Source organism: Lissotriton helveticus, chromosome 7, assembly GCF_964261635.1.
Source record: "Lissotriton helveticus chromosome 7, aLisHel1.1, whole genome shotgun sequence".
NCBI classification, from domain to species: Eukaryota; Metazoa; Chordata; class Amphibia; order Caudata; family Salamandridae; genus Lissotriton; species Lissotriton helveticus.
Window position 1 is genome coordinate 1790457263 of NC_136068.1, and position 72089 is coordinate 1790529351.

Genomic DNA, 72089 nt, shown 5'->3' on the forward strand with positions numbered 1-72089 from the left:
TACACTATCCATCACTTTCCCTACTGCTGCACCTTCCTGGAGTTAGAATAGTAAATTGAACCCCTACACTATCCATCACTTTCCTTATTGCTGTACATTCCTGGAGTTAGAATAGTAAATCAAACCCGTACACTATCCATCACTTTCCCTACTGGTGCACCTTCCTGGAGTTAGAATAGTAAATCGAACCCCTACACTATCCATCACTTTCCCTACTGCTGCACCTTCCTGGAGTTAGAATAGTAAATTATACTCCTACACTATCCAACACTTACCCTACTGCAAAACCTTCCTGGAGTTAGAATAGTAAATTATACCCCTACAGTATCCATCCCTTTCCTTATTGCTGTACCTTCTTGGAGTTAGAATAGTAAATCAAACCCATACACTATCCATCACTTTCCCTACTGCTGCACCTTCCTGGAGTTAGAATAGTAAATCGAACCCCTACACTAACCATCACTTTCCTTATTGCTGTACCTTCCTGGAGTTAGAATAGTAAATCAAACCCCTACACTATCCATCACTTTCCCTACTACTGCACCTTCTTGGAGTTAGAATAGTAAATCGTACCCCTACACTATCCATCACTTACCCTTATGCAACACCTTCCTGGAGTTAGAATAGTAAATTATACCCCTACACTATCCATCACTTTCCTTACTGCTGCACCTTCCTGGAGTTAGAATAGTAAATTATACCCCTACACTATCCTACACTTTCCTTTGTGCTGCACCTTCCTGGACTTAGAATAGTAAATAGAACCCCTACACTATCCATCACTTTCCCTACTGTTGCATCTTCCTGGAGTTAGAATAGTAAATTATACTCCTACACTATCCATCACTTACCCTACTGCAAAACCTTCCTGGAGTTAGAATAGTAAATTATACCCCTGCACTATCCATCACTTTCCTTATTGCTGTACCTACCTGGAGTTAGAATAGTAAATCAAACCCTTACACTATCCATCACTTTCCCTACTGGTGCACCTTCTTGGAGTTAGAATAGTAAATCGTACCCCTACACTATCCATCACTTACCCTTATGCAACACCTTCCTGGAGTTAGAATAGTAAATTATACCCCTACACTATCCATCACTTTCCTTACTGCTGCACCTTCCTGGAGTTAGAATAGTAAATTATACCTCTACACTATCCTACACTTTCCTTTGTGCTGCACCTTCCTGGACTTAGAATAGTAAATAGAACCCCTACACTATCCATCACTTTCCCTACTGCTGCATCTTCCTGGAGTTAGAATAGTAAATTATACTCCTACACTATCCATCACTTACCCTACTGCAAAACCTTCCTGGAGTTAGAATAGTAAATTATACCCCTACACTATCCATCACTTTCCCTACTGCTGCACCTTCCTGGACTTAGAATATAAAATTATATCTCTACACTATCCTACACTTTCCCTACTGCTGCACCTTCCTGGAGTTAGAATAGTAAATTATATCTCTACACTATCCATCACTTTCCCTACTGCTGCACCTTCCTGGAGTTAGAGTAGTAAATTGAACCCCTACACTATCCATCACTTTCCCTACTGCTGCACCTTCCTGGAGTAAGAATAGTAAATTGAACCCCTACACTATATATCACTTTCCCTACTGCTGCACCTTCCTGGAGTTAGAATAGTATATTATACCCCTACACTATCCTACACTTTCCTTTGTGCTGCACCTTCCTGGACTTAGAATAGTAAATAGAACCCCTACACTATCCATCACTTTCCTTTGTGCTGCACCTTCCTAGACTTAGAATAGTAAATAGAACCCCTACACTATCCATCACTTTCCCTACTGCTGCACCTTCCTGGAGTTAGAGTAGTAAATTGAACCCCTACACTATACATCACTTTCCCTACTGCTGCAACTACCTTGAGTTAGAATAGTAAATTATACCCCTACACTATCCATCACTTTCCCTATTGCTGCACCTTCCTGGAGTTAGAATAGTACATTTAACCCCTACACTATCCATCATTTTCCCTACTGCTGCACCTTCCTGGAGTTAGACTAGTAAATTGAAAACCTACACTATCCATCACTTTCCTTATTGCTGTACCTTCCTGGAGTTAGAATAGTAAATCAAACCCCTACACTATCTATCACTTTCCCTACTGCTGCACCTTCCTGGAGTTAGAATAGTATATTATACCCCTACACTATCCTACACTTTCCTTTGTGCTGCACCTTCCCGGACTTAGAATAGTAAATAGAACCCCTACACTATCCATCACTTTCCCTACTGCTGCACCTTCCTGGATTTAGAATAGTAAATTATATCCCTACACTATCCATCACTTTCCCTACTGCTGCACCTTCCTGGAGTCAGAGTAGTAAATTGAACCACTACACTATCCATTACTTTCCTTATTGCTGCACCTTCCTGGAGTTAGAATAGTAAATTAAACCCTTACACTATCCATCACTTTCCCTACTGCTGCACCTTCCTGGAATTAGAATAGTAAATTGAACCCCTACACTATCCATCACTTTCCTTATTGCTGTACATTCCTGGAGTTAGAATAGTAACTCAAACCCGTACACTATCCATCACTTTCCCTACTGGTGCACCTTCCTGGAGTTAGAATAGTAAATCAAACCCCTACACTATCCATCACTTTCCCTACTGCTGCACCTTCCTGGAGTTAGAATAGTAAATTATACTCCTACACTATCCAACACTTACCCTACTGCAAAACCTTCCTGGAGTTAGAATAGTAAATTATACCCCTACAGTATCCATCCCTTTCCTTATTGCTGTACCTTCTTGGAGTTAGAATAGTAAATCAAACCCATACACTATCCATCACTTTCCCTACTGCTGCACCTTCCTGGAGTTAGAATAGTAAATCGAACCCCTACACTATCCATCACTTTCCCTACTGCTGCTCCTTCCTGGAGTTAGAATAGTAAATTAAACCCCTACACTATCCATCACTTTCCCTACTGCTGCACCTTCCTGGAGTTAGAATAGTAAATTATACTCCTACACTATCCATCACTTACCCTACTGCAACACCTTCCTGGAGTTAGAATAGTAAATTATACCCCTACACTATCCATCACTTTCCTTATTGCTGTACCTTCCTGGAGTTAGAATAGTAAATCAAACCCCTAAACTATCCATCACTTTCCCTACTGCTGCACCTTCTTGGAGTTAGAATAGTAAATTGTATCCCTACACTATCCATCACTTACCCTTATGCAACACCTTCCTGGAGTTAGAATAGTAAATTATACCCCTACACTATCCATCACTTTCCTTACTGCTGCACCTTCCTTGAGTTAGAATTGTAAATTATACCCCTACACTATCCTACACTTTCCTTTGTGCTGCACCTTCCTGGACTTAGAATAGTAAATAGAACCCCTACACTATCCATCACTTTCCCTACTGTTGCATCTTCCTGGAGTTAGAATAGTAAATTATACTCCTACACTATCCATCACTTACCCTACTGCAAAACCTTCCTGGAGTTAGAATAGTAAATTATACCCCTGCACTATCCATCACTTTCCGTATTGCTGTACCTTCCTGGAGTTAGAATAGTAAATCAAACCCGTACACTATCCATCACTTTCCCTACTTCTGCATCTTCCTGGAGTTAGAATAGTAAATTATACTCCTACACTATCCATCACTTACCCTACTGCAAAACCTTCCTGGAGTTAGAATAGTAAATTATACCCCTACACTATCCATCACTTTCCCTACTGCTGCACCTTCCTGGACTTAGAATATAAAATTATATCTCTACACTATCCTACACTTTCCCTACTGCTGCACCTTCTTGGAGTTAGAATAGTAAATTATATCTCTACACTATCCATCACTTTCCCTACTGCTCCACCTTCCTGGAGTTAGAATAGTAAATTGAACCCCTATACTATCCATCACTTTCCCTACTGCTGCATCTTCCTTGAGTTAGAATAGTAAAGTATACCCCTACACTATCCATCACTTTCCCTATTGCTGCACCTTCCTGGAGTTAGAATTGTAAATTAAACCCTTACACTATTCATCACGTTCCCTACTGCTGCACCTTCCTGGAGTTAGAATAGTAAATTATACTCCTACACTATTCATTACTTACCCTACTGCAACACCTTCCTGGAGTTAGAATAGTAAATTATATCTCTACACTATCCTTCACTTTCCCTACTGCTCCACCTTCCTTTAGTTAGAGTAGTAAATTGAACCCCTATACTATCCATCACTTTCCCTACTGCTGCACCTTCCTTGAGTTAGAATAGTAAAGTATACCCCTACACTATCCATCACTTTCCCTATTGCTGCACCTTCCTGGAGTTCGAATAGTAAATTAAACCCTTACACTATCCATTACTTTCCCTACTGCTGCAACCTCCTGGAGTTAGAATTGTATATTATACACCTACACTATCGTACACTTTCCTTTGTGCTGCACCTTCCTGGACTTAGAATAGTAAATAGAACCCCTACACTATCCGTCACTTTCCCTACTGCTGCACCTTCCTGGCGTTAGAATAGTAAATTATAGCCCTACACTATCCATCACGTTCCTTATTGCTGCACATTCCTTGAGTTAGAATAGTAAATTAAACCCTTACACTATCCATCACTTTCCCTACTGCTGCACCTTCCTGGAGTTAGAATAGTAAATTGAACCCCTACACTATCCATCACTTTCCCTACTGCTGCACCTTCCTGGAGTTAGAATAGTATATTATACCCCTACACTATCCTACACTTTCCTTTGTGCTGCCCCTTCCTGGACTTAGAATAGTAAATAGAACCCCTAAACTATCCATCACTTTCCCTACTGGTGCACCTTCCTGGAGTTATAATAGTAATTTATACCCCTACACTATCCCTCACTTACCTTTCTGCAACACCTTCCTGGAGTTAGAGTAGTAAATTGAACCACTACACTATCCATCACTTTCCCTATTGCTGCACCTTCCTGGAGTTAGAATAGTAAATTGAACCCCTACACTATCCATCATTTTCCCTACTGCTGCACCTTCCTGGAGTTAGACTAGTAAATTGAAACCCTACACTATCCATCACTTTCCTTATTGCTGTACCTTCCTGGAGTTAGAATAGTAAATCAAACCCCTACACTATCCATCACTTTCCCTACTGCTGCACCTTCCTGGAGTTAGAATAGCATATTATACCCCTACACTATCCTACACTTTCCTTTGTGCTGCACCTTCCCGGACTTAGAATAGTAAATAGAACCCCTACACTATCCATCACTTTCCCTACTGCTGCGCCTTCCTGGAGTTAGAATAGTAAATTATATCCCTACACTATCCATCACTTTCCCTACTGCTGCACCTTCCTGGAGTTAGAGTAGTAAATTGAACCACTACACTATCCATCACTTTCCTTATTGCTGCACCTTCCTGGAGTTAGAATAGTAAATTAAACCCTTACACTATCCATCACTTTCCCTACTGCTGCACCTTCCTGGAGTTAGAATAGTAAATTGAACCCCTACACTATCCATCACTTTCCTTATTGCTGTACATTCCTGGAGTTAGAATAGTAAATCAAACCCGTACACTATCCATCACTTTCCCTACTGGTGCACCTTCCTGGAGTTAGAATAGTAAATTATACTCCTACACTATCCAACACTTACCCTACTGCAAAACCTTCCTGGAGTTAGAATAGTAAATTATACCCCTACAGTATCAATCCCTTTCCTTATTGCTGTACCTTCTTGGAGTTAGAATAGTAAATCAAACCCATACACTATCCATCACTTTCCCTACTGCTGCACCTTCCTGGAGTTAGAATAGTAAATCGAACCCCTACACTATCCATCACTTTCCCTACTGCTGCACCTTCCTGCAGTTAGAATAGTATATTATACCCCTACACTATCCTACAATTTCCTTTGTGCTGCCCCTTCCTGGACTTAGAATAGTAAATAGAACCCCTAAACTATCCATCACTTTCCCTACTGGTGCACCTTCCTGGAGTTATAATAGTAATTTATACCCCTACACTATCCCTCACTTACCTTTCTGCAACACCTTCCTGGAGTTAGAGTAGTAAATTGAACCACTACACTATCCATCACTTTCCCTATTGCTGCACCTTCCTGGAGTTAGAATAGTAAATTGAACCCCTACACTATCCATCATTTTCCCTACTGCTGCACCTTCCTGGAGTTAGACTAGTAAATTCAAACCCTACACTATCCATCACTTTCCTTATTGCTGTACCTTCCTGGAGTTAGAATAGTAAATCAAACCCCTACACTATCCATCACTTTCCCTACTGCTGCACCTTCCTGGAGTTAGAATAGTATATTATACCCCTAAATTATCCTACACTTTCCTTTGTGCTGCACCTTCCCGGACTTAGAATAGTAAATAGAACCCCTACACTATCCATCACTTTCCCTACTGCTGCGCCTTCCTGGAGTTAGAATAGTAAATTATATCCCTACACTATCCATCACTTTCCCTACTGCTGCACCTTCCTGGAGTTAGAGTAGTAAATTGAACCACTACACTATCCATCACTTTCCTTATTGCTGCACCTTCCTGGAGTTAGAATAGTAAATTAAACCCTTACACTATCCATCACTTTCCCTACTGCTGCACGTTCCTGGAGTTAGAATAGTAAATTGAACCCCTACACTATCCATCACTTTCCTTATTGCTGTACATTCCTGGAGTTAGAATAGTAAATCAAACCCGTACACTATCCATCACTTTCCCTACTGGTGCACCTTCCTGGAGTTAGAATAGTAAATCGAACCCCTACACTATCCATCACTTTCCCTACTGCTGCACCTTCCTGGAGTTAGAATAGTAAATTATACTCCTACACTATCCAACACTTACCCTACTGCAAAACCTTCCTGGAGTTAGAATAGTAAATTATACCCCTACAGTATCCATCCCTTTCCTTATTGCTGTACCTTCTTGGAGTTAGAATAGTAAATCAAACCCATACACTATCTATCACTTTCCCTACTGCTGCACCTTCCTGGAGTTAGAATAGTAAATCGAACCCCTACACTATCCATCACTTTCCCTACTGCTGCACCTTCCTGGAGTTAGAATAGTAAATTAAACCCCTACACTATCCATCACTTTCCCTACTGCTGCACCTTCCTGGAGTTAGAATAGTAATTTATACTCCTACACTATCCATCACTTACCCTACTGCTGCACCTTCCTGGAGTTAGAATAGTAAATCGAACCCCTACACTATCCATCACTTACCCTACTGCAACACCTTCCTGGAGTTAGAATAGTAAATTATACCTCTACACTAACCATCACTTTCCTTATTGCTGTACCTTCCTGGAGTTAGAATAGTAAATCAAACCCCTACACTATCCATCACTTTCCCTACTGCTGCACCTTCTTGGAGTTAGAATAGTAAATCATACCCCTACACTATCCATCACTTACCCTTATGCAACACCTTCCTGGAGTTAGAATAGTAAATTATACCCCTACACTATCCATCACTTTCCTAACTGCTGCACCTTCCTGGAGTTAGAATAGTAAATTATACCCCTACACTGTCCTACACTTTCCTTTGTGCTGCACCTTCCTGGACTTAGAATAGTAAATAGAACCCCTACACTATCCATCACTTTCCCTACTGTTGCATCTTCCTGGAGTTAGAATAGTAAATTATACTCCTACACTATCCATCACTTACCCTACTGCAAAACCTTCCTGGAGTTAGAATAGTAAATTATACCCCTGCACTATCCATCACGTTCCTTATTGCTGTACCTTCCTGGAGTTAGAATAGTAAATCAAACCCGTACACTATCCATCACTCTCCCTACTGCTGCATCTTCCTGGAGTTAGAATAGTAAATCATACTCCTACACTATCCATCACTTACCCTACTGCAAAACCTTCCTGGAGTTAGAATAGTAAATTATACCCCTACACTATCCATCACTTTCCCTACTGCTGCACCTTCCTGGACTTAGAATATAAAATTATATCTCTACACCATCCTGCACTTTCCCTACTGCTGCACCTTCCTGGAGTTAGAATAGTAAATTATATCTCTACACTATCCATCACTTTCCCTACTGCTGCACCTTCCTGGAGTTAGAGTAGTAAATTGAACCCCTACACTATCCATCACTTTCCCTACTGCTGCACCTTCCTGGAGTAAGAATAGTAAATTGAACTCCTACACTATATATCACTTTCCCCACTGCTGCACCTTCCTGGAGTTAGAATAGTATATTATACCCCTACACTATCCTACACTTTCCTTTGTGCTGCACCTTCCTGGACTTAGAATAGTAAATAGAACCCCTACACTATCCATCACTTTCCTCTGTGCTGCACCTTCCTGGACTTAGAATAGTAAATAGAACCCCTACACTGTCCATCACTTTCCCTACTGCTGCATCTTCCTGGAGTTAGAATAGTAAATTAAACCCCTACACTATCCATCACTTTCCCTACTGCTGCACCTTCCTGGAGTTAGAATAGTAATTTATACTCCTACACTATCCATCACTTACCCTACTGCTGCACCTTCCTGGAGTTAGAATAGTAAATCGAACCCCTACACTATCCATCACTTACCCTACTGCAACACCTTCCTGGAGTTAGAATAGTAAATTATACCTCTACACTAACCATCACTTTCCTTATTGCTGTACCTTCCTGGAGTTAGAATAGTAAATCAAACCCCTACACTATCCATCACTTTCCCTACTGCTGCACCTTCTTGGAGTTAGAATAGTAAATCATACCCCTACACTATCCATCACTTACCCTTATGCAACACCTTCCTGGAGTTAGAATAGTAAATTATACCCCTACACTATCCATCACTTTCCTAACTGCTGCACCTTCCTGGAGTTAGAATAGTAAATTATACCCCTACACTGTCCTACACTTTCCTTTGTGCTGCACCTTCCTGGACTTAGAATAGTAAATAGAACCCCTACACTATCCATCACTTTCCCTACTGTTGCATCTTCCTGGAGTTAGAATAGTAAATTATACTCCTACACTATCCATCACTTACCCTACTGCAAAACCTTCCTGGAGTTAGAATAGTAAATTATACCCCTGCACTATCCATCACTTTCCTTATTGCTGTACCTTCCTGGAGTTAGAATAGTAAATCAAACCCGTACACTATCCATCACTCTCCCTACTGCTGCATCTTCCTGGAGTTAGAATAGTAAATCATACTCCTACACTATCCATCACTTACCCTACTGCTAAACCTTCCTGGAGTTAGAATAGTAAATTATACCCCTACACTATCCATCACTTTCCCTACTGCTGCACCTTCCTGGACTTAGAATATAAAATTATATCTCTACACCATCCTGCACTTTCCCTACTGCTGCACCTTCCTGGAGTTAGAATAGTAAATTATATCTCTACACTATCCATCACTTTCCCTACTGCTGCACCTTCCTGGAGTTAGAGTAGTAAATTGAACCCCTACACTATCCATCACTTTCCCTACTGCTGCACCTTCCTGGAGTAAGAATAGTAAATTGAACTCCTACACTATATATCACTTTCCCCACTGCTGCACCTTCCTGGAGTTAGAATAGTATATTATACCCCTACACTATCCTACACTTTCCTTTGTGCTGCACCTTCCTGGACTTAGAATAGTAAATAGAACCCCTACACTATCCATCACTTTCCTCTGTGCTGCACCTTCCTGGACTTAGAATAGTAAATAGAACCCCTACACTGTCCATCACTTTCCCTACTGCTGCATCTTCCTGGAGTTAGAATAGTAAATTATACTCCTACACTATCCATCACTTACCCTACTGCAAAACCTTCCTGGAGTTAGAATAGTAAATTATACCCCTGCACTATCCATCACTTTCCTTTTTGCTGTACCTTCCTGGAGTTAGAATAGTAAATCAAACCCGTACACTATCCATCACTTTCCCTACTGCTGCATCTTCCTGGAGTTAGAATAGTAAATTATACTCCTACACTATCCATCACTTACCCTACTGCAAAACCTTCCTGGAGTTAGAATAGTAAATTATACCCCTACACTATCCATCACTTTCCCTACTGCTGCACCTTTTTGGACTTAGAATATAAAATTATATCTCTACACTATCCTACACTTTCCCTACTGCTGCACCTTCCTGGAGTTAGAATAGTAAATTATATCTCTACACTATCCATCACTTTCCCTACTGCTCCACCTTCCTGGAGTTAGAATAATAAATTGAACCCCTATACTATCCATCACTTTCCCTACTGCTGCACCTTCCTTGAGTTAGAATAGTAAAGTATACCCCTACACTATCCATCACTTTCCCTATTGCTGCACCTTCCTGGAGTTAGAATTGTAAATTAAACCCTTACACTATCCATCACTTTCCCTACTGCTGCACCTTCCTGGAGTTAGAATAGTATATTATACCCCTACACTATCCTACACTTTCCTTTGTGCTGCACCGTCCTGGACTTAGAATAGTAAATAGAACCCCTACACTATCCGTCACTTTCCCTACTGCTGCACCTTCCTGGAGTTAGAATAGTAAATTATAGCCCTACACTATCCATCACTTACCTTATTGCTGCACCTTCCTTGAGTTAGAATAGTAAATTAAACCCTTACACTATCCATCACTTTCCCTACTGCTGCACCTTCCTGGAGTTAGAATAGTAAATTGAACCCCTACACTATCCATCACGTTCCCTACTGCTGCACCTTCCTGGAGTTAGAATAGTATATTATACCCCTACACTATCCTACACTTTCCTTTGTGCTGCACCTTCCTGGACTTAGAATAGGAAATAGAACCCCTAAACTATCCATCACTTTCCCTACTGGTGCACCTTCCTGGAGTTATAATAGTAATTTATACCCCTACACTATCCCTCACTTACCCTTCTGCAACACCTTCCTGGAGTTAGAATAGTAAATTAAACCCCTACACTATTCATCACGTTCCCTACTGCTGCACCTTCCTGGAGTTAGAATAGTAAATTATACTCCTACACTATTCATTACTTACCCTACTACAACACCTTCCTGGAGTTAGAATAGTAAATTATATCTCTACACTATCCTTCACTTTCCCTACTGCTCCACCTTCCTTTAGTTAGAGTAGTAAATTGAACCCCTATACTATCCATCACTTTCCCTACTGCTGCACCTTCCTTGAGTTAGAATAGTAAAGTATACCCCTACACTATCCATCACTTTCCCTATTGCTGCACCTTCCTGGAGTTCGAATAGTAAATTAAACCCTTACACTATCCATTACTTTCCCTACTGCTGCAACCTCCTGGAGTTAGAATTGTATATTATACACCTACACTATCCTACACTTTCCTTTGTGCTGCACCTTCCTGGACTTAGAATAGTAAATAGAACCCCTACACTATCCGTCACTTTCCCTACTGCTGCACCTTCCTGGCGTTAGAATAGTAAATTATAGCCCTACACTATCCATCACTTTCCCTACTGCTGCACCTTCCTGGAGTTAGAATAGTATATTATACCCCTACACTATCCTACACTTTCCTTTGTGCTGCCCCTTCCTGGACTTAGAATAGTAAATAGAACCCCTAAACTATCCATCACTTTCCCTACTGGTGCACCTTCCTGGAGTTATAATAGTAATTTATACCCCTACACTATCCCTCACTTACCTTTCTGCAACACCTTCCTGGAGTTAGAGTAGTAAATTGAACCACTACACTATCCATCACTTTCCCTATTGCTGCACCTTCCTTGAGTTAGAATAGTAAATTGAACCCCTACACTATCCATCATTTTCCCTACTGCTGCACCTTCCTGGAGTTAGACTAGTAAATTGAAACCCTACACTATCCATCACTTTCCTTATTGCTGTACCTTCCTGGAGTTAGAATAGTAAATCAAACCCCTACACTATCCATCACTTTCCCTACTGCTGCACCTTCCTGGAGTTAGAATAGCATATTATACCCCTACACTATCCTACACTTTCCTTTGTGCTGCACCTTCCTGGACTTAGAATAGTAAATAGAACCCCTACACTATCCATCACTTTCCCTACTGCTGCGCCTTCCTGGAGTTAGAATAGTAAATTATATCCCTACACTATCCATCACTTTCCCTACTGCTGCACCTTCCTGTAGTTAGAGTAGTAAATTGAACCACTACACTATCCATCACTTTCCTTATTGCTGCACCTTCCTGGAGTTAGAATAGTAAATTAAACCCTTACACTATCCATCACTTTCCCTACTGCTGCACCTTCCTGGAGTTAGAATAGTAAATTGAACCCCTACACTATCCATCACTTTCCTTATTGCTGTACATTCCTGGAGTTAGAATAGTAAATCAAACCCGTACACTATCCATCACTTTCCCTACTGGTGCACCTTCCTGGAGTTAGAATAGTAAATTATACTCCTACACTATCCAACACTTACCCTACTGCAAAACCTTCCTGGAGTTAGAATAGTAAATTATACCCCTACAGTATCAATCCCTTTCCTTATTGCTGTACCTTCTTGGAGTTAGAATAGTAAATCAAACCCATACACTATCCATCACTTTCCCTACTGCTGCACCTTCCTGGAGTTAGAATAGTAAATCGAACCCCTACACTATCCATCACTTTCCCTACTGCTGCACCTTCCTGCAGTTAGAATAGTATATTATACCCCTACACTATCCTACAATTTCCTTTGTGCTGCCCCTTCCTGGACTTAGAATAGTAAATAGAACCCCTAAACTATCCATCACTTTCCCTACTGGTGCACCTTCCTGGAGTTATAATAGTAATTTATACCCCTACACTATCCCTCACTTACCTTTCTGCAACACCTTCCTGGAGTTAGAGTAGTAAATTGAACCACTACACTATCCATCACTTTCCCTATTGCTGCACCTTCCTGGAGTTAGAATAGTAAATTGAACCCCTACACTATCCATCATTTTCCCTACTGCTGCACCTTCCTGGAGTTAGACTAGTAAATTCAAACCCTACACTATCCATCACTTTCCTTATTGCTGTACCTTCCTGGAGTTAGAATAGTAAATCAAACCCCTACACTATCCATCACTTTCCCTACTGCTGCACCTTCCTGGAGTTAGAATAGTATATTATACCCCTAAATTATCCTACACTTTCCTTTGTGCTGCACCTTCCCGGACTTAGAATAGTAAATAGAACCCCTACACTATCCATCACTTTCCCTACTGCTGCGCCTTCCTGGAGTTAGAATAGTAAATTATATCCCTACACTATCCATCACTTTCCCTACTGCTGCACCTTCCTGGAGTTAGAGTAGTAAATTGAACCACTACACTATCCATCACTTTCCTTATTGCTGCACCTTCCTGGAGTTAGAATAGTAAATTAAACCCTTACACTATCCATCACTTTCCCTACTGCTGCACGTTCCTGGAGTTAGAATAGTAAATTGAACCCCTACACTATCCATCACTTTCCTTATTGCTGTACATTCCTGGAGTTAGAATAGTAAATCAAACCCGTACACTATCCATCACTTTCCCTACTGGTGCACCTTCCTGGAGTTAGAATAGTAAATCGAACCCCTACACTATCCATCACTTTCCTTATGAAAATGTTGAAAGCGCAATTTCTTGGTGTATTATGACGTTAGTTGATATTGACCTATTTTTTGGGTTGATATTGCCTCCTGATATGTGGAGAGCGATTCGTAAGTTTGATGACCTCACGACTCTTGGGGCCACTTGGAAAGATCTTGTTCAGGCTGATTTAGATAGAGAACCAGCATGTAAGCCGTGTCAATTAATATTAGACCTTCCAGGGGCCATACTAACAAAACTAAAGACTCTTGCTCCCGCTAAAAAGATTGATTGGACTATATTAGCCTCTTGTAAGCAGAAAGCGGATGAATCAGTTTCCGATTTTTTCTCTCGCTTCGAGGAAGCGTTCCATGATTACAGTGGTCAATTATTGACGGAAGATACTGGCAGGCATTTATTCGTTGATAAGTATGTGGCTAATCTCCTACCGGAGATTGCGAAACGATTGAAAACGAGTGAAAGTTCATGGACCACAGCAACCCCTGCTTCTTTATTGACTATGGCTCAATATTATGAAAGACAGGAATTAGAGGCAAAAGAAAGTAGTGAAAAGAAAGCAAAGGATTTGAAGACGAAGGTAATGTTAGCCCAGGTTCAGGCTACGAGAGGAAATAACAGAGGAGGGCGAGGATCATACAGTAATGCTCCTCCCCCTCGTTCTGACATTTCTGTGAATCAATGTGCATACTGCAAACAGTTTGGGCATTGGATTGCAGACTGTCCGGTGTTTCGAGAGCAGCGTAATTTGAGGGGACGAGGAAGTGGAAGGTCTAGGAATTATTATGGAGGGTCAAGAGGAGGTTATGGCACGAATGATCGAGGAGGCTATGGTACGAATGATCGTGGAGGATATGGAGCAAGGGGTCGTGGTCAGTCTGATTATAATACGTTTGATAACCGCAATCAATATCAGATAAATGAGGGTGGTCCTGCTGAACCACGGGATGAGCATTATGCATAGGATTGCGTAGGATGGGGTGTGGAATCGGTTGAGGTACCAGTTGATCAAAGGGGTCCATACATAGAAGCACATGTTCTGGGTTCCACTGATCAATTTCTGGTCGATACAGGAGCTACTCGTAGCGCTTTGTCCAAATACTTGGTTCCAAGGGCTCCCCTGTCTGGCGAGGTAATTACAGCAATAGGGTTCGATGGAACACCTACTTCTAGCCCATTGTCTCAACCAGTTGCATTTCATGTTGATAAATTTGCTGCCCCATGTCCCTTTTTGTTGTCTCCAAATACACCAGATAATATTATTGGACTTGATATGTTAAAACACTTTCGAGCTACTATTCGCTGTGCCCCAGAAGGAGTGCGAGTTGTGTTGAATGAGAATTACCCAGACTTTGAGCGAATGTGTTTTCTCCATGAATCTGAAGTATTGGCCTCCTTACCAAACACGTTGTGGGCCACTTCTGACACGGATGTGGGGCAGATGTTAATCCCTCCAGTACGTATTACTGTAAAGGAGGGAGTATCTCTACCACGTGTCCCACAATATAAGATTTCCAGAGAAGGAGAACTTGTTTTGATGCACATTGTGAACGATTTGATTTTGGCAGGAGTAGTTGAGGAAGTCCCCTACAATGTTTGCAATAGCCCAATTTTACCGATCCTTAAAAGAGATACAGATGCTAAGGTTTACCGTTTCATTATTGATTTGAGGGAAATAAACAAGATAGTAGTGCCTCAGTACCCGGTGGTGTCTGACATCACCACGTTGCTTACGTTGGTTCCATCGACGGCAACTACTTTTACAGTCATCGATTTGAAGAATGCCTTCTTTTCGATCCCTGTACATCCTGACAGTCGATATCTATTCGGCTTTACATTAAATAATAAATCGTACAGATTCTGTCGAGTTCCTCAAGGCTATACTGAAAGTCCTTGCATTTATAGTCAGGCATTAAAAAGACAGCTTGATTCCTTTGACTTACAAGAGGGAGTGGTTCTCATTCAATATGTATACGATATCTTACTTGCTGCAGACACGCCAGAACAATGTGAGAAGAGTACCTTTTCCTTGCTTTCCTTCCTGGCCAAACATAATCATAAAGTTTCGAAGAAAAAGCTACAATATTGTAGACCAAAGGTGACCTACCTCGGTCATCTTTTGTCTAAGGAGGGCCGTGCATTGACATCAGATCGAATTCAAGCAATCCTAGATACTCCAGTCCCTCGCACTCAGAAGGATGTTCGCGCCTTTATAGGTTTGACGTCTTTTTGTAGGCAATGGATATTGGGTTTTTCACATATCGTTAAACCATTGTTAGCATTGTTGTCTAAAGATACACCGATTCCCATTGAATGGACGGATGAATGTCAGAACGCTTTTGAACAATTGAGACAAGCTCTTTGTTCTGCACCAGTGTTAGGTACACCTGATTACATGAAGATTTTTACATTATATGTACACGAGAAGGATGGGTGTGCATTGTCAGTGTTAGTGCAGACACACGGAGACAAACAGAGGCCTTGTGCATACTTCTCGGCGGTACTCGACCCTGTGGCTCGAGGATTGCCTGGATGTTTTCGAGCAGTTGCAGCAACAGCAGTTGCGATACGACAAAGTGAGGGAATAGTTTTGTCACACAAATTGTTGGTGCTAGTTCCCCATGCGGTAGATGCGTTACTGAATCAAACAAAAACGCAGCATCTAACCAGTGCCCGTTTGACAGGATATGAGCTAACGTTGTTGGCGCCGCACATCACACTAAAGCGATGTGCGACACTGAATCCTGCTACTTTATTGCCGGATCCTGTTGCTGAGACCCAGAAGGAAGAACAACATGATTGTGTTTTTCTGACTGAGGAACAGACAAAGGGTCGTATCGATTTACAGGATATACCGTTTCCAGATGTAGATGGGGAACTGTGGGTTGATGGATCGTGCGTGAGGTTACCAGATGGTACGACTTCTGCAGCTTATGCGATCACGACACTTAAGACCGTGGTAGAAGCAGCACAAATACCCCAGAAATCGGCTCAAGCAGCTGAATTGATAGCCTTAACGAAAGCATGTGAGTTAAGTGCTGGGCTATGTGTGAACATTTACACGGATAGTCGTTACGCTTTTGGAGTAGTGCATGATTTTGGCCTACTTTGGAAGGAACGAGGATTCCTGACTTCACACGGAGTACACATCATGCATGGAGAATTGGTACGCGATCTCCTGAATGCACTGTTATGCCCAAAGAAAGTTGCAATAGTCAAGTGCAGTGCACACAAAAAGGTGACGGACAAAATAGGGCAAGGCAATGCTTTCGCAGACCGCATTGCGAGAGAGACCGCTATGCTGCAAAATAATTTCCCCATGTATGTGGTGAAGTCACAAGCTGAGCGGTGGCATGATGCTAGAGAAGAAATACTAGATATACAGAAGTCAGCATCTGAGGCAGAACCTATGAAATGGGCCACTGAAGGAGTATTGGATGATGAGGGTTGCTGGCGTAGTAAAGATATGGAGAGATGGAAACTACCCATGGCCTATTTACAAACAATGGTGCAAATGACACACGGGCTGGCACACATTGGAGCTCTCGCAATTACTAAATTGCTTACACGAGTTTGGGAAAATGCTGACATTGCTAGCACGGCTAAGAGAGTAGTGCAGACCTGTCTGATATGTTTGCAGCACAATCCTGGACAAGGGACTCATACTCCTAAAGGAGGGTTTGTTCCACCTACTGCACCATTCGAAGTACTACAAATGGATTACATCCAGCTGGAACGCTGTAATAATCTCAAGTATGTCCTAGTAGTGGTGTGTGCCTTCAGCAAATGGATTGAGGCTTACCCTACGAAAGACAATACAGCATTGACAACAGCTAAGGTGTTACTCAAGGAGTACTTCCCGCGCTACGGTGTTTGTAAACTTATGTGGAGTGATAATGGCCCTCATTTCATTGGAAAAGTAGTGGAATACGTCCTGAAAGGATTGGGAATCAAGCAACGATTCCATGCTGTTTTTCATCCTCAATCAGCAGGTTTAGTAGAACGATACAATGCAACTCTGAAGCTGAAGTTAGCAAAGATAGTGGCATCTACATCTCTGAAATGGCCGGACGCTTTGCCTCTGGCATTGCTGTCCAGTCGGTCAGTGCCACATTCTCGATCTGGCCTCACACCCTACGAAGTGGTGTTTGGAAGGCCTATGAATATTTGGGGAGTTCCAAAACCTCGTTTGATACATGATATGCCTTGTATAATGATGAACGATTATCTGGCACGATTAACAAATGATTTGCTTTCTATTCATCAACAGGTTCGAGAGGCGCTCCCTGATAACTTCACTGGTGAGGCTCACGATCTCCGCCCTGGGGACCACGTGATGGTCAAAGTATTTGAACGATCCAGCAGTTTGGAACCGAGATGGCATGGCCCTGAGCAAGTGCTGCTGGCTACGCGAACTGCTGTGAGAGTCACTAACAAGAAGCGGTGGATACATTCAACGCACTGCCGACGTGTCTCTCCGGATCTGGTGAGCCCTGTGGTACTATCCGACTACAGAAAGATTTTGGATACAGAAAAGAGCCCAGCTGTCACGCCTGATGAATTGGAAGGAGCCTTCCCGGACCACGTTGTTTCTGATAAAGTGAAGTACAATCTACGCCCCAGGAAATAAGATTCCTTTTGTGTTTTTGAAACTGGTTGGTAACCGCTCTGAGGTTTGTGAAACGGAAGCCGGGAATATCAAGGGGGGAATAGTAAAAAGAACCCCTACACTATCCGTCACTTTCCCTACTGCTGCACCTTCCTGGAGTTAGAATAGTAAATTATAGCCCTACACTATCCATCACGTACCTTATTGCTGCACCTTCCTGGAGTTAGAATAGTAAATTAAACCCTTACACTATCCATCACTTTCCCTACTGCTGCACCTTCCTGGAGTTAGAATGGTAAATTGAACCCCTACACTATCCATCACTTTCCCTACTGCTGCACCTTCCTGGAGTTAGAATAGTATATTATACCCCTACACTATCCTACACTTTCCTTTGTGCTGCACCTTCCTGGACTTAGAATAGTAAATAGAACCCCTAAACTATCCATCACTTTCCCTACTGGTGCACCTTTCTGGAGTTATAATAGTAATTTATACCCCTACACTATCCCTCACTTACCCTTCTGCAACACCTTCCTGGAGTAAGAATAGTAAATTAAACCCCTACAATATCCATCACGTTCCCTACTGCTGCACCTTCCTGGAGTTAGAATAGTAAATTATACTCCTACACTATCCATCACTTACCCTACTGCAACACCTTCCTGAAGTTAGAATAGTAAATTATATCTCCACACTATCCTTCACTTTCCCTACTGCTCCACCTTCCTGGAGTTAGAGTAGTAAATTGAACCCCTATACTATCCATCACTTTCCCTACTGCTGCACCTTCCTTGAGTTAGAATAGTAAAGTATACCCCTACACTATCCATCACTTTCCCTATTGCTGCACCTTCCTGGAGTTAGAATAGTAAATTAAACCCTTACACTATCCATTACTTTCCGTACTGCTGCACCTTCCTGGAGTTAGAATAGTATATTATACCCCTACACTATCCTACACTTTCCTTTGTGCTGCACCTTCCTGGACTTAGAATAGTAAATAGAACCCCTACACTATCCGTCACTTTCCCTACTGCTGCACCTTCCTGGCATTAGAATAGTAAATTATAGCCCTACACTATCCATCACGTTCCTTATTGCTGCACATTCCTTGAGTTAGAATAGTAAATTAAACCCTTACACTATCCATCACTTTCCCTACTGCTGCACCTTCCTGGAGTTAGAATAGTAAATTGAACCTCTACACTATCCATCACTTTCCCTACTGCTGCACCTTCCTGGAGTTAGATTAGTATATTATACCCCTACACTATCCTACACTTTCCTTTGTGCTGCCCCTTCCTGGACTTAGAATAGTAAATAGAACCCCTAAACTATCCATCACTTTCCCTACTGGTGCACCTTCCTGGAGTTATAATAGTAATTTATACCCCTACACTATCCCTCACTTACCCTTCTGCAACACCTTCCTGGAGTTAGAGTAGTAAATAGAACCACTACACTATCCATCACTTTCCCTATTGCTGCACCTTCCTGGAGTTAGAATAGTAAATTGAACCCCTACACTATCCATCATTTTCCCTACTGCTGCACCTTCCTGGAGTTAGACTAGTAAATTGAAACCCTACACTATCCATCACTTTCCTTATTGCTGTACCTTCCTGGAGTTAGAATAGTAAATCAAACCCCTACACTATCCATCACTTTCCCTACTGCTGCACCTTCCTGGAGTTAGAATAGTATATTATACCCCTACACTATCCTACACTTTCCTTTGTGCTGCACCTTCCCGGACTTAGAATAGTAAATAGAACCCCTACACTATCCATCACTTTCCCTACTGCTGCACCTTCCTGGAGTTAGAATAGTTAATTATATCCCTACACTATCCATCACTTTCCCTACTGCTGCATCTTCTTGGAGTTAGAGTAGTAAATTGAACCACTACACTATCCATCACTTTCCTTATTGCTGCACCTTCCTGGAGTTAGAATAGTAAATTAAACCCTTACACTATCCATCACTTTCCCTACTGCTGCACCTTCCTGGAGTTAGAATAGTAAATTGAACCCCTACACTATCCATCACTTTCCCTACTGCTGCACCTTCCTGGAGTTAGAATAGTATATTATACCCCTACACTATCCTACACTTTCCTTTGTGCTGCACCTTCCCGGACTTAGAATAGTAAATAGAACCCCTACACTATCCATCACTTTCCCTACTGCTGCACCTTCCTGGAGTTAGAATAGTTAATTATATCCCTACACTATCCATCACTTTCCCTACTGCTGCATCTTCTTGGAGTTAGAGTAGTAAATTGAACCACTACACCATCCATCACTTTCCTTATTGCTGCACCTTCCTGGAGTTAGAATAGTAAATTATACCCCTACAGTATCCATCCCTTTCCTTATTGCTGTACCTTCTTGGAGTTAGAATAGTAAATCAAACCCATACACTATCTATCACTTTCCCTACTGCTGCACCTTCCTGGAGTTAGAATAGTAAATCGAACCCCTACACTATCCATCACTTTCCCTACTGCTGCACCTTCCTGGAGTTAGAATAGTAAATTAAACCCCTACACTATCCATCACTTTCCCTACTGCTGCACCTTCCTGGAGTTAGAATAGTAATTTATACTCCTACACTATCCATCACTTACCCTACTGCTGCACCTTCCTGGAGTTAGAATAGTAAATCGAACCCCTACACTATCCATCACTTACCCTACTGCAACACCTTCCTGGAGTTAGAATAGTAAATTATACCTCTACACTAACCATCACTTTCCTTATTGCTGTACCTTCCTGGAGTTAGAATAGTAAATCAAACCCCTACACTATCCATCACTTTCCCTACTGCTGCACCTTCTTGGAGTTAGAATAGTAAATCATACCCCTACACTATCCATCACTTACCCTTATGCAACACCTTCCTGGAGTTAGAATAGTAAATTATACCCCTACACTATCCATCACTTTCCTTACTGCTGCACCTTCCTGGAGTTAGAATAGTAAATTATACCCCTACACTATCCTACACTTTCCTTTGTGCTGCACCTTCCTGGACTTAGAATAGTAAATAGAACCCCTACACTATCCATCACTTTCCCTACTGTTGCATCTTCCTGGAGTTAGAATAGTAAATTATATTCCTACACTATCCATCACTTACCCTACTGCAAAACCTTCCTGGAGTTAGAATAGTAAATTATACCCCTGCACTATCCATCACTTTCCTTATTGCTGTACCTTCCTGGAGTTAGAATAGTAAATCAAACCCGTACACTATCCATCACTTTCCCTACTGCTGCATCTTCCTGGAGTTAGAATAGTAAATCATACTCCTACACTATCCATCACTTACCCTACTGCAAAACCTTCCTGGAGTTAGAATAGTAAATTATACCCCTACACTATCCATCACTTTCCCTACTGCTGCACCTTCCTGGACTTAGAATATAAAATTATATCTCTACACTATCCTACACTTTACCTACTGCTGCACCTTCCTGGAGTTAGAATAGTAAATTATATCTCTACTCTATCCATCACTTTCCCTACTGCTGCACCTTCCTGGAGTTAGAGTAGTAAATTGAACCCCTACACTATCCATCACTTTCCCTACTGCTGCACCTTCCTGGAGTAAGAATAGTAAATTGAACTCCTACACTATATATCACTTTCCCTACTGCTGCACCTTCCTGGAGTTAGAATAGTATATTATACCCCTACACTATCCTACACTTTCCTTTGTGCTGCACCTTCCTGGACTTAGAATAGTAAATAGAACCCCTACACTATCCATCACTTTCCTTTGTGCTGCACCTTCCTGGACTTAGAATAGTAAATAGAACCCCTACACTGTCCATCACTTTCCCTACTGCTGCACCTTCCTGGAGTTAGAGTAGTAAATTGAACCCCTACACTATACATCACTTTCCCTACTGCTGCAACTACCTTGAATTGAATAGTAAATTATAGGCCCTACACTATCCATCACTTTCCCTATTGCTGCACCTTCCTGGAGTTAGAATAGTAAATTGAACCCCTACACTATCCATCATTTTCCCTACTGCTGCACCTTCCTTTAGTTAGACTAGTAAATTGAAACCCTACACTATCCATCACTTTCCTTATTGCTGTACCTTCCTGGAGTTAGAATAGTAAATCAAACCCCTACACTATCTATCACTTTCCCTACTGCTGCACCTTCCTGGAGTTAGAATAGTATATTATACCCCTACACTATCCTACACTTTCCTTTGTGCTGCACCTTCCCGGACTTAGAAAAGTAAATAGAACCCCTACACTATCCATCACTTTACCTACTGCTGCACCTTCCTGGAGTTAGAATAGTAAATTATATCCCTACACAATCCATCACTTTCTCTACTGCTGCACCTTCCTGGAGTTAGAGTAGTAAATTGAACCACTACACCATCCATCACTTTCCTTATTGCTGCACCTTCCTGGAGTTAGAATAGTAAATTAAACCCTTACACTATCCATCACTTTCCCTACTGCCGCACCTTCCTGGAGTTAGAATAGTAAATTGAACCCCTACACTATCCATCACTTTCCTTATTGCTGTACATTCCTGGAGTTAGAATAGTAAATCAAACCCGTACACTATCCATCACTTTCCCTACTGGTGCACCTTCCTGGAGTTAGAATAGTAAATCGAACCCCTACACTATCCATCACTTTCCCTACTGCTGCACCTTCCTGGAGTTAGAATAGTAAATTATACTCCTACACTATCCTACACTTACCCTACTGCAAAACCTTCCTGGAGTTAGAATAGTAAATCGAACCCCTACACTATCCATCACTTTCCCTACTGCTGCACCTTCCTGGAGTTAGAATAGTAAATTAGACCCCTACACTATCCATCACTTTCCCTACTGCTGCACCTTCCTGGAGTTAGAATAGTAAATTATACTCCCACACTATCCATCACTTACCCTACTGCAACACCTTCCTGGAGTTAGAATAGTAAATTATACCCCTACACTATCCATCACTTTCCTTATTGCTGTACCTTCCTGGAGTTAGAATAGTAAATCAAACCCCTACACTATCCATCACTTTCCCTACTGCTGCACCTTCTTGGAGTTAGAATAGTAAATCGTACCCCTACACTATACATCACTTACACTTATGCAACACCTTCCTGGAGTTAGAATAGTAAATTATACCCCTACACTATCCATCACTTTCCTTACTGCTGCACCTTCCTGGAGTTAGAATAGTAAATTATACCCCTACACTATCCTACACTTTCCTTTGTGCTGCACCTTCCTGGACTTAGAATAGTAAATCGAACCCAGACACTATCCATCACTTTCCCTACTGCTGCACCTTCCTGGAGTTAGAATAGTAAATCGAACCCCTACACTAGCCATCAATTTCCCTACTGCTGCACCTTCCTGGAGTTAGAATAGTAAATTAAACCCCTACACTATCCATCACTTTCCCTACTGCTGCACCTTCCTGGAGTTAGAATAGTAAATTATACTCCTACACTATCCATCACTTACCCTGCTGCAACACCTTCCTGGAGTTAGAATAGTAAATTATACCCCTACACTATCCATCACTTTCCTTATTGCTGTACCTTCCTGGAGTTAGAATAGTAAATCAAACCCCTACACTATCCATCACTTTCCCTACTGCTGCACCTTCTTGGAGTTAGAATGGTAAATCATACCCCTACACTATCCATCACTTACCCTTATGCAACACCTTCCTGGAGTTAGAATAGTAAATTATAGCCCTACACTATCCATCACTTTCCTTACTGCTGCACCTTCCTGGATTTAGAATAGTAAATTATACCCCTACACTATCCTACACTTTCCTTTGTGCTGCACCTTCCTGGACTTAGAATAGTAAATAGAACCCCTACACTATCCATCACTTTCCCTACTGTTGCATCTTCCTGGAGTTAGAATAGTAAATTATACTCCTACACTATCCATCACTTACCCTACTGCAAAACCTTCCTGGAGTTAGAATAGTAAATTATACCCCTGCACTATCCATCACTTTCCTTATTGCTGTACCTTCCTGGAGTTAGAATAGTAAATCAAACCCGTACACTATCCATCACTTTCCCTACTGCTGCATCTTCCTGGAGTTAGAATAGTAAATTATACTCCTACACTATCCATCACTTACCCTACTGCAAAACCTTCCTGGAGTTAGAATAGTAAATTATACCCCTACACTATCCATCACTTTCCCTACTGCTGCACCTTCCTGGACTTAGAATATAAAATTATATCTCTACACTATCCTACACTTTCCCTACTGCTGCACCTTCCTGGAGTTAGAATAGTAAATGATATCTCTACACTATCCATCACTTTCCCTACTGCTCCACCTTCCTGGAGTTAGAATAGTAAATTGAACCCCTATACTATCCATCACTTTCCCTACTGCTGCACCTTCCTTGAGTTAGAATAGTAAAGTATACCCCTACACTATCCATCACTTTCCCTATTGCTGCACCTTCCTGGAGTTAGAATTGTAAATTAAACCCTTACACTATCCATCACTTTCCCTACTGCTGCACCTTCCTGGAGTTAGAATAGTATATTATACCCCTACACTATCCTACACTTTCCTTTGTGCTGCACCTTCCTGGACTTAGAATAGTAAATAGAACCCCTACACTATCCGTCACTTTCCCTACTGCTGCACCTTCCTGGAGTTAGAATAGTAAATTAGAGCCCTACACTATCCATCACGTACCTTATTGCTGCACCTTCCTGGAGTTAGAATAGTAAATTAAACCCTTACACTATCCATCACTTTCCCTACTGCTGCACCTTCCTGGAGTTAGAATAGTAAATTGAACCCCTACACTATCCATCACTTTCCCTACTGCTGCACCTTCCTGGAGTTAGAATAGTATATTATACCCCTACCCTATCCTACACTTTCCTTTGTGCTGCACCTTCCTGGACTTAGAATAGTAAATAGAACCCCTAAACTATCCATCACTTTCCCTACTGGTGCACCTTCCTGGAGTTATAATAGTAATTTATACCCCTACACTATCCCTCACTTACACTTCTGCAACACCTTCCTGGAGTTAGAATAGTAAATTAAACCCCTACACTATCCATCACGTTCCCTACTGCTGCACCTTCCTGGAGTTAGAATAGTAAATTATACTCCTACACTATCCATCACTTACCCTACTGCAACACCTTCCTGAAGTTAGAATAGTAAATTATATCTCCACACTATCCTTCACTTTCCCTACTGCTCCACCTTCCTGGAGTTAGAGTAGTAAATTGAACCCCTATACTATCCATCACTTTCCCTACTGCTGCACCTTCCTTGAGTTAGAATAGTAAAGTATACCCCTATACTATCCATCACTTTCCCTATTGCTGCACCTTCCTGGAGTTAGAATAGTAAATTAAACCCTTACACTATCCATTACTTTCCCTACTGCTGCACCTTCCTGGAGTTAGAATATTATATTATACCCCTACACTATCCTACACTTTCCTTTGTGCTGCACCTTCCTGGACTTAGAATAGTAAATAGAACCCCTACACTATCCGTCACTTTCCCTACTGCTGCACCTTCCTGGCGTTAGAATAGTAAATTATAGCCCTACACTATCCATCACGTTCCTTATTGCTGCACATTCCTTGAGTTAGAATAGTAAATTAAACCCTTACACTATCCATCACTTTCCCTACTGCTGCACCTTCCTGGAGTTAGAATAGTAAATTGAACCCCTACACTATCCATCACTTTCCCTACTGCTGCACCTTCCTGGAGTTAGATTAGTATATTATACCCCTACACTATCCTACACTTTCCTTTGTGCTGCCCCTTCCTGGACTTAGAATAGTAAATAAAACCCCTAAACTATCCATCACTTTCCCTACTGGTGCACCTTCCTGGAGTTATAATAGTAATGTATACCCCTACACTATCCCTCAGTTACCCTTCTGCAACACCTTCCTGGAGTTAGAGTAGTAAATTGAACCACTACACTATCCATCACTTTCCCTATTGCTGCACCTTCCTGGAGTTAGAATAGTAAATTGAACCCCTACACTATCCATCATTTTCCCTACTGCTGCACCTACCTGGAGTTAGACTAGTAAATTGAAACCCTACACTATCCATCACTTTCCTTATTGCTGTACCTTCCTGGAGTTAGAATAGTAAATCAAACCCCTACACTATCCATCACTTTCCCTACTGCTGCACCTTCCTGGAGTTAGAATAGTATATTATACCCCTACACTATCCTACACTTTCCTTTGTGCTGCACCTTCCCGGACTTAGAATAGTAAATAGAACCCCTACACTATCCATCACTTTCAATACTGCTGCACCTTCCTGGAGTTAGAATAGTTAATTATATCCCTACACTATCCATCACTTTCCCTACTGCTGCATCTTCCTGGAGTTAGAGTAGTAAATTGAACCACTACACTATCCATCACTTTCCTTATTGCTGCACCTTCCTGGAGTTAGAATAGTAAATTAAACCCTTACACTATCCATCAATTTCCCTACTGCTGCACCTTCCTGGAGTTAGAATAGTAAATTGAACCCCTACACTATCCATCACTTTCCTTATTGCTGTACATTCCTGGAGTTAGAATAGTAAATCAAACCTGTACACTATCCATCACTTTCCCTACTGGTGCACCTTCCTGGAGTTAGAATAGTAAATTGAACCCCTACACTATCCATCACTTTCCTTATTGCTGTACATTCCTGGAGTTAGAATAGTAAATCAAACCTGTACACTATCCATCACTTTCCCTACTGGTGCACCTTCCTGGAGTTAGAATAGTAAATCGAACCCCTACACTATCCATCACTTTCCCTATTGCTGCACCTTCCTGGAGTTAGAATTGTAAATTAAACCCTTACACTATCCATCACTTTCCCTACTGCTGCACCTTCCTGGAGTTAGAATAGTATATTATACCCCTACACTATCCTACACTTTCCTTTGTGCTGCAACTTCCTGGACTTAGAATAGTAAATAGAACCCCTACACTATCCGTCACTTTCCCTACTGCTGCACCTTCCTGGAGTTAGAATAGTAAATTATAGCCCTACACTATCCATCACGTACCTTATTGCTGCACCTTCCTGGAGTTAGAATAGTAAATTAAACCCTTACACTATCCATCACTTTCCCTACTGCTGCACCTTCCTGGAGTTAGAATAGTAAATTGAACCCCTACACTATCCATCACTTTCCCTACTGCTGCACCTTCCTGGAGTTAGAATAGTATATTATACCCCTACACTATCCTACACTTTCCTTTGTGCCTCACCTTCCTGGACTTAGAATAGTAAATAGAACCCCTAAACTATCCATCACTTTCCCTACTGGTGCACCTTCCTGGAGTTATAATAGTAATTTATACCCCTACACTATCCCTCACTTACCCTTCTGCAACACCTTCCTGGAGTTAGAATAGTAAATTGAAACCCTACACTATCCATCACTTTCCCTATTGCTGTACCTTCCTGGAGTTAGAATAGTAAATCAAACCCCTACACTATCCATCACTTTCCCTACTACTGCACCTTCCTGGAGTTAGAATAGTATATTATACCCCTACACTATCCTACACTTTCCTTTGTGCTGCACCTTCCCGGACTTAGAATAGTAAATAGAACCCCTACACTATCCATCACTTTCAATACTGCTGCACCTTCCTGGAGTTAGAATAGTTAATTATATCCCTACACTATCCATCACTTTCCCTACTGCTGCATCTTCCTGGAGTTAGAGTAGTAAATTGAACCACTACACTATCCATCACTTTCCTTATTGCTGCACCTTCCTGGAGTTAGAATAGTAAATTAAACCCTTACACTATCCATCACTTTCCCTACTGCTGCACCTTCCTGGAGTTAGAATAGTAAATTGAACCCCTACACTATCCATCACTTTCCTTATTGCTGTACATTCCTGGAGTTAGAATAGTAAATCAAACCCGTACACTATCCATCACTTTCCCTACTGGTGCACCTTCCTGGAGTTAGAATAGTAAATCGAACACCTACACTATCCATCACTTTCCCTACTGCTGCACCTTCCTGGAGTTAGAATAGTAAATTTTACCCCTACAGTATCCATCCCTTTCCTTATTGCTGTACCTTCTTGGAGTTAGAATAGTAAATCAAATCCATACACTATCCATCACTTTCCCTACTGCTGCACCTTCCTGGAGTTAGAATAGTAAATCGAACCCCTACACTATCCATCACTTTCCCTACTGCTGCACCTTCCTGGAGTTAGAATAGTAAATTAAACCCCTACACTATCCATCACTTTCCCTACTGCTGCACCTTCCTGGAGTTAGAATAGTAATTTATACTCCTACACTATCCATCACTTACCCTACTTGCTGCACCTTCCTGGAGTTAGAATAGTAAATCGAACCCCTACACTATCCATCACTTACCCTACAGCAACACCTTCCTGGAGTTAGAATAGTAAATTATACCTCTACACTAACCATCACTTTCCTTATTGCTGTACCTTCCTGGAGTTAGAATAGTAAATCAAACCCCTACACTATCCATCACTTTCCCTACTGCTGCACCTTCTTGGAGTTAGAATAGTAAATCGTACCCCTAAACTATCCATCACTTACCCTTATGCAACACCTTCCTGGAGTTAGAATAGTAAATTATACCCCTACACTATCCATCACTTTCCGTACTGCTGCACCTTCCTGGAGTTAGAATAGTAAATTATACCCCTACACTATCCTACACTTTCCTTTGTGCTGCACCTTCCTGGACTTAGAATAGTAAATAGAACCCCTATACTATCCATCACTTTCCCTACTGTAGCATCTTCCTGGAGTTAGACTAGTAAATTATACTCCTACACTATCCATCACTTACCCTACTGCAAAACCTTCCTGGAGTTAGAATAGTAAATTATACCCCTGCACTATCCATCACTTTCCTTATTGCTGTACCAACCTGGAGTTAGAATAGTAAATCAAACCCGTACACTATCCATCACTTTCCTTACTGCTGCATCTTCCTGGAGTTAGAATAGTAAATTATACTCCTACACTATCCATCACTTACCCTACTGCAAAACCTTCCTGGAGTTAGAATAGTAAATTATACCCCTACACTATCCATCACTTTCCCTACTGCTGCACCTTCCTGGACTTAGAATATAAAATTATATCTCTACACTATCCTACACTTTCCCTACTGCTGCACCTTCCTGGAGTTAGAATAGTAAATTATATCTCTACACTATCCATCACTTTCCCTACTGCTGCACCTTCCTGGAGTTAGAGTAGTAAATTGAACCCCTACACTATCCATCACTTTCCCTACTGCTGCACCTTCCTGGAGTAAGAATAGTAAATTGAACCCCTACACTATATATCACTTTCCCTACTGCTGCACCTTCCTGGAGTTAGAATAGTAAATTATATCTCTACACCATCCATCACTTTCCTTATTGCTGCACCTTCCTGGAGTTAGAATAGTAAATTGAACCCCTACACTATCCATCACTTTCCTTATTGCTGTACATTCCTGGAGTTAGAATAGTAAATCAAACCTGTACACTATCCATCACTTTCCCTACTGGTGCACCTTCCTGGAGTTAGAATAGTAAATCGAACCCCTACACTATCCATCACTTTCCCTACTGCTGCACCTTCTTGGAGTTAGAATAGTAAATTATACTCCTACACTATCCAACACTGACCCTACTGCAAAACCTTCCTGGAGTTAGAATAGTAAATTATACCCCTACAGTATCCATCCCTTTCCTTATTGCTGTACCTTCTTGGAGTTAGAATAGTAAATCAAACCCATACACTATCCATCACTTTCCCTACTGCTGCACCTTCCTGGAGTTAGAATAGTAAATCGAACCCCTACACTATCCATCACTTTCCCTACTGCTGCTCCTTCCTGGAGTTAGAATAGTAAATTAAACCCCTACACTATCCATCACTTTCCCTACTGCTGCACCTTCCTGGAGTTAGAATAGTAAATTATACTCCTACACTATCCATCACTTACCCTACTGCAATACCTTCCTGGAGTTAGAATAGTAAATTATACCCCTACACTATCCATCACTTTCCTTATTGCTGTACCTTCCTGGAGTTAGAATAGTAAATCAAACCCCTACACTATCCATCACTTTCCCTACTGCTGCACCTTCTTGGAGTTAGAATAGTAAATCGTACCCCTACACTATCCATCACTTACCCTTATGCAACACCTTCCTGGAGTTAGAATAGTAACTTATACCCCTACACTATCCATCACTTTCCTTACTGCTGCACCTTCCTGGAGTTAGAATAGTAAATTATACCCCTACACTATCCTACACTTTCCTTTGTGCTGCACCTTCCTGGACTTAGAATAGTAAATAGAACCCCTACACTATCCATCACTTTCCCTACTGTTGCATCTTCCTGGAGTTAGAATAGTAAATTATACTCCTACACTATCCATCACTTACCCTACTGCAAAACCTTCCTGGAGTTAGAATAGTAAATTATACCCCTGCACTATCCATCACTTTCCTTATTGCTGTACCTTCCTGGAGTTAGAATAGTAAATCAAACCCGTACACTATCCATCACTTTCCCTACTGCTGCATCCTCCTGGAGTTAGAATAGTAAATTATACTCCTACACTATCCATCACTTACCCTACTGCAAAACCTTCCTGGAGAAAGAATAGTAAATTATACCCCTACACTATCCATCACTTTCCCTACTGCTGCACCTTCCTGGACTTAGAATATAAAATTATATCTCTACACTATCCTACACTTTCCCTACTGCTGCACCTTCCTGGAGTTAGAATGGTAAATTATATCTCTACACTATCCATCACTTTCCCTACTGCTCCACCTTCCTGGAGTTAGAATAGTAAATTGAACCCCTATACTATCCATCACTTTCCCTACTGCTGCACCTTCCTTGAGTTAGAATAGTAAAGTATACCCCTACACTATCCATCACTTTCCCTATTGCTGCACCTTCCTGGAGTTAGAATTGTAAATTAAACCCTTACACTATCCATCACTTTCCCTACTGCTGCACCTTCCTGGAGTTAGAATAGTATATTATACCCCTACACTATCCTACACTTTCCTTTGTGCTGCACCTTCCTGGACTTAGAATAGTAAATAGAACCCCTACACTATCCGTCACTTTCCCTACTGCTGCACCTTCCTGGAGTTAGAATAGTAAATTATAGCCCTACACTATCCATCACGTACCTTATTGCTGCACCTTCCTGGAGTTAGAATAGTAAATTAAACCCTTACACTATCCATCACTTTCCCTACTGCTGCACCTTCCTGGAGTTAGAATAGTAAATTGAACCCCTACACTATCCATCACTTTCCCTACTGCTGTACCTTCCTGGAGTTAGAATAGTATATTATACCCCTACACTATCCTACACTTTCCTTTGTGCTGCACCTTCCTGGACTTAGAATAGGAAATAGAACCCCTAAACTATCCATCACTTTCCCTACTGGTGCACCTTCCTGGAGTTATAATAGTAATTTATACCCCTACACTATCCCTCACTTACCCTTCTGCAACACCTTCCTGGAGTTAGAATAGTAAATTAAACCCCTACACTATCCATCACGTTCCCTACTGCTGCACCTTCCTGGAGTTAGAATAGTAAATTATACTCCTACACTATTCATCACTTACCCTACTGCAACACCTTCCTGGAGTTAGAATAGTAAATTATATCTCTACACTATCCTTCACTTTCCCTACTGCTCCACCTTCCTGGAGTTAGAGTAGTACATTGAACCCCTATACTATCCATCACATTCCCTACTGCTGCACCTTCCTTGAGTTAAAATAGTAAAGTATACCCCTACACTATCCATCACTTTCCCTATTCCTGCACCTTCCTGGAGTTAGAATAGTAAATTAAACCCTTACACTATCCATTACTTTCCCTACTGCTGCACCTTCCTGGAGTTAGAATAGTATATTATACCCCTACACTATCCTACACTTTCCTTTGTGCTGCACCTTCCTGGACTTAGAATAGTAAATAGAACCCCTACACTATCCGTCACTTTCCCTACTGCTGCACCTTCCTGGCGTTAGAATAGTAAATTATAGCCCTACACTATCCATCACGTTCCTTATTGCTGCACATTCCTTGAGTTAGAATAGTAAATTAAACCCTTACACTATCCATCACTTTCCCTACTGCTGCACCTTCCTGGAGTTAGAATAGTAAATTGAACCCCTACACTATCCATCACTTTCCCTACTGCTGCACCTTCCTGGAGTTAGAATAGTATATTATACCCCTACACTATCCTACACTTTCCTTTGTGCTGCCCCTTCCTGGACTTAGAATAGTAAATAGAACCCCTAAACTATCCATCACTTTCCCTACTGGTGCACCTTCCTGGAGTTATAATAGTAATTTATACCCCTACACTATCCCTCACTTACCCTTCTGCAACACCTTCCTGGAGTTAGAGTAGTACATTGAACCACTACACTATCCATCACTTTCCCTATTGCTGCACCTTCCTGGAGTTAGAATAGTAAATTGAACCCCTACACTATCCATCATTTTCCCTACTGCTGCACCTTCCTGGAGTTAGACTAGTAAATTGAAACCCTACACTATCCATCACTTTCCTTATTGCTGTACCTTCCTGGAGTTAGAATAGTAAATCAAACCCCTATACTATCCATCACTTTCCCTACTGCTGCACCTTCCTGGAGTTAGAATAGTATATTATACCCCTACACTATCCTACACTTTCCTTTGTGCTGCACCTTCCCGGACTTAGAATAGTAAATAGAACCCCTACACTATCAATCACTTTCCCTACTGCTGCACCTTCCTGGAGTTAGAATAGTAAATTATATCCCTACACTATCCATCACTTTCCCTACTGCTGCACCTTCCTGGAGTTAGAGTAGTAAATTGAACCACTACACTATCCATCACTTTCCTTATTGCTGCACCTTCCTGGAGTTAGAATAGTAAATTAAACCCTTACACTATCCATCACTTTCCCTACTGCTGCACCTTCCTGGAGTTAGAATAGTAAATTGAACCCCTACACTATCCATCACTTTCCTTATTGCTGTACATTCCTGGAGTTAGAATAGTAAATCAAACCTGTACACTATTCATCACTTTCCCTACTGGTGCACCTTCCTGGAGTTAGAATAGTAAATCGAACCCCTACACTATCCATCACTTTCCCTACTGCTGCACCTTCCTGGAGTTAGAATAGTAAATTAAACCCCTACACTATCCATCACTTTCCCTACTGCTGCACCTTCCTAGAGTTAGAATAGTAATTTATACTCCTACAGTATCCATCACTTACCCTACTGCTGCACCTTCCTGGAGTTAGAATAGTAAATTGAACCCCTACACTATCCATCACTTACCCTACTGCAACACCTTCCTGGAGTTAGAATAGTAAATTATACCTCTACACTAACCATCACTTTCCTTATTGCTGTACCTTCCTGGAGTTAGAATAGTAAAACAAACCCCTACACTATCCATCACTTTCCCTACTGCTGCACCTTCTTGGAGTTAGAATAGTAAATCATACCCCTACACTATCCATCACTTACCCTTATGCAACACCTTCCTGGAGTTAGAATAGTAAATTATACCCCTACACTATCCATCACTTTCCCTACTGCTGCACCTTCCTGGAGTTAGATTAGTATATTATACCCCTACACTATCCTACACTTTCCTTTGTGCTGCCCCTTCCTGGACTTAGAATAGTAAATAAAACCCCTAAACTATCCATCACTTTCCCTACTGGTGCACCTTCCTGGAGTTATAATAGTAATGTATACCCCTACACTATCCCTCACTTACCCTTCTGCAACACCTTCCTGGAGTTAGAGTAGTAAATTGAACCACTACACTATCCATCACTGTCCCTATTGCTGCACCTTCCTGGAGTTAGAATAGTAAATTTAACCCCTACACTATCCATCATTTTCCCTACTGCTGCACCTTCCTGGAGTTAGACTAGTAAATTGAAACCCTACACTATCCATCACTTTCCTTATTGCTGTACCTTCCTGGAGTTAGAATAGTAAATCAAACCCCTACACTATCCATCACTTTCCCTACTGCTGCACCTTCCTGGAGTTAGAATAGTATATTATACCCCTACACTATCCTACACTTTCCTTTGTGCTGCACCTTCCCGGACTTAGAATAGTAAATAGAACCCCTACACTATCCATCACTTTCAATACTGCTGCACCTTCCTGGAGTTAGAATAGTTAATTATATCCCTACACTATCCATCACTTTCCCTACTGCTGCATCTTCCTGGAGTTAGAATAGTAAATTGAACCCCTACACTGTCCATCACTTTCCCTACTGCTGCACCTTCCTGGAGTTAGATTAGTATATTATACCCCTACACTATCCTACACTTTCCTTTGTGCTGCCCCTTCCTGGACTTAGAATAGTAAATAAAACCCCTAAACTATCCATCACTTTCCCTACTGGTGCACCTTCCTGGAGTTATAATAGTAATGTATACCCCTACACTATCCCTCACTTACCCTTCTGCAACACCTTCCTGGAGTTAGAGTAGTAAATTGAACCACTACACTATCCATCACTTTCCCTATTGCTGCACCTTCCTGGAGTTAGAATAGTAAATTTAACCCCTACACTATCCATCATTTTCCCTACTGCTGCACCTTCCTGGAGTTAGACTAGTAAATTGAAACCCTACACTATCCATCACTTTCCTTATTGCTGTACCTTCCTGGAGTTAGAATAGTAAATCAAACCCCTACACTATCCATCACTTTCCCTACTGCTGCACCTTCCTGGAGTTAGAATAGTATATTATACCCCTACACTATCCTACACTTTCCTTTGTGCTGCACCTTCCCGGACTTAGAATAGTAAATAGAACCCCTACACTATCCATCACTTTCAATACTGCTGCACCTTCCTGGAGTTAGAATAGTTAATTATATCCCTACACTATCCATCACTTTCCCTACTGCTGCATCTTCCTGGAGTTAGAGTAGTAAATTGAACCACTACACTATCCATCACTTTCCTTATTGCTGCACCTTCCTGGAGTTAGAATAGTAAATTAAACCCTAACACTATCCATCACTTTCCCTACTGCTGCCCCTTCCTGGAGTTAGAATAGTAAATTGAACCCCTACACTATCCATCACTTTCCTTATTGCTGTACATTCCTGGAGTTAGAATAGTAAATCAAACCCGTACACTATCCATCACTTTCCCTACTGGTGCACCTTCCTGGAGTTAGAATAGTAAATCGAACCCCTACACTATCCATCACTTTCCCTACTGCTGCACCTTCCTGGAGTTAGAATAGTAAATTATACTCCTACACTATCCAACACTTACCCTACTGCAAAACCTTCCTGGAGTTAGAATAGTAAATTTTACCCCTACAGTATCCATCCCTTTCCTTATTGCTGTACCTTCTTGGAGTTAGAATAGTAAATCAAACCCATACACTATCCATCACTTTCCCTACTGCTGCACCTTCCTGGAGTTAGAATAGTAAATCGAACCCCTACACTATCCATCACTTTCCCTACTGCTGCACCTTCCTGGAGTTAGAATAGTAAATTAAACCCCTACACTATCCATCACTTTCCCTACTGCTGCACCTTCCTGGAGTTAGAATAGTAATTTATACTCCTACACTATCCATCACTTACCCTACTTGCTGCACCTTCCTGGAGTTAGAATAGTAAATCGAACCCCTACACTATCCATCACTTACCCTACAGCAACACCTTCCTGGAGTTAGAATAGTAAATTATACCTCTACACTAACCATCACTTTCCTTATTGCTGTACCTTCCTGGAGTTAGAATAGTAAATCAAACCCCTACACTATCCATCACTTTCCCTACTGCTGCACCTTCTTGGAGTTAGAATAGTAAATCGTACCCCTAAACTATCCATCACTTACCCTTATGCAACACCTTCCTGGAGTTAGAATAGTAAATTATACCCCTACACTATCCATCACGTTCCTTACTGCTGCACCTTCCTGGAGTTAGAATAGTAAATTATACCCCTACACTATCCTACACTTTCCTTTGTGCTGCACCTTCCTGGACTTAGAATAGTAAATAGAACCCCTATACTATCCATCACTTTCCCTACTGTAGCATCTTCCTGGAGTTAGAATAGTAAATTATACTCCTACACTATCCATCACTTACCCTACTGCAAAACCTTCCTGGAGTTAGAATAGTAAATTATACCCATGCACTATCCATCACTTTCCTTATTGCTGTACCAACCTGGAGTTAGAATAGTAAATCAAACCCGTACACTATCCATCACTTTCCTTACTGCTGCATCTTCCTGGAGTTAGAATAGTAAATTATACTCCTACACTATCCATCACTTACCCTACTGCAAAACCTTCCTGGAGTTAGAATAGTAAATTATACCCCTACACTATCCATCACTTTCCCTACTGCTGCACCTTCCTGGACTTAGAATATAAAATTATATCTCTACACTATCCTACACTTTCCCTACTCCTGCACCTTCCTGGAGTTAGAATAGTAAATTATATCTCTACACTATCCATCACTTTCCCTACTGCTGCACCTTCCTGGAGTTAGAGTAGTAAATTGAACCCCTACACTATCCATCACTTTCCCTACTGCTGCACCTTCCTGGAGTAAGAATAGTAAATTGAACCCCTACACTATATATCACTTTCCCTACTGCTGCACCTTCCTGGAGTTAGAATAGTATATTATACCCCTACACTATCCTACACTTTCCTTTGTGCTGCACCTTCCTGGACTTAGAATAGTAAATAGAACCCCTACACTATCCATCACTTTCCTTTGTGCTGCACCTTCCTGGACTTAGAATAGTAAATAGAACCCCTACACTATCCATCACTTTCCCTACTGCTGCACCTTCCTGGAGTTAGAGTAATAAATTGAACCCCTACACTATACATCACTTTCCCTACTGCTGCAACTACCTTGAGTTAGAATAGTAAATTATACCCCTACACTATCCTACACTTTCCTTTGTGCTGCACCTTCCTGGATTAGAATAGTAAATAGAACCCCTACACTATCCATCACTTTCCCTACTGCTGCACCTTCCTGGAGTTAGAATAGTAAATTATATCCCTACACTATCCATCACTTTCCCTACTGCTGCACCTTCCTGGAGTTAGAGTAGTAAATTGAACCACTACACTATCCATCACTTTCCTTATTGCTGCACCTTCCTGGAGTTAGAATAGTAAATTAAACCCTTACACTATCCATCACTTTCCCTACTGCTGCACCTTCCTGGAGTTAGAATAGTAAATTGAACCCCTACACTATCCATCACTTTCCTTATTGCTGTACATTCCTGGAGTTAGAATAGTAAATCAAACCCGTACACTATCCATCACTTTCCCTACTGGTGCACCTTCCTGGAGTTAGAATAGTAAATCGAACCCCTACACTATCCATCACTTTCCCTACTGCTGCACCTTCTTGGAGTTAGAATAGTAAATTATACTCCTACACTATCCAACACTGACCCTACTGCAAAACCTTCCTGGAGTTAGAATAGTAAATTATACCCCTACAGTATCCATCCCTTTCCTTATTGCTGTACCTTCTTGGAGTTAGAATAGTAAATCAAACCCATACACTATCCATCACTTTCCCTACTGCTGCACCTTCCTGGAGTTAGAATAGTAAATCGAACCCCTACACTATCCATCACTTTCCCTACTGCTGCTCCTTCCTGGAGTTAGAATAGTAAATTAAACCCCTACACTATCCATCACTTTCCCTACTGCTGCACCTTCCTGGAGTTAGAATAGTAAATTATACTCCTACACTATCCATCACTTACCCTACTGCAATACCTTCCTGGAGTTAGAATAGTAAATTATACCCCTACACTATCCATCACTTTCCTTATTGCTGTACCTTCCTGGAGTTAGAATAGTAAATCAAACCCCTACACTATCCATCACTTTCCCTACTGCTGCACCTTCTTGGAGTTAGAATAGTAAATCGTACCCCTACACTATCCATCTCTTACCCTTATGCAACACCTTCCTGGAGTTAGAATAGTAACTTATACCCCTACACTATCCATCACTTTCCTTACTGCTGCACCTTCCTGGAGTTAGAATAGTAAATTATACCCCTACACTATCCTACACTTTCCTTTGTGCTGCACCTTCCTGGATTAGAATAGTAAATAGAACCCCTACACTATCCATCACTTTCCCTACTGCTGCACCTTCCTGGAGTTAGAATAGTAAATTATATCCCTACACTATCCATCACTTTCCCTACTGCTGCACCTTCCTGGAGTTAGAGTAGTAAATTGAACCACTACACTATCCATCACTTTCCTTATTGCTGCACCTTCCTGGAGTTAGAATAGTAAACTAAACCCTTACACTATCCATCACTTTCCCTACTGCTGCACCTTCCTGGAGTTAGAATAGTAAATTGAACCCCTACACTATCCATCACTTTCCTTATTGCTGTACATTCCTGGAGTTAGAATAGTAAATCAAACCCGTACACTATCCATCACTTTCCCTACTGGTGCACCTTCCTGGAGTTAGAATAGTAAATCGAACCCCTACACTATCCATCACTTTCCCTACTGCTGCACCTTCTTGGAGTTAGAATAGTAAATTATACTCCTACACTATCCAACACTGACCCTACTGCTAAACCTTCCTGGAGTTAGAATAGTAAATTATACCCCTACAGTATCCATCCCTTTCCTTATTGCTGTACCTTCTTGGAGTTAGAATAGTAAATCAAACCCATACACTATCCATCACTTTCCCTACTGCTGTACCTTCCTGGAGTTAGAATAGTAAATCGAACCCCTACACTATCCATCACTTTCCCTACTGCTGCTCCTTCCTGGAGTTAGAATAGTAAATTAAACCCCTACACTATCCATCACTTTCCCTACTGCTGCACCTTCCTGGAGTTAGAATAGTAAATTATACTCCTACACTATCCATCACTTACCCTACTGCAATACCTTCCTGGAGTTAGAATAGTAAATTATACCCCTACACTATCCATCACTTTCCTTATTGCTGTACCTTCCTGGAGTTAGAATAGTAAATCAAACCCCTACACTATCCATCACTTTCCCTACTGCTGCACCTTCTTGGAGTTAGAATAGTAAATCGTACCACTACACTATCCATCACTTACCCTTATGCAACACCTTCCTGGAGTTAGAATAGTAACTTATACCCCTACACTATCCATCACTTTCCTTACTGCTGCACCTTCCTGGAGTTAGAATAGTAAATTATACCACTACACTATCCTACACTTTCCTTTGTGCTGCACCTTCCTGGACTTAGAATAGTAAATAGAACCCCTACACTATCCATCACTTTCCCTACTGTTGCATCTTCCTGGAGTTAGAATAGTAAATTATACTCCTACACTATCCATCACTTACCCTACTGCAAAACCTTCCTGGAGTTAGAATAGTAAATTATACCCCTGCACTATCCATCACTTTCCTTATTGCTGTACCTTCCTGGAGTTAGAATAGTAAATCAAACCCGTACACTATCCATCACTTTCCCTACTGCTGCATCTTCCTGGAGTTAGAATAGTAAATTATACTCCTACACTATCCATCACTTACCCTACTGCAAAACCTTCCTGGAGAAAGAATAGTAAATTATACCCCTACACTATCCATCACTTTCCCTACTGCTGCACCTTCCTGGACTTAGAATATAAAATTATATCTCTACACTATCCTACACTTTCCCTACTGCTGCACCTTCCTGGAGTTAGAATGGTAAATTATATCTCTACACTATCCATCACTTTCCCTACTGCTCCACCTTCCTGGAGTTAGAATAGTAAATTGAACCCCTATACTATCCATCACTTTCCCTACTGCTGCACCTTCCTTGAGTTAGAATAGTAAAGTATACCCCTACACTATCCATCACTTTCCCTATTGCTGCACCTTCCTGGAGTTAGAATTGTAAATTAAACCCTTACACTATCCATCACTTTCCCTACTGCTGCACCTTCCTGGAGTTAGAATAGTATATTATACCCCTACACTATCCTACACTTTCCTTTGTGCTGCACCTTCTTGGACTTAGAATAGTAAATAGAACCCCTACACTATCCGTCACTTTCCCTACTGCTGCACCTTCCTGGAGTTAGAATAGTAAATTATAGCCCTACACTATCCATCACGTACCTTATTGCTGCACCTTCCTGGAGTTAGAATAGTAAATTAAACCCTTACACTATCCATCACTTTCCCTACTGCTGCACCTTCCTGGAGTTAGAATAGTAAATTGAACCCCTACACTATCCATCACTTTCCCTACTGCTGTACCTTCCTGGAGTTAGAATAGTATATTATACCCCTACACTATCCTACACTTTCCTTTGTGCTGCACCTTCCTGGACTTAGAATAGGAAATAGAACCCCTAAACTATCCATCACTTTCCCTACTGGTGCACCTTCCTGGAGTTATAATAGTAATTTATACCCCTACACTATCCCTCACTTACCCTTCTGCAACACCTTCCTGGAGTTAGAATAGTAAATTAAACCCCTACACTATCCATCACGTTCCCTACTGCTGCACCTTCCTGGAGTTAGAATAGTAAATTATACTCCTACACTATTCATCACTTACCCTACTGCAACACCTTCCTGGAGTTAGAGTAGTACATTGAACCCCTATACTATCCATCACATTCCCTACTGCTGCACCTTCCTTGAGTTAAAATAGTAAAGTATACCCCTACACTATCCATCACTTTCCCTATTCCTGCACCTTCCTGGAGTTAGAATAGTAAATTAAACCCTTACACTATCCATTACTTTCCCTACTGCTGCACCTTCCTGGAGTTAGAATAGTATATTATACCCCTACACTATCCTACACTTTCCTTTGTGCTGCACCTTCCTGGACTTAGAATAGTAAATAGAACCCCTACACTATCCGTCACTTTCCCTACTGCTGCACCTTCCTGGCGTTAGAATAGTAAATTATAGCCCTACACTATCCATCACGTTCCTTATTGCTGCACATTCCTTGAGTTAGAATAGTAAATTAAACCCTTACACTATCCATCACTTTCCCTACTGCTGCACCTTCCTCGAGTTAGAATAGTAAATTGAACCCCTACACTATCCATCACTTTCCCTACTGCTGCACCTTCCTGGAGTTAGAATAGTATATTATACCCCTACACTATCCTACACTTTCCTTTGTGCTGCCCCTTGCTGGACTTAGAATAGTAAATAGAACCCCTAAACTATCCATCACTTTCCCTACTGGTGCACCTTCCTGGAGTTATAATAGTAATTTATACCCCTACACTATCCCTCACTTACCCTTCTGCAACACCTTCCTGGAGTTAGAGTAGTACATTGAACCACTACACTATCCATCACTTTCCCTATTGCTGCACCTTCCTGGAGTTAGAATAGTAAATTGAACCCCTACACTATCCATCATTTTCCCTACTGCTGCACCTTCCTGGAGTTAGACTAGTAAATTGAAACCCTACACTATCCATCACTTTCCTTATTGCTGTACCTTCCTGGAGTTAGAATAGTAAATCAAACCCCTATACTATCCATCACTTTCCCTACTGCTGCACCTTCCTGGAGTTAGAATAGTATATTATACCCCTACACTATCCTACACTTTCCTTTGTGCTGCACCTTCCCGGACTTAGAATAGTAAATAGAACCCCTACACTATCAATCACTTTCCCTACTGCTGCACCTTCCTGGAGTTAGAATAGTAAATTATATACCTACACTATCCATCACTTTCCCTACTGCTGCACCTTCCTGGAGTTAGAGTAGTAAATTGAACCACTACACTATCCATCACTTTCCTTATTGCTGCACCTTCCTGGAGTTAGAATAGTAAATTAAACCCTTACACTATCCATCACTTTCCCTACTGCTGCACCTTCCTGGAGTTAGAATAGTAAATTGAACCCCTACACTATCCATCACTTTCCTTATTGCTGTACATTCCTGGAGTTAGAATAGTAAATCAAACCCGTACACTATTCATCACTTTCCCTACTGGTGCACCTTCCTGGAGTTAGAATAGTAAATCGAACCCCTACACTATCCATCACTTTCCCTACTGCTGCACCTTCCTGGAGTTAGAATAGTAAATTAAACCCCTACACTATCCATCACTTTCCCTACTGCTGCACCTTCCTAGAGTTAGAATAGTAATTTATACTCCTACAGTATCCATCACTTACCCTACTGCTGCACCTTCCTGGAGTTAGAATAGTAAATTGAACCCCTACACTATCCATCACTTACCCTACTGCAACACCTTCCTGGAGTTAGAATAGTAAATTATACCTCTACACTAACCATCACTTTCCTTATTGCTGTACCTTCCTGGAGTTCAAATAGTAAATCAAACCCCTACACTATCCATCATTTTCCCTACTGCTGCACCTTCTTGGAGTTAGAATAGTAAATCATACCCCTACACTATCCATCACTTACCCTTATGCAACACCTTCCTGGAGTTAGAATAGTAAATTATACCCCTACACTATCCATCACTTTCCCTACTGCTGCACCTTCCTGGAGTTAGATTAGTATATTATACCCCTACACTATCCTACACTTTCCTTTGTGCTGCCCCTTCCTGGACTTAGAATAGTAAATAAAACCCCTAAACTATCCATCACTTTCCCTACTGGTGCACCTTCCTGGAGTTATAATAGTAATGTATACCCCTACACTATCCCTCACTTACCCTTCTGCAACACCTTCCTGGAGTTAGAGTAGTAAATTGAACCACTACACTATCCATCACTTTCCCTATTGCTGCACCTTCCTGGAGTTAGAATAGTAAATGTAACCCCTACACTATCCATCATTTTCCCTACTGCTGCACCTTCCTGGAGTTAGACTAGTAAATTGAAACCCTACACTATCCATCACTTTCCTTATTGCTGTACCTTCCTGGAGTTAGAATAGTAAATCAAACCCCTACACTATCCATCACTTTCCCTACTGCTGCACCTTCCTGGAGTTAGAATAGTATATTATACCCCTACACTATCCTACACTTTCCTTTGTGCTGCACCTTCCCGGACTTAGAATAGTAAATAGAACCCCTACACTATCCATCACTTTCAATACTGCTGCACCTTCCTGGAGTTAGAATAGTTAATTATATCCCTACACTATCCATCACTTTCCCTACTGCTGCATCTTCCTGGAGTTAGAATAGTAAATTGAACCCCTACACTATCCATCACTTTCCCTACTGCTGCACCTTCCTGGAGTTAGATTAGTATATTATACCCCTACACTATCCTAAACTTTCCTTTGTGCTGCCCCTTCCTGGACTTAGAATAGTAAATAAAACCCCTAAACTATCCATCACTTTCCCTACTGGTGCACCTTCCTGGAGTTATAATAGTAATGTATACCCCTACACTATCCCTCACTTACCCTTCTGCAACACCTTCCTGGAGTTAGAGTAGTAAATTGAACCACTACACTATCCATCACTTTCCCTATTGCTGCACCTTCCTGGAGTTAGAATAGTAAATTTAACCCCTACACTATCCATCATTTTCCCTACTGCTGCACCTTCCTGGAGTTAGACTAGTAAATTGAAACCCTACACTATCCATCACTTTCCTTATTGCTGTACCTTCCTGGAGTTAGAATAGTAAATCAAACCCCTACACTATCCATCACTTTCCCTACTGCTGCACCTTCCTGGAGTTAGAATAGTATATTATACCCCTACACTATCCTACACTTTCCTTTGTGCTGCACCTTCCCGGACTTAGAATAGTAAATAGAACCCCTACACTATCCATCACTTTCAATACTGCTGCACCTTCCTGGAGTTAGAATAGTTAATTATATCCCTACACTATCCATCACTTTCCCTACTGCTGCATCTTCCTGGAGTTAGAGTAGTAAATTGAACCACTACACTATCCATCACTTTCCTTATTGCTGCACCTTCCTGGAGTTAGAATAGTAAATTAAACCCTAACACTATCCATCACTTTCCCTACTGCTGCCCCTTCCTGGAGTTAGAATAGTAAATTGAACCCCTACACTATCCATCACTTTCCTTATTGCTGTACATTCCTGGAGTTAGAATAGTAAATCAAACCCGTACACTATCCATCACTTTCCCTACTGGTGCACCTTCCTGGAGTTAGAATAGTAAATCGAACCCCTACACTATCCATCACTTTCCCTACTGCTGCACCTTCCTGGAGTTAGAATAGTAAATTATACTCCTACACTATCCAACACTTACCCTACTGCAAAACCTTCCTGGAGTTAGAATAGTAAATTTTACCCCTACAGTATCCATCCCTTTCCTTATTGCTGTACCTTCTTGGAGTTAGAATAGTAAATCAAACCCATACACTATCCATCACTTTCCCTACTGCTGCACCTTCCTGGAGTTAGAATAGTAAATCGAACCCCTACACTATCCATCACTTTCCCTACTGCTGCACCTTCCTGGAGTTAGAATAGTAAATTAAACCCCTACACTATCCATCACTTTCCCTACTGCTGCACCTTCCTGGAGTTAGAATAGTAATTTATACTCCTACACTATCCATCACTTACCCTACTTGCTGCACCTTCCTGGAGTTAGAATAGTAAATCGAACCCCTACACTATCCATCACTTACCCTACAGCAACACCTTCCTGGAGTTAGAATAGTAAATTATACCTCTACACTAACCATCACTTTCCTTATTGCTGTACCTTCCTGGAGTTAGAATAGTAAATCAAAACCCTACACTATCCATCACTTTCCCTACTGCTGCACCTTCTTGGAGTTAGAATAGTAAATCGTACCCCTAAACTATCCATCACTTACCCTTATGCAACACCTTCCTGGAGTTAGAATAGTAAATTATACCCCTACACTATCCATCACTTTCCTTACTGCTGCACCTTCCTGGAGTTAGAATAGTAAATTATACCCCTACACTATCCTACACTTTCCTTTGTGCTGCACCTTCCTGGACTTAGAATAGTAAATAGAACCCCTATACTATCCATCACTTTCCCTACTGTAGCATCTTCCTGGAGTTAGAATAGTAAATTATACTCCTACACTATCCATCACTTACCCTACTGCAAAACCTTCCTGGAGTTAGAATAGTAAATTATACCCCTGCACTATCCATCACTTTCCTTATTGCTGTACCAACCTGGAGTTAGAATAGTAAATCAAACCCGTACACTATCCATCACTTTCCTTACTGCTGCATCTTCCTGGAGTTAGAATAGTAAATTATACTCCTACACTATCCATCACTTACCCTACTGCAAAACCTTCCTGGAGTTAGAATAGTAAATTATACCCCTACACTATCCATCACTTTCCCTACTGCTGCACCTTCCTGGACTTAGAATATAAAATTATATCTCTACACTATCCTACACTTTCCCTACTGCTGCACCTTCCTGGAGTTAGAATAGTAACTTATACCCCTACACTATCCATCACTTTCCTTACTGCTGCACCTTCCTGGAGTTAGAATAGTAAATTATACCCCTACACTATCCTACACTTTCCTTTGTGCTGCACCTTCCTGGACTTAGAATAGTAAATAGAACCCCTACACTATCCATCACTTTCCCTACTGTTGCATCTTCCTGGAGTTAGAATAGTAAATTATACCCCTACACTATCCTACACTTTCCTTTGTGCTGCACCTTCCTGGATTAGAATAGTAAATAGAACCCCTACACTATCCATCACTTTCCCTACTGCTGCACCTTCCTGGAGTTAGAATAGTAAATTATATCCCTACACTATCCATCACTTTCCCTACTGCTGCACCTTCCTGGAGTTAGAGTAGTAAATTGAACCACTACACTATCCATCACTTTCCTTATTGCTGCACCTTCCTGGAGTTAGAATAGTAAACTAAACCCTTACACTATCCATCACTTTCCCTACTGCTGCACCTTCCTGGAGTTAGAATAGTAAATTGAACCCCTACACTATCCATCACTTTCCTTATTGCTGTACATTCCTGGAGTTAGAATAGTAAATCAAACCCGTACACTATCCATCACTTTCCCTACTGGTGCACCTTCCTGGAGTTAGAATAGTAAATCGAACCCCTACACTATCCATCACTTTCCCTACTGCTGCACCTTCTTGGAGTTAGAATAGTAAATTATACTCCTACACTATCCAACACTGACCCTACTGTAAAACCTTCCTGGAGTTAGAATAGTAAATTATACCCCTACAGTATCCATCCCTATCCTTATTGCTGTACCTTCTTGGAGTTAGAATAGTAAATCAAACCCATACACTATCCATCACTTTCCCTACTGCTGCACCTTCCTGGAGTTAGAATAGTAAATCGAACCCCTACACTATCCATCACTTTCCCTACTGCTGCTCCTTCCTGGAGTTAGAATAGTAAATTAAACCCCTACACTATCCATCACTTTCCCTACTGCTGCACCTTCCTGGAGTTAGAATAGTAAATTATACTCCTACACTATCCATCACTTACCCTACTGCAATACCTTCCTGGAGTTAGAATAGTAAATTATACCCATACACTATCCATCACTTTCCTTATTGCTGTACCTTCCTGGAGTTAGAATAGTAAATCAAACCCCTACACTATCCATCACTTTCCCTACTGCTGCACCTTCTTGGAGTTAGAATAGTAAATCGTACCCCTACACTATCCAGCACTTACCCTTATGCAACACCTTCCTGGAGTTAGAATAGTAACTTATACCCCTACACTATCCATCACTTTCCTTACTGCTGCACCTTCCTGGAGTTAGAATAGTAAATTATACCCCTACACTATCCTACACTTTCCTTTGTGCTGCACCTTCCTGGACTTAGAATAGTAAATAGAACCCCTACACTATCCATCACTTTCCCTACTGTTGCATCTTCCTGGAGTTAGAATAGTAAATTATACTCCTACACTATCCATCACTTACCCTACTGCAAAACCTTCCTGGAGTTAGAATAGTAAATTATACCCCTGCACTATCCATCACTTTCCTTATTGCTGTACCTTCCTGGAGTTAGAATAGTAAATCAAACCCGTACACTATCCATCACTTTCCCTACTGCTGCATCTTCCTGGAGTTAGAATAGTAAATTATACTCCTACACTATCCATCACTTACCCTACTGCAAAACCTTCCTGGAGAAAGAATAGTAAATTATACCCCTACACTATCCATCACTTTCCCTACTGCTGCACCTTCCTGGACTTAGAATATAAAATTATATCTCTACACTATCCTACACTTTCCCTACTGCTGCACCTTCCTGGAGTTAGAATGGTAAATTATATCTCTACACTATCCATCACTTTCCCTACTGCTCCACCTTCCTGGAGTTAGAATAGTAAATTGAACCCCTATACTATCCATCACTTTCCCTACTGCTGCACCTTCCTTGAGTTAGAATAGTAAAGTATACCCCTACACTATCCATCACTTTCCCTATTGCTGCACCTTCCTGGAGTTAGAATTGTAAATTAAACCCTTACACTATCCATCACTTTCCCTACTGCTGCACCTTCCTGGAGTTAGAATAGTATATTATACCCCTACACTATCCTACACTTTCCTTTGTGCTGCACCTTCCTGGACTTAGAATAGTAAATAGAACCCCTACACTATCCGTCACTTTCCCTACTGCTGCACCTTCCTGGAGTTAGAATAGTAAATTATAGCCCTACACTATCCATCACGTACCTTATTGCTGCACCTTCCTGGAGTTAGAATAGTAAATTAAACCCTTACACTATCCATCACTTTCCCTACTGCTGTACCTTCCTGGAGTTAGAATAGTAAATTGAACCCCTACACTATCCATCACTTTCCCTACTGCTGTACCTTCCTGGAGTTAGAATAGTATATTATACCCCTACACTATCCTACACTTTCCTTTGTGCTGCACCTTCCTGGACTTAGAATAGGAAATAGAACCCCTAAACTATCCATCACTTTCCCTACTGGTGCACCTTCCTGGAGTTATAATAGTAATTTATACCCCTACACCATCCCTCACTTACCCTTCTGCAACACCTTCCTGGAGTTAGAATAGTAAATTAAACCCCTACACTATCCATCACGTTCCCTACTGCTGCACCTTCCTGGAGTTAGAATAGTAAATTATACTCCTACACTATTCATCACTTACCCTACTGCAACACCTTCCTGGAGTTAGAATAGTAAATTATATCTCTACACTATCCTTCACTTTCCCTACTGCTCCACCTTCCTGGAGTTAGAGTAGTACATTGAACCCCTATACTATCCATCACATTCCCTACTGCTGCACCTTCCTTGAGTTAAAATAGTAAAGTATACCCCTACACTATCCATCACTTTCCCTATTCCTGCACCTTCCTGGAGTTAGAATAGTAAATTAAACCCTTACACTATCCATTACTTTCCCTACTGCTGCACCTTCCTGGAGTTAGAATAGTATATTATACCCCTACACTATCCTACACTTTCCTTTGTGCTGCACCTTCCTGGACTTAGAATAGTAAATAGAACCCCTACACTATCCGTCACTTTCCCTACTGCTGCACCTTCCTGGCGTTAGAATAGTAAATTATAGCCCTACACTATCCATCACGTTCCTTATTGCTGCACATTCCTTGAGTTAGAATAGTAAATTAAACCCTTACACTATCCATCACTTTCCCTACTGCTGCACCTTCCTGGAGTTAGAATAGTAAATTGAACCCCTACACTATCCATCACTTTCCCTACTGCTGCACCTTCCTGGAGTTAGAATAGTATATTATACCCCTACACTATCCTACACTTTCCTTTGTGCTGCCCCTTCCTGGACTTAGAATAGTAAATAGAACCCCTAAACTATCCATCACTTTCCCTACTGGTGCACCTTCCTGGAGTTATAATAGTAATTTATACCCCTACACTATCCCTCACATACCCTTCTGCAACACCTTCCTGGAGTTAGAGTAGTACATTGAACCACTACACTATCCATCACTTTCCCTATTGCTGCACCTTCCTGGAGTTAGAATAGTAAATTGAACCCCTACACTATCCATCATTTTCCCTACTGCTGCACCTTCCTGGAGTTAGACTAGTAAATTGAAACCCTACACTATCCATCACTTTCCTTATTGCTGTACCTTCCTGGAGTTAGAATAGTAAATCAAACCCCTATACTATCCATCACTTTCCCTACTGCTGCACCTTCCTGGAGTTAGAATAGTATATTATACCCCTACACTATCCTACACTTTCCTTTGTGCTGCACCTTCCCGGACTTAGAATAGTAAATAGAACCCCTACACTATCAATCACTTTCCCTACTGCTGCACCTTCCTGGAGTTAGAATAGTAAATTATATCCCTACACTATCCATCACTTTCCCTACTGCTGCACCTTCCTGGAGTTAGAGTAGTAAATTGAACCACTACACTATCCATCACTTTCCTTATTGCTGCACCTTCCTGGAGTTAGAATAGTAAATTAAACCCTTACACTATCCATCACTTTCCCTACTGCTGCACCTTCCTGGAGTTAGAATAGTAAATTGAACCCCTACACTATCCATCACTTTCCTTATTGCTGTACATTCCTGGAGTTAGAATAGTAAATCAAACCCGTACACTATTCATCACTTTCCCTACTGGTGCACCTTCCTGGAGTTAGAATAGTAAATCGAACCCCTACACTATCCATCACTTTCCCTACTGCTGCACCTTCCTGGAGTTAGAATAGTAAATTAAACCCCTACACTATCCATCACTTTCCCTACTGCTGCACCTTCCTAGAGTTAGAATAGTAATTTATACTCCTACAGTATCCATCACTTACCCTACTGCTGCACCTTCCTGGAGTTAGAATAGTAAATTGAACCCCTACACTATCCATCACTTACCCTACTGCAACACCTTCCTGGAGTTAGAATAGTAAATTATACCTCTACACTAACCATCACTTTCCTTATTGCTGTACCTTCCTGGAGTTAGAATAGTAAATCAAACCCCTACACTATCCATCACTTTCCCTACTGCTGCACCTTCTTGGAGTTAGAATAGTAAATCATACCCCTACACTATCCATCACTTACCCTTATGCAACACCTTCCTGGAGTTAGAATAGTAAATTATACCCCTACACTATCCATCACTTTCCCTACTGCTGCACCTTCCTGGAGTTAGATTAGTATATTATACCCCTACACTATACTACACTTTCCTTTGTGCTGCCCCTTCCTGGACTTAGAATAGTAAATAAAACCCCTAAACTATCCATCACTTTCCCTACTGGTGCACCTTCCTGGAGTTATAATAGTAATGTATACCCCTACACTATCCCTCACTTACCCTTCTGCAACACCTTCCTGGAGTTAGAGTAGTAAATTGAACCACTACACTATCCATCACTTTCCCTATTGCTGCACCTTCCTGGAGTTAGAATAGTAAATTTAACCCCTACACTATCCATCATTTTCCCTACTGCTGCACCTTCCTGGAGTTAGACTAGTAAATTGAAACCCTACACTATCCATCACTTTCCTTATTGCTCTACCTTCCTGGAGTTAGAATAGTAAATCAAACCCCTACACTATCCATCACTTTCCCTACTGCTGCACCTTCCTGGAGTTAGAATAGTATATTATACCCCTACACTATCCTACACTTTCCTTTGTGCTGCACCTTCCCGGACTTAGAATAGTAAATAGAACCCCTACACTATCCATCACTTTCAATACTGCTGCACCTTCCTGGAGTTAGAATAGTTAATTATATCCCTACACTATCCATCACTTCCCTACTGCTGCATCTTCCTGGAGTTAGAATAGTAAATTGAACCCCTACACTATCCATCACTTTCCCTACTGCTGCACCTTCCTGGAGTTAGATTAGTATATTATACCCCTACACTATCCTACACTTTCCTTTGTGCTGCCCCTTCCTGGACTTAGAATAGTAAATAAAACCCCTAAACTATCCATCACTTTCCCTACTGGTGCACCTTCCTGGAGTTATAATAGTAATGTATACCCCTACACTATCCCTCACTTACCCTTCTGCAACACCTTCCTGGAGTTAGAGTAGTAAATTGAACCACTACACTATCCATCACTTTCCCTATTGCTGCACCTTCCTGGAGTTAGAATAGTAAATTTAACCCCTACACTATCCATCATGTTCCCTACTGCTGCACCTTCCTGGAGTTAGACTAGTAAATTGAAACCCTACACTATCCATCACTTTCCTTATTGCTGTACCTTCCTGGAGTTAGAATAGTAAATCAAACCCCTACACTATCCATCACTTTCCCTACTGCTGCACCTTCCTGGAGTTAGAATAGTATATTATACCCCTACACTATCCTACACTTTCCTTTGTGCTGCACCTTCCCGGACTTAGAATAGTAAATAGAACCCCTACACTATCAATCACTTTCCCTACTGCTGCACCTTCCTGGAGTTAGAATAATAAATTATATCCCTACACTATCCATCACTTTCCTTATTGCTGTACATTCCTGGAGTTAGAATAGTAAATTGAACCCCTACACTATCCATCACTTTCCCTACTGCTGCACCTTCCTGGAGTTAGAATAGTATATTATACCCCTACACTATCCTACACTTTCCTTTGTGCTGCACCTTCCCGGACTTAGAATAGTAAATAGAACCCCTACACTATCCATCACTTTCAATACTGCTGCACCTTCCTGGAGTTAGAATAGTAAATTATACCCCTACACTATCCATCACTTTCCTTACTGCTGCACCTTCCTGGAGTTAGAATAGTAAATTATACCCCTACACTATCCTACACTTTCCTTTGTGCTGCACCTTCCTGGACTTAGAATAGTAAATAGAACCCCTATACTATCCATCACTTTCCCTACTGTAGCATCTTCCTGGAGTTAGAATAGTAAATTATACTCCTACACTATCCATCACTTACCCTACTGCAAAACCTTCCTGGAGTTAGAATAGTAAATTATACCCCTGCACTATCCATCACTTTCCTTATTGCTGTACCAACCTGGAGTTAGAATAGTAAATCAAACCCGTACACTATCCATCACTTTCCTTACTGCTGCATCTTCCTGGAGTTAGAATAGTAAATTATACTCCTACACTATCCATCACTTACCCTACTGCAAAACCTTCCTGGAGTTAGAACAGTAAATTATACCCCTACACTATCCATCACTTTCCCTACTGCTGCACCTTCCTGGACTTAGAATATAAAATTATATCTCTACACTATCCTACACTTTCCCTACTGCTGCACCTTCCTGGAGTTAGAATAGTAAATTATATCTCTACACTATCCATCACTTTCCCTACTGCTGCACCTTCCTGGAGTTAGAGTAGTAAATTGAACCCCTACACTATCCATCACTTTCCCTACTGCTGCACCTTCCTGGAGTAAGAATAGTAAATTGAACCCCTACACTATATATCACTTTCCCTACTGCTGCACCTTCCTGGAGTTAGAATAGTATATTATACCCCTACACTATCCTACACTTTCCTTTGTGCTGCACCTTCCTGGACTTAGAATAGTAAATAGAACCCCTACACTATCCATCACTTTCCTTTGTGCTGCACCTTCCTGGACTTAGAATAGTAAATAGAACCCCTACACTATCCATCACTTTCCCTACTGCTGCACCTTCCTGGAGTTAGAGTAGTAAATTGAACCCCTACACTATACATCACTTTCCCTACTGCTGCAACTACCTTGAGTTAGAATAGTAAATTATACCCCTACACTATCCTACACTTTCCTTTGTGCTGCACCTTCCTGGATTAGAATAGTAAATAGAACCCCTACACTATCCATCACTTTCCCTACTGCTGCACCTTCCTGGAGTTAGAGTAGTAAATTGAACCACTACACTATCCATCACTTTCCTTATTGCTGCACCTTCCTGGAGTTAGAATAGTAAATTAAACCCCTACACTATCCATCACTTTCCTTTGTGCTGCACCTTCCTGGACTTAGAATAGTAAATAGAACCCCTACACTATCCATCACTTTCCCTACTGCTGCACCTTCCTGGAGTTAGAGTAGTAAATTGAACCCCTACACTATACATCACTTTCCCTACTGCTGCAACTACCTTGAGTTAGAATAGTAAATTATACCCCTACACTATCCTACACTTTCCTTTGTGCTGCACCTTCCTGGATTAGAATAGTAAATAGAACCCCTACACTATCCATCACTTTCCCTACTGCTGCACCTTCCTGGAGTTAGAGTAGTAAATTGAACCACTACACTATCCATCACTTTCCTTATTGCTGCACCTTCCTGGAGTTAGAATAGTAAATTAAACCCTTACACTATCCATCACTTTCCCTACTGCTGCACCTTCCTGGAGTTAGAATAGTAAATTGAACCCCTACACTATCCATCACTTTCCTTATTGCTGTACATTCCTGGAGTTAGAATAGTAAATCAAACCCGTACACTATCCATCACTTTCCCTACTGATGCACCTTCCTGGAGTTAGAATAGTAAATCGAACCCCTACACTATCCATCACTTTCCCTACTGCTGCACCTTCTTGGAGTTAGAATAGTAAATTATACTCCTACACTACCCAACACTGACCCTACTGCAAAACCTTCCTGGAGTTAGAATAGTAAATTATACCCCTACAGTATCCATCCCTTTCCTTATTGCTGTACCTTCTTGGAGTTAGAATAGTAAATCAAACCCATACACTATCCATCACTTTCCCTACTGCTGCACCTTCCTGGAGTTAGAATAGTAAATCGAACCCCTACACTATCCATCACTTTCCCTACTGCTGCTCCTTCCTGGAGTTAGAATAGTAAATTAAACCCCTACACTATCCATCACTTTCCCTACTGCTGCACCTTCCTGGAGTTAGAATAGTAAATTATACTCCTACACTATCCATCACTTACCCTACTGCAATACCTTCCTGGAGTTAGAATAGTAAATTATACCCCTACACTATCCATCACTTTCCTTATTGCTGTACCTTCCTGGAGTTAGAATAGTAAATCAAACCCCTACACTATCCATCACTTTCCCTACTGCTGCACCTTCTTGGAGTTAGAATAGTAAATCGTACCCCTACACTATCCATCACTTACCCTTATGCAACACCTTCCTGGAGTTAGAATAGTAACTTATACCCCTACACTATCCATCACTTTCCTTACTGCTGCACCTTCCTGGAGTTAGAATAGTAAATTATACCCCTACACTATCCTACACTTTCCTTTGTGCTGCACCTTCCTGGACTTAGAATAGTAAATAGAACCCCTACACTATCCATCACTTTCCCTACTGTTGCATCTTCCTGGAGTTAGAATAGTAAATTATACCCCTACACTATCCTACACTTTCCTTTGTGCTGCACCTTCCTGGATTAGAATAGTAAATAGAACCCCTACACTATCCATCACTTTCCCTACTGCTGCACCTTCCTGGAGTTAGAATAGTAAATTATATCCCTACACTATCCATCACTTTCCCTACTGCTGCACCTTCCTGGAGTTAGAGTAGTAAATTGAACCACTACACTATCCATCACTTTCCTTATTGCTGCACCTTCCTGGAGTTAGAATAGTAAACTAAACCCTTACACTATCCATCACTTTCCCTACTGCTGCACCTTCCTGGAGTTAGAATAGTAAATTGAACCCCTACACTATCCATCACTTTCCTTATTGCTGTACATTCCTGGAGTTAGAATAGTAAATCAAACCCGTACACTATCCATCACTTTCCCTACTGGTGCACCTTCCTGGAGTTAGAATAGTAAATCGAACCCCTACACTATCCATCACTTTCCCTACTGCTGCACCTTCTTGGAGTTAGAATAGTAAATTATACTCCTACACTATCCAACACTGACCCTACTGCAAAACCTTCCTGGAGTTAGAATAGTAAATTATACCCCTACAGTATCGATCCCTTTCCTTATTGCTGTACCTTCTTGGAGTTAGAATAGTAAATCAAACCCATACACTATCCATCACTTTCCCTACTGCTGCACCTTCCTGGAGTTAGAATAGTAAATCGAACCCCTACACTATCCATCACTTTCCCTACTGCTGCTCCTTCCTGGAGTTAGAATAGTAAATTAAACCCCTACACTATCCATCACTTTCCCTACTGCTGCACCTTCCTGGAGTTAGAATAGTAAATTATACTCCTACACTATCCATCACTTACCCTACTGCAATACCTTCCTGGAGTTAGAATAGTAAATTATACCCCTACACTATCCATCACTTTCCTTATTGCTGTACCTTCCTGGAGTTAGAATAGTAAATCAAACCCCTACACTATCCATCACTTTCCCTACTGCTGCACCTTCTTGGAGTTAGAATAGTAAATCGTACCCCTACACTATCCATCACTTACCCTTATGCAACACCTTCCTGGAGTTAGAATAGTAACTTATACCCCTACACTATCCATCACTTTCCTTACTGCTGCACCTTCCTGGAGTTAGAATAGTAAATTATACCCCTACACTATCCTACACTTTCCTTTGTGCTGCACCTTCCTGGACTTAGAATAGTAAATAGAACCCCTACACTATCCATCACTTTCCCTACTGTTGCATCTTCCTGGAGTTAGAATAGTAAATTATACCCCTACACTATCCTACACTTTCCTTTGTGCTGCACCTTCCTGGATTAGAATAGTAAATAGAACCCCTACACTATCCATCACTTTCCCTACTGCTGCACCTTCCTGGAGTTAGAATAGTAAATTATATCCCTACACTATCCATCACTTTCCCTACTGCTGCACCTTCCTGGAGTTAGAGTAGTAAATTGAACCACTACACTATCCATCACTTTCCTTATTGCTGCACCTTCCTGGAGTTAGAATAGTAAACTAAACCCTTACACTATCCATCACTTTCCCTACTGCTGCACCTTCCTGGAGTTAGAATAGTAAATTGAACCCCTACACTATCCATCACTTTCCTTATTGCTGTACATTCCTGGAGTTAGAATAGTAAATCAAACCCGTACACTATCCATCACTTTCCCTACTGGTGCACCTTCCTGGAGTTAGAATAGTAAATCGAACCCCTACACTATCCATCACTTTCCCTACTGCTGCACCTTCTTGGAGTTAGAATAGTAAATTATACTCCTACACTATCCAACACTGACCCTACTGCAAAACCTTCCTGGAGTTAGAATAGTAAATTATACCCCTACAGTATCGATCCCTTTCCTTATTGCTGTACCTTCTTGGAGTTAGAATAGTAAATCAAACCCATACACTATCCATCACTTTCCCTACTGCTGCACCTTCCTGGAGTTAGAATAGTAAATCGAACCCCTACACTATCCATCACTTTCCCTACTGCTGTTCCTTCCTGGAGTTAGAATAGTAAATTAAACCCCTACACTATCCATCACTTTCCCTACTGCTGCACCTTCCTGGAGTTAGAATAGTAAATTATACTCCTACACTATCCATCACTTACCCTACTGCAATACCTTCCTGGAGTTAGAATAGTAAATTATACCCATACACTATCCATCACTTTCCTTATTGCTGTACCTTCCTGGAGTTAGAATAGTAAATCAAACCCCTACACTATCCATCACTTTCCCTACTGCTGCACCTTCTTGGAGTTAGAATAGTAAATCGTACCCCTACACTATCCATCACTTACCCTTATGCAACACCTTCCTGGAGTTAGAATAGTAACTTATACCCCTACACTATCCATCACTTTCCTTACTGCTGCACCTTCCTGGAGTTAGAATAGTAAATTATACCCCTACACTATCCTACACTTTCCTTTGTGCTGCACCTTCCTGGACTTAGAATAGTAAATAGAACCCCTACACTATCCATCACTTTCCCTACTGTTGCATCTTCCTGGAGTTAGAATAGTAAATTATACTCCTACACTATCCATCACTTACCCTACTGCAAAACCTTCCTGGAGTTAGAATAGTAAATTATACCCCTGCACTATCCATCACTTTCCTTATTGCTGTACCTTCCTGGAGTTAGAATAGTAAATCAAACCCGTACACTATCCATCACTTTCCCTACTGCTGCATCTTCCTGGAGTTAGAATAGTAAATTATACTCCTACACTATCCATCACTTACCCTACTGCAAAACCTTCCTGGAGAAAGAATAGTAAATTATACCCCTACACTATCCATCACTTTCCCTACTGCTGCACCTTCCTGGACTTAGAATATAAAATTATATCTCTACACTATCCTACACTTTCCCTACTGCTGCACCTTCCTGGAGTTAGAATGGTAAATTATATCTCTACACTATCCATCACTTTCCCTACTGCTCCACCTTCCTGGAGTTAGAATAGTAAATTGAACCCCTATACTATCCATCACTTTCCCTACTGCTGCACCTTCCTTGAGTTAAAATAGTAAAGTATACCCCTACACTATCCATCACTTTCCCTATTGCTGCACCTTCCTGGAGTTAGAATTGTAAATTAAACCCTTACACTATCCCTCACTTTCCCTACTGCTGCACCTTCCTGGAGTTAGAATAGTATATTATACCCCTACACTATCCTACACTTTCCTTTGTGCTGCACCTTCCTGGACTTAGAATAGTAAATAGAACCCCTACACTATCCGTCACTTTCCCTACTGCTGCACCTTCCTGGAGTTAGAATAGTAAATTATAGCCCTACACTATCCATCACGTACCTTATTGCTGCACCTTCCTGGAGTTAGAATAGTAAATTAAACCCTTACACTATCCATCACTTTCCCTACTGCTGCACCTTCCTGGAGTTAGAATAGTAAATTGAACCCCTACACTATCCATCACTTTCCCTACTGCTGTACCTTCCTGGAGTTAGAATAGTATATTATACCCCTACACTATCCTACACTTTCCTTTGTGCTGCACCTTCCTGGACTTAGAATAGGAAATAGAACCCCTAAACTATCCATCACTTTCCCTACTGGTGCACCTTCCTGGAGTTATAATAGTAATTTATACCCCTACACTATCCCTCACTTACCCTTCTGCAACACCTTCCTGGAGTTAGAATAGTAAATTAAACCCCTACACTATCCATCACGTTCCCTACTGCTGCACCTTCCTGGAGTTAGAATAGTAAATTATACTCCTACACTATTCATCACTTACCCTACTGCAACACCTTCCTGGAGTTAGAATAGTAAAATTATATCTCTACACTATCCTTCACTTTCCCTACTGCTCCACCTTCCTGGAGTTAGAGTAGTATATTGAACCCCTATACTATCCATCACATTCCCTACTGCTGCACCTTCCTTGAGTTAAAATAGTAAAGTATACCCCTACACTATCCATCACTTTCCCTATTCCTGCACCTTCCTGGAGTTAGAATAGTAAATTAAACCCTTACACTATCCATTACTTTCCCTACTGCTGCACCTTCCTGGAGTTAGAATAGTATATTATACCCCTACACTATCCTACACTTTCCTTTGTGCTGCACCTTCCTGGACTTAGAATAGTAAATAGAACCCCTACACTATCCGTCACTTTCCCTACTGCTGCACCTTCCTGGCGTTAGAATAGTAAATTATAGCCCTACACTATCCATCACGTTCCTTATTGCTGCACATTCCTTGAGTTAGAATAGTAAATTAAACCCTTACACTATCCATCACTTTCCCTACTGCTGCACCTTCCTGGAGTTAGAATAGTAAATTGAACCCCTACACTATCCATCACTTTCCCTACTGCTGCACCTTCCTGGAGTTAGAATAGTATATTATACCCCTACACTATCCTACACTTTCCTTTGTGCTGCCCCTTCCTGGACTTAGAATAGTAAATAGAACCCCTAAACTATCCATCACTTTCCCTACTGGTGCACCTTCCTGGAGTTATAATAGTAATTTATACCCCTACACTATCCCTCACTTACCCTTCTGCAACACCTTCCTGGAGTTAGAGTAGTACATTGAACCACTACACTATCCATCACTTTCCCTATTGCTGCACCTTCCTGGAGTTAGAATAGTAAATTGAACCCCTACACTATCCATCATTTTCCCTACTGCTGCACCTTCCTGGAGTTAGACTAGTAAATTGAAACCCTACACTATCCATCACTTTCCTTATTGCTGTACCTTCCTGGAGTTAGAATAGTAAATCAAACCCCTATACTATCCATCACTTTCCCTACTGCTGCACCTTCCTGGAGTTAGAATAGTATATTATACCCCTACACTATCCTACACTTTCCTTTGTGCTGCACCTTCCCGGACTTAGAATAGTAAATAGAACCCCTACACTATCAATCACTTTCCCTACTGCTGCACCTTCCTGGAGTTAGAATAGTAAATTATATCCCTACACTATCCATCACTTTCCCTACTGCTGCACCTTCCTGGAGTTAGAGTAGTAAATTGAACCACTACACTATCCATCACTTTCCTTATTGCTGCACCTTCCTGGAGTTAGAATAGTAAATTAAACCCTTACACTATCCATCACTTTCCCTACTGCTGCACCTTCCTGGAGTTAGAATAGTAAATTGAACCCCTACACTATCCATCACTTTCCTTATTGCTGTACATTCCTGGAGTTAGAATAGTAAATCAAACCTGTACACTATTCATCACTTTCCCTACTGGTGCACCTTCCTGGAGTTAGAATAGTAAATCGAACCCCTACACTATCCATCACTTTCCCTACTGCTGCACCTTCCTGGAGTTAGAATAGTAAATTAAACCCCTACACTATCCATCACTTTCCCTACTGCTGCACCTTCCTAGAGTTAGAATAGTAATTTATACTCCTACAGTATCCATCACTTACCCTACTGCTGCACCTTCCTGGAGTTAGAATAGTAAATTGAACCCCTACACTATCCATCACTTACCCTACTGCAACACCTTCCTGGAGTTAGAATAGTAAATTATACCTCTACACTAACCATCACTTTCCTTATTGCTGTACCTTCCTGGAGTTAGAATAGTAAATCAAACCCCTACACTATCCATCACTTTCCCTACTGCTGCACCTTCTTGGAGTTAGAATAGTAAATCATACCCCTACACTATCCATCACTTACCCTTATGCAACACCTTCCTGGAGTTAGAATAGTAAATTATACCCCTACACTATCCATCACTTTCCCTACTGCTGCACCTTCCTGGAGTTAGATTAGTATATTATACCCCTACACTATCCTACACTTTCCTTTGTGCTGCCCCTTCCTGGACTTAGAATAGTAAATAAAACCCCTAAACTATCCATCACTTTCCCTACTGGTGCACCTTCCTGGAGTTATAATAGTAATGTATACCCCTACACTATCCCTCACTTACCCTTCTGCAACACCTTCCTGGAGTTAGAGTAGTAAATTGAACCACTACACTATCCATCACTTTCCCTATTGCTGCACCTTCCTGGAGTTAGAATAGTAAATTTAACCCCTACACTATCCATCATTTTCCCTACTGCTGCACCTTCCTGGAGTTAGACTAGTAAATTGAAACCCTACACTATCCATCACTTTCCTTATTGCTGTACCTTCCTGGAGTTAGAATAGTAAATCAAACCCCTACACTATCCATCACTTTCCCTACTGCTGCACCTTCCTGGAGTTAGAATAGTATATTATACCCCTACACTATCCTACACTTTCCTTTGTGCTGCACCTTCCCGGACTTAGAATAGTAAATAGAACCCCTACACTATCCATCACTTTCAATACTGCTGCACCTTCCTGGAGTTAGAATAGTTAATTATATCCCTACACTATCCATCACTTTCCCTACTGCTGCATCTTCCTGGAGTTAGAATAGTAAATTGAACCCCTACACTATCCATCACTTTCCCTACTGCTGCACCTTCCTGGAGTTAGATTAGTATATTATACCCCTACACTATCCTACACTTTCCTTTGTGCTGCCCCTTCCTGGACTTAGAATAGTAAATAAAACCCCTAAACTATCCATCACTTTCCCTACTGGTGCACCTTCCTGGAGTTATAATAGTAATGTATACCCCTACACTATCCCTCACTTACCCTTCTGCAACACCTTCCTGGAGTTAGAGTAGTAAATTGAACCACTACACTATCCATCACTTTCCCTATTGCTGCACCTTCCTGGAGTTAGAATAGTAAATTTAACCCCTACACTATCCATCATTTTCCCTACTGCTGCACCTTCCTGGAGTTAGACTAGTAAATTGAAACCCTACACTATCCATCACTTTCCTTATTGCTGTACCTTCCTGGAGTTAGAATAGTAAATCAAACCCCTACACTATCCATCACTTTCCCTACTGCTGCACCTTCCTGGAGTTAGAATAGTTAATTATATCCCTACACTATCCATCACTTTCCCTACTGCTGCATCTTCCTGGAGTTAGAGTAGTAAATTGAACCACTACACTATCCATCACTTTCCTTATTGCTGCACCTTCCTGGAGTTAGAATAGTAAATTAAACCCTAACACTATCCATCACTTTCCCTACTGCTGCACCTTCCTGGAGTTAGAATAGTAAATTGAACCCCTACACTATCCATCACTTTCCTTATTGCTGTACATTCCTGGAGTTAGAATAGTAAATCAAACCCGTACACTATCCATCACTTTCCCTACTGGTGCACCTTCCTGGAGTTAGAATAGTAAATCGAACCCCTACACTATCCATCACTTTCCCTACTGCTGCACCTTCCTGGAGTTAGAATAGTAAATTATACTCCTACACTATCCAACACTTACCCTACTGCAAAACCTTCCTGGAGTTAGAATAGTAAATTTTACCCCTACAGTATCCATCCCTTTCCTTATTGCTGTACCTTCTTGGAGTTAGAATAGTAAATCAAACCCATACACTATCCATCACTTTCCCTACTGCTGCACCTTCCTGGAGTTAGAATAGTAAATCGAACCCCTACACTATCCATCACTTTCCCTACTGCTGCACCTTCCTGGAGTTAGAATAGTAAATTAAACCCCTACACTATCCATCACTTTCCCTACTGCTGCACCTTCCTGGAGTTAGAATAGTAATTTATACTCCTACACTATCCATCACTTACCCTACTTGCTGCACCTTCCTGGAGTTAGAATAGTAAATCGAACCCCTACACTATCCATCACTTACCCTACAGCAACACCTTCCTGGAGTTAGAATAGTAAATTATACCTCTACACTAACCATCACTTTCCTTATTGCTGTACCTTCCTGGAGTTAGAATAGTAAATCAAACCCCTACACTATCCATCACTTTCCCTACTGCTGCACCTTCTTGGAGTTAGAATAGTAAATCGTACCCCTAAACTATCCATCACTTACCCTTATGCAACACCACCCTGGAGTTAGAATAGTAAATTATACCCCTACACTATCCATCACTTTCCTTACTGCTGCACCTTCCTGGAGTTAGAATAGTAAATTTTACCCCTACACTATCCTACACTTTCCTTTGTGCTGCACCTTCCTGGACTTAGAATAGTAAATAGAACCCCTATACTATCCATCACTTTCCCTACTGTAGCATCTTCCTGGAGTTAGAATAGTAAATTATACTCCTACACTATCCATCACTTACCCTACTGCAAAACCTTCCTGGAGTTAGAATAGTAAATTATACCCCTGCACTATCCATCACTTTCCTTATTGCTGTACCAACCTGGAGTTAGAATAGTAAATCAAACCCGTACACTATCCATCACTTTCCTTACTGCTGCATCTTCCTGGAGTTAGAATAGTAAATTATACTCCTACACTATCCATCACTTACCCTACTGCAAAACCTTCCTGGAGTTAGAATAGTAAATTATACCCCTACACTATCCATCACTTTCCCTACTGCTGCACCTTCCTGGACTTAGAATATAAAATTATATCTCTACACTATCCTACACTTTCCCTACTGCTGCACCTTCCTGGAGTTAGAATAGTAAATTATATCTCTACACTATCCATCACTTTCCCTACTGCTGCACCTTCCTGGAGTTAGAGTAGTAAATTGAACCCATACACTATCCATCACTTTCCCTACTGCTGCACCTTCCTGGAGTAAGAATAGTAAATTGAACCCCTACACTATATATCACTTTCCCTACTGCTGCACCTTCCTGGAGTTAGAATAGTATATTATACCCCTACACTATCCTACACTTTCCTTTGTGCTGCACCTTCCTGGACTTAGAATAGTAAATAGAACCCCTACACTATCCATCACTTTCCTTTGTGCTGCACCTTCCTGGACTTAGAATAGTAAATAGAACCCCTACACTATCCATCACTTTCCCTACTGCTGCACCTTCCTGGAGTTAGAGTAGTAAATTGAACCCCTACACTATACATCACTTTCCCTACTGCTGCAACTACCTTGAGTTAGAATAGTAAATTATACCCCTACACTATCCTACACTTTCCTTTGTGCTGCACCTTCCTGGATTAGAATAGTAAATAGAACCCCTACACTATCCATCACTTTCCCTACTGCTGCACCTTCCTGGAGTTAGAATAGTAAATTATATCCCTACACTATCCATCACTTTCCCTACTGCTGCACCTTCCTGGAGTTAGAGTAGTAAATTGAACCACTACACTATCCATCACTTTCCTTATTGCTGCACCTTCCTGGAGTTAGAATAGTAAATTAAACCCTTACACTATCCATCACTTTCCCTACTGCTGCACCTTCCTGGAGTTAGAATAGTAAATTGAACCCCTACACTATCCATCACTTTCCTTATTGCTGTACATTCCTGGAGTTAGAATAGTAAATCAAACCCCTACACTATCCATCACTTTCCCTACTGCTGCTCCTTCCTGGAGTTAGAATAGTAAATTAAACCCCTACACTATCCATCACTTTCCCTACTGCTGCACCTTCCTGGAGTTAGAATAGTAAATTATACTCCTACACTATCCATCACTTACCCTACTGCAATACCTTCCTGGAGTTAGAATAGTAAATTATACCCCTACACTATCCATCACTTTCCTTATTGCTGTACCTTCCTGGAGTTAGAATAGTAAATCAAACCCCTACACTATCCATCACTTTCCCTACTGCTGCACCTTCTTGGAGTTAGAATAGTAAATCGTACCCCTACACTATCCATCACTTACCCTTATGCAACACCTTCCTGGAGTTAGAATAGTAACTTATACCCCTACACTATCCATCACTTTCCTTACTGCTGCACCTTCCTGGAGTTAGAATAGTAAATTATACCCCTACACTATCCTACACTTTCCTTTGTGCTGCACCTTCCTGGACTTAGAATAGTAAATAGAACCCCTACACTATCCATCACTTTCCCTACTGTTGCATCTTCCTGGAGTTAGAATAGTAAATTATACTCCTACACTATCCATCACTTACCCTACTGCAAAACCTTCCTGGAGTTAGAATAGTAAATTATACCCCTGCACTATCCATCACTTTCCTTATTGCTGTACCTTCCTGGAGTTAGAATAGTAAATCAAACCCGTACACTATCCATCACTTTCCCTACTGCTGCATCTTCCTGGAGTTAGAATAGTAAATTATACTCCTACACTATCCATCACTTACCCTACTGCAAAACCTTCCTGGAGAAAGAATAGTAAATTATACCCCTACACTATCCATCACTTTCCCTACTGCTGCACCTTCCTGGACTTAGAATATAAAATTATATCTCTACACTATCCTACACTTTCCTTTGTGCTGCACCTTCCTGGACTTAGAATAGTAAATAGAACCCCTATACTATCCATCACTTTCCCTACTGTAGCATCTTCCTGGAGTTAGAATAGTAAATTATACTCCTACACTATCCATCACTTACCCTACTGCAAAACCTTCCTGGAGTTAGAATAGTAAATTATACCCCTGCACTATCCATCACTTTCCTTATTGCTGTACCAACCTGGAGTTAGAATAGTAAATCAAACCCGTACACTATCCATCACTTTCCTTACTGCTGCATCTTCCTGGAGTTAGAATAGTAAATTATACTCCTACACTATCCATCACTTACCCTACTGCAAAACCTTCCTGGAGTTAGAATAGTAAATTATACCCCTACACTATCCATCACTTTCCCTACTGCTGCACCTTCCTGGACTTAGAATATAAAATTATATCTCTACACTATCCTACACTTTCCCTACTGCTGCACCTTCCTGGAGTTAGAATAGTAAATTATATCTCTACACTATCCATCACTTTCCCTACTGCTGCACCTTCCTGGAGTTAGAGTAGTAAATTGAACCCATACACTATCCATCACTTTCCCTACTGCTGCACCTTCCTGGAGTAAGAATAGTAAATTGAACCCCTACACTATATATCACTTTCCCTACTGCTGCACCTTCCTGGAGTTAGAATAGTATATTATACCCCTACACTATCCTACACTTTCCTTTGTGCTGCACCTTCCTGGACTTAGAATAGTAAATAGAACCCCTACACTATCCATCACTTTCCTTTGTGCTGCACCTTCCTGGACTTAGAATAGTAAATAGAACCCCTACACTATCCATCACTTTCCCTACTGCTGCACCTTCCTGGAGTTAGAGTAGTAAATTGAACCCCTACACTATACATCACTTTCCCTACTGCTGCAACTACCTTGAGTTAGAATAGTAAATTATACCCCTACACTATCCTACACTTTCCTTTGTGCTGCACCTTCCTGGATTAGAATAGTAAATAGAACCCCTACACTATCCATCACTTTCCCTACTGCTGCACCTTCCTGGAGTTAGAATAGTAAATTATATCCCTACACTATCCATCACTTTCCCTACTGCTGCACCTTCCTGGAGTTAGAGTAGTAAATTGAACCACTACACTATCCATCACTTTCCTTATTGCTGCACCTTCCTGGAGTTAGAATAGTAAATTAAACCCTTACACTATCCATCACTTTCCCTACTGCTGCACCTTCCTGGAGTTAGAATAGTAAATTGAACCCCTACACTATCCATCACTTTCCTTATTGCTGTACATTCCTGGAGTTAGAATAGTAAATCAAACCCCTACACTATCCATCACTTTCCCTACTGCTGCTCCTTCCTGGAGTTAGAATAGTAAATTAAACCCCTACACTATCCATCACTTTCCCTACTGCTGCACCTTCCTGGAGTTAGAATAGTAAATTATACTCCTACACTATCCATCACTTACCCTACTGCAATACCTTCCTGGAGTTAGAATAGTAAATTATACCCCTACACTATCCATCACTTTCCTTATTGCTGTACCTTCCTGGAGTTAGAATAGTAAATCAAACCCCTACACTATCCATCACTTTCCCTACTGCTGCACCTTCTTGGAGTTAGAATAGTAAATCGTACCCCTACACTATCCATCACTTACCCTTATGCAACACCTTCCTGGAGTTAGAATAGTAACTTATACCCCTACACTATCCATCACTTTCCTTACTGCTGCACCTTCCTGGAGTTAGAATAGTAAATTATACCCCTACACTATCCTACACTTTCCTTTGTGCTGCACCTTCCTGGACTTAGAATAGTAAATAGAACCCCTACACTATCCATCACTTTCCCTACTGTTGCATCTTCCTGGAGTTAGAATAGTAAATTATACTCCTACACTATCCATCACTTACCCTACTGCAAAACCTTCCTGGAGTTAGAATAGTAAATTATACCCCTGCACTATCCATCACTTTCCTTATTGCTGTACCTTCCTGGAGTTAGAATAGTAAATCAAACCCGTACACTATCCATCACTTTCCCTACTGCTGCATCTTCCTGGAGTTAGAATAGTAAATTATACTCCTACACTATCCATCACTTACCCTACTGCAAAACCTTCCTGGAGAAAGAATAGTAAATTATACCCCTACACTATCCATCACTTTCCCTACTGCTGCACCTTCCTGGACTTAGAATATAAAATTATATCTCTACACTATCCTACACTTTCCCTACTGCTGCACCTTCCTGGAGTTAGAATGGTAAATTATATCTCTACACTATCCATCACTTTCCCTACTGCTCCACCTTCCTGGAGTTAGAATAGTAAATTGAACCCCTATACTATCCATCACTTTCCCTACTGCTGCACCTTCCTTGAGTTAGAATAGTAAAGTATACCCCTACACTATCCATCACTTTCCCTATTGCTGCACCTTCCTGTTGTTAGAATTGTAAATTAAACCCTTACACTATCCATCACTTTCCCTACTGCTGCACCTTCCTGGAGTTAGAATAGTATATTATACCCCTACACTATCCTACACTTTCCTTTGTGCTGCACCTTCCTGGACTTAGAATAGTAAATAGAACCCCTACACTATCCGTCACTTTCCCTACTGCTGCACCTTCCTGGAGTTAGAATAGTAAATTATAGCCCTACACTATCCATCAAGTACCTTATTGCTGCACCTTCCTGGAGTTAGAATAGTAAATTAAACCCTTACACTATCCATCACTTTCCCTACTGCTGCACCTTCCTGGAGTTAGAATAGTAAATTGAACCCCTACACTATCCATCACTTTCCCTACTGCTGTACCTTCCTGGAGTTAGAATAGTATATTATACCCCTACACTATCCTACACTTTCCTTTGTGCTGCACCTTCCTGGACTTAGAATAGGAAATAGAACCCCTAAACTATCCATCACTTTCCCTACTGGTGCACCTTCCTGGAGTTATAATAGTAATTTATACCCCTACACTATCCCTCACTTACCCTTCTGCAACACCTTCCTGGAGTTAGAATAGTAAATTAAACCCCTACACTATCCATCACGTTCCCTACTGCTGCACCTTCCTGGAGTTAGAATAGTAAATTATACTCCTACACTATTCATCACTTACCCTACTGCAACACCTTCCTGGAGTTAGAATAGTAAATTATATCTCTACACTATCCTTCACTTTCCCTACTGCTCCACCTTCCTGGAGTTAGAGTAGTACATTGAACCCCTATACTATCCATCACTTTCCCTACTGCTGCACCTTCCTTGAGTTAAAATAGTAAAGTATACCCCTACACTATCCATCACTTTCCCTATTCCTGCACCTTCCTGGAGTTAGAATAGTAAATTAAACCCTTACACTATCCATTACTTTCCCTACTGCTGCACCTTCCTGGAGTTAGAATAGTATATTATACCCCTACACTATCCTACACTTTCCTTTGTGCTGCACCTTCCTGGACTTAGAATAGTAAATAGAACCCCTACACTATCCGTCACTTTCCCTACTGCTGCACCTTCCTGGCGTTAGAATAGTAAATTATAGCCCTACACTATCCATCACGTTCCTTATTGCTGCACATTCCTTGAGTTAGAATAGTAAAATAAACCCTTACACTATCCATCACTTTCCCTACTGCTGCACCTTCCTGGAGTTAGAATAGTAAATTGAACCCCTACACTATCCATCACTTTCCCTACTGCTGCACCTTCCTGGAGTTAGAATAGTATATTATACCCCTACACTATCCTACACTTTCCTTTGTGCTGCCCCTTCCTGGACTTAGAATAGTAAATAGAACCCCTAAACTATCCATCACTTTCCCTACTGGTGCACCTTCCTGGAGTTATAATAGTAATTTATACCCCTACACTATCCCTCACTTACCCTTCTGCAACACCTTCCTGGAGTTAGAGTAGTACATTGAACCACTACACTATCCATCACTTTCCCTATTGCTGCACCTTCCTGGAGTTAGAATAGTAAATCAAACCCCTATACTATCCATCACTTTCCCTACTGCTGCACCTTCCTGGAGTTAGAATAGTATATTATACCCCTACACTATCCTACACTTTCCTTTGTGCTGCACCTTCCCGGACTTAGAATAGTAAATAGAACCCCTACACTATCAATCACTTTCCCTACTGCTGCACCTTCCTGGAGTTAGAATAGTAAATTATATCCCTACACTATCCATCACTTTCCCTACTGCTGCACCTTCCTGGAGTTAGAGTAGTAAATTGAACCACTACACTATCCATCACTTTCCTTATTGCTGCACCTTCCTGGAGTTAGAATAGTAAATTAAACCCTTACACTATCCATCACTTTCCCTACTGCTGCACCTTCCTGGAGTTAGAATAGTAAATTGAACCCCTACACTATCCATCACTTTCCTTATTGCTGTACATTCCTGGAGTTAGAATAGTAAATCAAACCCGTACACTATTCATCACTTTCCCTACTGGTGCACCTTCCTGGAGTTAGAATAGTAAATCGAACCCCTACACTATCCATCACTTTCCCTACTGCTGCACCTTCCTGGAGTTAGAATAGTAAATTAAACCCCTACACTATCCATCACTTTCCCTACGGCTGCACCTTCCTAGAGTTAGAATAGTAATTTATACTCCTACAGTATCCATCACTTACCCTACTGCTGCACCTTCCTGGAGTTAGAATAGTAAATTGAACCCCTACACTATCCATCACTTACCCTACTGCAACACCTTCCTGGAGTTAGAATAGTAAATTATACCTCTACACTAACCATCACTTTCCTTATTGCTGCACCTTCCTGGAGTTAGAATAGTAAATTAAACCCTTACACTATCCATCACTTTCCCTACTGCTGCACCTTCCTGGAGTTAGAATAGTAAATTGAACCCCTACACTATCCATCACTTTCCTTATTGCTGTACATTCCTGGAGTTAGAATAGTAAATCAAACCCCTACACTATCCATCACTTTCCCTACTGCTGCTCCTTCCTGGAGTTAGAATAGTAAATTAAACCCCTACACTATCCATCACTTTCCCTACTGCTGCACCTTCCTGGAGTTAGAATAGTAAATTATACTCCTACACTATCCATCACTTACCCTACTGCAATACCTTCCTGGAGTTAGAATAGTAAATTATACCCCTACACTATCCATCACTTTCCTTATTGCTGTACCTTCCTGGAGTTAGAATAGTAAATCAAACCCCTACACTATCCATCACTTTCCCTACTGCTGCACCTTCTTGGAGTTAGAATAGTAAATCATACCCCTACACTATCCATCACTTACCCTTATGCAACACCTTCCTGGAGTTAGAATAGTAAATTATACCCCTACACTATCCATCACTTTCCTTACTGCTGCACCTTCCTGGAGTTAGTATAGTAAATTATACCCCTACACTATCCTACACTTTCCTTTGTGCTGCACCTTCCTGGACTTAGAATAGTAAATAGAACCCCTACACTATCCATCACTTTCCCTACTGTTGCATCTTCCTGGAGTTAGAATAGTAAATTATACTCCTACACTATCCATCACTTACCCTACTGCAAAACCTTCCTGGTGTTAGAATAGTAAATTATACCCCTGCACTATCCATCACTTTCCTTATTGCTGTACCTTCCTGGAGTTAGAATATTAAATCAAACCCGTACACTATCCATCACTTTCCCTACTGCTGCATCTTCCTGGAGTTAGAATAGTAAATTATACTCCTACACTATCCATCACTTACCCTACTGCAAAACCTTCCTGGAGTTAGAATAGTAAATTATACCCCTACACTATCCATCACTTTCCCTACTGCTGCACCTTCCTGGACTTAGAATATAAAATTATATCTCTACACTATCCTACACTTTCCCTACTGCTGCACCTTCCTGGAGTTAGAATAGTAAATTATATCTCTACACTATGCATCACTTTCCCTACTGCTGCACCTTCCTGGAGTTAGAGTAGTAAATTGAACCCCTACACTATCCATCACTTTCCCTACTGCTGCACCTTCCTAGAGTAAGAATAGTAAATTGAACTCCTACACTATATATCACTTTCCCTACTGCTGCACCTTCCTGGAGTTAGAATAGTATATTTACCCCTACACTATCCTACACTTTCCTTTGTGCTGCACCTTCCTGGACTTAGAATAGTAAATAGAACCCCTACACTATCCATCACTTTCCTTTGTGCTGCACCTTCCTGGACTTAGAATAGTAAATAGAACCCCTACACTATCCATCACTTTCCCTACTGCTGCACCTTCCTGGAGTTAGAGTAGTAAATTGAACCCCTACACTATACATCACTTTCCCTACTGCTGCAACTACCTTGAGTTGGAATAGTAAATGATACCCCTACACTATCCATCACTTTCCCTATTGCTGCACCTTCCTGGAGTTAGAATAGTAAATTGAATCCCTACACTATCCATCATTTTCCCTACTGCTGCACCTTCCTTTAGTTAGACTAGTAAATTGAAACCCTACACTGTCCATCACTTTCCTTATTGCTGTACCTTCCTGGAGTTAGAATAGTAAATCAAACCCCTACACTATCTATCACTTTTCCTACTGCTGCACCTTCCTGGAGTTAGAATAGTATATTATACCCCTACACTATCCTACACTTTCCTTTGTGCTGCACCTTCCCGGACTTAGAATAGTAAATAGAACCCCTACACTATCCATCACTTTCCCTACTGCTGCACCTTCCTGGAGTTAGAATAGTAAATTATATCCCTACACAATCCATCACTTTCCCTACTGCTGCACCTTCCTGGAGTTAGAGTAGTAAATTGAACCACTACACTATCCATCACTTTCCTTATTGTGCACCTTCCTGGAGTTAGAATAGTAAATTAAACCCTTACACTATCCATCACTTTCCCTACTGCTGCACCTTCCTGGAGTTAGAATAGTAAATCGAACCCCTACACTATCCATCACTTTCCCTACTGCTGCACCTTCCTGGAGTTAGAATAGTAAATTATACTCCTACACTATCCAACACTTACCCTACTGCAAAACCTTCCTGGAGTTAGAATAGTAAATCGAACCCCTACACTATCCATCACTTTCCCTACTGCTGCA